Source organism: Monodon monoceros, unplaced genomic scaffold (assembly GCF_005190385.1).
Source record: "Monodon monoceros isolate NGI ecotype Baffin Bay Population unplaced genomic scaffold, NGI_Narwhal_1 Super_Scaffold_3, whole genome shotgun sequence".
NCBI lineage: Eukaryota > Metazoa > Chordata > Mammalia > Artiodactyla > Monodontidae > Monodon > Monodon monoceros.
In genome coordinates this window covers 11805033-11877121 of record NW_021703780.1, presented here as the reverse complement: position 1 = coordinate 11877121, position 72089 = coordinate 11805033, and the positions used below count along the sequence as shown (strand labels likewise).

General features: G+C 43.8%; 1 pseudogene; it reads left to right on the top strand.

Moving 5' to 3' along the window:
• The first annotated feature begins 44513 nt into the window (after positions 1–44513).
• Positions 44514–46147, top strand: LOC114907730 (annotated as a pseudogene).
• Positions 46148–72089: the final 25942 nt, after the last annotated feature.

Below are 72089 nucleotides of genomic sequence, written 5' to 3'. Positions count from 1 at the left end.
TACTTCATTCCCTCTAGTTCTAACCCATTATTTTACATTTTCAGAGGCTCATTATGACTCATTGGGCAGCCGAAGAAACATAATGAGTCCAAGATGATTGCACATGGCGGTGCTCCACAAATAGATATTAAACAGCTCATGAAATCTATAAATGTCCTTACTATCCTGGGTGCATTATAAAGCTATGAATCAATAATTCAGCCAAGTTTTTTTTATCCTCTCTTTAAAATCTGGCTTTCTGGATGTTCTTCCTCCTGGAAATGGAAGCTATGTACATATTGGGAAAAGAAAGCTAGAGGAAGGGAAGAAGAGAAAGAAAGATGATGAAGACGAATACAAAGAAAAAAAAGAAGAAAACATAAATTATTTTAATAGTTTAAGCCCTCAAAGCTTCTTGACCGCTGTCCATGCAAGGAATAAATAATAGTAGGCACGACACAGGCACTCAAAAAGTTATTTGTTGAATGAGCAAATAAATTTTATGACTATTTTCCATTGAGTTTACACATTGGTTTTGATAATTACCTTTGCTGAATATTTATTCTGTGCCTGGAATAGTACATGCATCCATTCATTAATTGTTAAATATGAGGAAGGAAGTGGTATTATCCCCATCAGCTGGGTAATAAAACCAGAGGCCACTGATGGAAGAGCGATATTCAAGCTGAATGTTTGATAAAAGCTAATAATCAGAGGGAATTCATTAGAGCATTGAAAAAAAATGAAGAGTGAATTGAATTTGGACCCCCTTGAGGATTTCCTTTATTGACAAATGATTCCATCATCTACCAACTCGCCAAACCCAAAACCCTGGGCATCATTCTAGACTCACCACCATACACAATTCCTCACCAAATTCTCTCTATTCCTCAACAGTTCTCATATATGCCCCTTCCTGCCTCACCACCAAGGACAAATTCCAAATTGTCATTAATTCTTGCCTTAGTCGTTGAATGAACCTGCCAACCAATCTTCCTGCTTCCAGTCCTGCTTTCTTCCACATTGCTCACCAGAGTAATCTTCTGAGATACGAACCTGATCATGTTATCTTTTGCTTAAAAATCTTTCAGTGATTTCCCATTGTCTCCAGGATAGATTCCAAACTCATTAACTGAACGTACAGAGTCCTTCATGATCTCGCCCATCCCTCCCCCCTCCAGCCTCATCATTTACCATCTCCTCTCCTTACCAGTTCCTCCCTGCGGTAATCTCGAACATTATACCTTCCACAGGACACTCTCATGTCTCTGAACACCCACACTTGCTCTCTGAAATGATCTCTCCCTTCTCATCATTGCCTTAGTTGGAAGTTCCTTACCTGCAAGATATCTTTCAAGCCTTAGCTTTGTTTACCTCTGGGACACTTTACTGTTCCCCTGTCCTGCCCCTTCCTCCTTGTCATCTCTCTATTCCCCTGACTACCTCTGATGTACACACACCTCAAAAGTGGGCTTCATGTCTGTATCAGCCAGTGTCCCAGCAGGAAACAGATGGCACCCTCTGATCGGTCTAGACTAAAGGAGAGTTTATTTACAAGGGACTAATTATGAACTTGTGGGTGGAGTTCAGTGGAACCACAGGAACTGGTGTAGAAATCTGGGGCTAGCAGCAGCAGAGCTGTCACCAGGGGGAAGATGAGGTAGAGAGTAGGTCAGTGCAGGAAGAGCAGTGACTTTATATTCAGCTATCCTCCCAGGGAGGGAAATAAACACCCCTGAACTCCCTTCCTCTCCGTCTGATCTCCTGGAGAGCTCCCCCATTGATGGAAGCCAATGAGAGCCTTGTTGCTGTGGTCCATGTAGGCCAGCCTCTCAGGGAAGAGAAAAAAGGTGGTATAGAGGAAGAAAGACTTTTCTTCTACCCTCTTAAGTTCTGTGACTGGGTCTGAGAATGAAACCGACAAAAGACAGATTAAGAGGAGAAAAGCAACACATTTTTTTTGATGTTAATATGGTTACATGACACAGAAGCCTTCATAGAAAAGAAGATCCAAAGAAGTAGACAGGTCTGAGAGCTTACATACCATTTCCACAAAGAACGATAAATTGTAGAGATGTGACAAGACAAAGGAGAAAGGGGTTTGGGCTTGGAGCAGTAAATTATGGGAAAGTGACTTAGGAAACATATGGGGGAAACTAATGGAAGATAAAGGCTATTTTAGTAAGTTTGTTTTACAGCTTCATCTCAGGGTCAACTCCCCATCTTGGCTGTAGGAATATTCTCCTCTTTCTGGTACAGGGAGGGTACCCTTCTCATGGAAAATTTGTGTCCTGCTTTCAAGCACAGAGGGGGAGGTAGGAGAGCCCTTCCTGCATCTGCTGCTTCCCAAGTGCTTTCAGTTCAAAACAAAATGCCAAAGTGACGTATTTTGTGGTGGCATGCTCTGGTCTTCTTCGGTGGATCAGAAGGTACACAGTGCCTTGCTTCTGTGCCCCACAGCTTCCCATGCACACCTCTGGGAGCCCACGCCTCTGGCTGAGTTCCAGCTAACTGCTTAACTCTCTAGGGAATCTGTCTGCTACTTGTTAGGGGGGTGGGACTTTCATCTTTTTACCCCAATGCCTACCGTAATGACCAGCCTGTAATATGTACTCAGTAAGTGTTCTCCGAAATGAAGTAACATTTTGAGTGTATACCGGGCCAGAATTGTTACAAACCTTAGAGATAATTTTAATAAGAAGCAAATTCAGAGCCAGATCCCAGCCTGATCAGAATCCCTCCTGATTCCCAGCCTTCGTCTCCTACTTAATTTTAACCGCAGTCTCAGGTTATTCATTGGAAGGAGAATTCACACGAGTTTCCCATAAATCCAAGAGTCTTCTATTTTGGCAACAAGAGAGAGACAGCGAGAAGGGTTGGATCCGCCTGCTTTGAGCCCTTTGCCAAAAGCAATCTCTGAGCTCTCTGGATAAGCAACACTTTCAAACCTAGCAAAGTGCCAGGAGCTGAAGTCATGAAACGAATCACGGGGCTCGGGAATCACACAGTTACACAAACTACCTCTGGTGGCTGGTGGTGAGGTAGCTTCGTTTTAACATCCTATTAGCACATGATCTTTAGTTTCCAAAGCCTTTCTTGGTTCCAAACCTGCAGGTGGTGATGGTGGGTGGGAAGAGGTTGAGTAAGATGTTTCCGAGTTGGGAGGCAAAGCTGTTGGTGCCTCCTCGCTGGATGATTCAGCGACGGGCTGCTGCTGTGTTTTTCCCAGGAAAAGCCAGCATTACCGTGGAAGTGATTGCGTGCCAGGAGCAGAAGAGCGGAGCATTCATCAGACCCGATTGGCATCATCTGTTTATCTATCTGCCCTCCGGGAACCGTGTGCACTTTGGGGGTAGAGGTCACGTCTTTGTCTAGCCAAGCATCTAATGCGTAGTCGGCGCCCCCAGCCCCCCCGCAAAAGAATGAGGAAAGTTTATTGGATCTGAGGATGTGGATTTAGTGTTAAGGGGCTAGATCCTAAGACCTGGCATTCTTCTTAGCACTCATCTGTCCCCTCGCCTGTCTAACAGAAGTGTGTCACTGTCACCTGGCTAATGTGATGATCCAGCAAGATCATGTGCTTGGAACTCCATGTGACACGAACTGTAAAGGTCAGATATAGCTAAGTTGTCCAAAAGCCATCAGCTAGTGGTATGACTTTGGACAAGTTAAGCCACCTATATGAACTTCGGTATTAAAATAAGAAGACTGGAAACTATGACTTATGAGGTCCTTTTCGTCTTTGAAATTCTTTTAAACTTCCCTGCTGTCAAACACCTCAACTGTCTTCTTTGGCAAGGCAGGAGCCATTCCACGAAGCTCCCATTGAAAAGGATAAAGGGAGAAATTGGCGGAGTTATGATCATAGCCAGTTTTGCTACTGCCAAAAGAAGAACAGCAGTGAATTTTTTAGTTTCTCAGAGGACATGCAGTGTCTGAAAGTCATCTTCCTTCTTGTATTTTCCAAAAAGAAAAAGAAAAGTGGAAGAGCCATCACATTCTGTGCATAACTTTTCTACTTATAGATAGAATTTTTAATGCATTTTTTTCTTTCCTGGAGGTGTAAGGGAGAATTCCCATAGCTGGAGGCATGTGTAAGTCAGGGGACTGTGGGAGAATGCAAGTGTGATTGTGGGGCTACACTTAATTCATTAAAATGTGTGGTTTATGAAAATGGTTTTGCCAAAAATGAGCTTTGTGGGAGGGAGAAGGCAGCAGGGATATGGATGGGGGTTGGTGGGAGGGAGGAGTAAGAAGTGCCAAGGGAGAAAAGAGTCTTATTTGTTGCTAAATGTTGAATCCCGCATAAGAATGTGTCGTGAGCCAATTCCAGGAAATTATAATGCAATTGGGGGGAGTGTAAATCTATTAGGCACAGATATTATGTGTTGACATTATTATTGTCCTGTTTTTATACTAACTGTGAATATTCTCCAATGACTTAAGAAAGCTTGAGGAACGTTCTTCTGAGTTAGCCTCCCTTCTCATTTTTTACCTTTTATCAAATCAAATGGCAGTAATATACGGACATTGTGCTTTTTTTCCTTTCTGTCTATACTGTGAATTATTTCAGAAGCCAACTATATTCGTGAGGGTAACACTAGCAGCTGTAACAAACAAACCCAAACGTCAGTGACTTAACACAACAGGAGTCTGTTGCTCCTTTACGAACAGTCCAATGCAGGTGTGTCTGGCGGGCACACAACTTTCTCAATGAGATAACTCAAGAATTAAGGAGCCTGACATCTTGTGGCTTTGCTGTCTCCTAGGAACTTAGTATACAGCCATGGAAAGAAAAAATGAGGGTGGAGAAGCTACACCTTCTTCTTAATTGCTGTGGCTCAAGAGTGACAAATGCTAGTTCTACATGTATTCTGTTGGCCCAGCCCAGATGCAAGAGGCTGCTGGAAGTAGTCTCTGATGGGGTCGTTTCTGCCCAGCAGCAGCATTTCACTAGGGAAGAAGGAGCATGAATGTTGACAGACAGCCATCCTGTCCTGCCCACTTCACTCTCAGACTCTAAGAAAAATGGCAGCACTTCCTTGTCCGTTGAGTGTAACTTTTCCTCTAAAGTCCTTCAAAGCAGAGCCCTAATTCATCTCCTCTGTGAAATGCATGATTCTGAGGGAAGATCCCACACAAGTACTATCGGCCTCACTACACATCTGCCTCCAGGCTTTCCCCTGATCCGCCTCCACCTCTGTTTGGAATCCACTTCCTTTCAGGTACCAGCACCCAGCCCCACTGGTTTCTTCTTACAGTCTTTATGCCTTCGCTTGTTTTTACCGCAGGGGTCTCCTCTCTGAGAGATATTTCTTTGAAAAGCTTTGTCTCTATCAAAGGCATTCCAAGAACTGACAAACCAATGGGGAGATAACTTTTCTTTAAGAAACTCTCGACAGTCAGAGACCTCAAACATACCAAGGACATCCCTTAATGTGCCTGTACTTACCGGTCACCAAAGGGTTTCCCTTCCTCACTCATAAGGCAGAGGAAAGCGATTCATAGTAGCCTCAAACTGTAAACAACCTAAATGTCCATTAAATGGACAGTAGAATGAACAAATATATTGCGATGTATTTGTAGAACAGAATACTATATAGCAACGAAAAGAAATGAACTCCTGTTATACACATATACATGAAAAACTTTCAAATAAAATGTCGAGTAGCCAGACCTGAAAGAATATATATAGTGTATAATTCTATTCATATGTGGCCCAAATGCAAATAAAATGAGCCTGTGGTGTTATAAGTCAAGAGTGGTTACCTTTGGAGAGAAGAGGAGCGGTGGTAATTGACGGGAAGCTGCCGGGGATTTCTCAGGTGCAGATATTGTTCTGTTCATGGACCTGGGTGGTACTTACACAGGTGTGTTCATTTTGTGAAAGCTCACTGAGCTGTAAACTAATGATCTATGTGCTTTTCTGTATGTATGCAATACTTCATTTGAAAGGTTTTCAAAGTCTATCGGAATAAAAAAAAAGAACACCGCTCTTCTTCCAGCTACCTGTTTCAACCCCCAAAGTAGGGCAAGGCACAGTAGCTGTATAGATGCTTAGGTGAGATTGCAAAGCAGCTGGACAAAGAAACAGGACTTGGAAACGCCCACACATTCAAAGACCCAGATGGCTCCAGTATATTAAACGTAAAAAGGTCATCTGGGCTAGTGATCCAGTGCACAGAAGGAGTAGTTTCTGAATACATCCAGAGGGGTTCATCTCAGAATTATCCGGTTGGGAGAACAGAATGAGGTCACGACGTCAGAAGAAACATAATGCAATTCTGTGCTTCTAGCAGTGGTCCCACCTTGGTCTCCCTCTTTCCTGCCAGTCTCCACGGTTAAGTCTCATGGGAAGTGGTTTTACTCACAGGACACGTGGCTTTCCATACCGGATGGCTCAGACTTAGGTTTCCCTAGAGATGGGATGGATTGATTGGATATACTTGGAACTCTGTTGTTTTAATAATATGCAGTAGCTGAGAACTCTATTCCAGAGCCCTGGAACTTCAATCTTCATAACATAAAGGGAATTTGACCTCCCCAATCAGAGTAGAAGAATAATTATTCCATCTCCTTCATATTTTTCTTGTCGAATCCCTGAAATCTTAGGAGGTCTCTAATGGAGACTTCCTAAATTCATTTCCTCTTAAGTATTCCACAGCAGCTAGAACGATTATTGGTGCTGAGAATTTTCTCTGATGGAGATACAACTGCTCCTCTGTCAGAGTCCAGTGGAAGCTCACCTCAGTGCCATGTTTTCTTTAGCTTTGGCGGTTGAGAGAATGCCGACAGGAGGGCAAGCTGGGGAAGTTCCAAACGTGTCACCTTGAGCGTAACTTAGAAGAAGCACAGGCTTTGGAGTCAGACAGATCTAGGTTCAAATACAATGTCCAAACATCACCAGAGGCTTGACCATGACCAAATTACTTAATCTCACTTAGATTCAGTTTCTTCAATTATAAAATAGTGTTTATTTTAAAGAGATGCTGTATGTGAAACATAAAACAAGCTATGTAAAGTTCCTAGTACAATGACTGACCGAAAGCAATCATAATGATTGATAATAACACTTCACTAGCACTTGTTATGTACCAGGCATTGTTATAATTGTCACAACAATCCTATGAGATAGGTCCTGTTAATAGCACGAATTTATAAAGGAGGAGGAAGCACAGGGAAGTGTATAACTTGCCCCAAACGGCAGAGCCAGGACGCCGACCGAGGCAGCCAGGCACATGGCCCGTGTTTGCTCTTTTCCACACCGAACCGGTTTCTTGCCCCTAAAGTGCAGCAATAAAACATGGATTACTTGCTTAAAGAAACTCTTCTCTTCTCCCCTTTCTCACAAATCTTAATGGCATATCTAATTTTTACAGTTAGAAAGAGAGAAATTAAGGGCATCCCTACGTGTTTTCCCCCTGGATCTTGTTTTCACCTCTTCGGTGAAAAGTTTTAGAGAACAGGACTGCTTTGGTAAGCTCCGCTGTCATCCACAAGCACACATTGAGCGCCTATGGCATGCCAAGCACTGTGCTGGCTGATGGGGAAACAGAGGGGTGAGTCAGACTCTTCCCTCCTTACCCCTCATGTTCCTCCCCATGGGAGCTCAGAGGAGCAAAGACCAGAGAATAAGGCCTCAGACTGTGGATGGGCCATTGCTCATGCAGCCCTCCCTCCTCAGCCCACTTCCAGAGAGGTCTGTGTGAATCCCTGACTAAACCCAGCGCCGACTTATGCCAAGAGAGCCTTCCTTCTCCAGCCTGGATCGGCTTTGCTGGTTTGCTCTCGAAACAGCAAGCACACTGTTTCTACCCCTAGACGTACTTGCCAGCAGGAGCTCATGGCCTTCCAGAAATTACTTTGCTTTTATATAGCACCTTTTCATTTTAACTCCCTTCCCTTTTTTTTTTTTTTCCCCATCAAACATTAATTAAAACACGATGGCAAGCGCAGAATTCACTCACCCTGGCAAGAAAGGAAAGAGAAAGGAGAAGAAAAGAAAAAAACACATTTCATTGTTTGCCACACCTGGAGTGGCCGAGTCCTCAAGAGTTGGGCTGAGGCTGGAATTCAAGACAATCCCTCCTCCAATCCAAACACTCCTGCTGAGGGTGGCCATGCCTCACCGGGCCTCCCTCGGGTCTGCGGGTTGTGGGGAAAGGGCAGGCCCTGAAGGGCATCCCGAGCACAACTTGAATAACTGACTGCGTACACAAGGTGCATCCTGTTGCTGCCCACGGCCCCCTTCTCCCTCATGCCACCTTTCTCCTTCCCAGGTAGCTTCTCCTTCTCTTGACAAACCTAAGAAGCATCCTCTCTAGGATTAGAACTTGAGTGAATACCCAGGTCCCAGTCCACCGGGAAGAGGCCATTAGGCCTTGACAGGTGAAAGGAAGCAGAAGATCTGGGATTTGGAGAGTGCCCTACGCCTCTCTTCCTGTTTCTCCCTCCCCCCTCCCCCTCCCCCCCCCCCCCCAGCCCTGATATGAGTGGTGTGTCAGGACTTCGGAGCATTTGCCTGTAGTTGTTCTGGTCCAGTCTTGTGTTTTCACATGTTTCCAGGCTTGGGCCAAGACCGACAGTGGTCACAACAAGCCCAAACTCTCCTTCGTGACATGCGGGAACTTTCCTGGGGGATGTGTCATGTTGAAACCAATGTTGACATTTCTGCTCAACTAGATGCTCTTGGAGATTACACAAAGGGGAGGAAGGACAAGCTTGAGGAACTGGCGTTCTCCCAGTTTGCACCATTTTCTTCCCTGTTTGCGTGGCGTCCACGGCTGCCTGATCTGCGGAGCAGCAGGAGTTACTCCCAAGGCTCAAAGGGCCAGGAGGGAGGAGAGAGTTGACAGCCCCAGCAGGGGAGCGCGTGGGGTTTTTGTACAGCTTCCCTGAGCTACAGGATTGATTTTCTGCTGGAGTCCCCAGGTATCAATGAACCTACAGTCCTCCTTCCAGGAATTATCAGACTCTGGGGAGACAATAAGAAAGGAACTGAAACTATTTTTGAACGGGTTTCCGAAGTCTGTGAACGCCATATAAGGCCCCCATTGGCTTTCATTTTTTGCTGGGCTAAAGGGACGGGGGAAACATGAGGTGATTATATGGTTGGAAGCTTTGGCCAAGGCCTATGTTACTCTGAATTAAGACGTAGGAAGCAGAATCTCCCCCAGGGCCCTGGGGCTGACTTTGAGTTGAGATTTCGCAGAAGACCCTGTAGAGTGGGAGAACAGTTGCCTGTTATGCTTGTGCAGCAGAACGATAGACTCTTTCACTCTAAGAATCTTTATGGGATGATCTAGGAAGCCTGAACTTTAAAGACATGAGAAGCCATCTGAGCTGAGGGGAAACCGGGCTGATTCTGGGCCTTAGAACAAACATTGCCTCCCGTGCCTTGTCTTGTGTCTTACTTAGGTTAGATTCCCCAGAAGCGAACACTGAGTGATTCGTTTAAGGAATGTCCCCAGGAAAATCTGGTAGAAGGTTTGGGAAGTCAGCCCCAGAAAGGAAGGATGCTGGGTAAGTGTGCAACATGGCGCAAAGCCCCAGGGAGGGAAGTGGTGAGGTGTGACTGACACTCTCTCCAACGTCTCCCTATGGCCTCCACTGTGCTCCTGATTAGGGCCCAGGGAAGTATTTACATCCTCCTCCCATCCGTCATCCACTGGTTAAGGGCTGTCATCCCCGGAAGGATGCAGATTCTCATTATTACTTTTTTTAAGCTGGCATAGCAGTTCCAGAACCCTGCGGGTAGCCCTCTGACAGAGAGACACAGGTGCTGCTTGACGCACCTGGAGCTGGTGTGCAGGAAAATGAGAAAAGTTTCCCAGGGAATGTGGGCAAGCACTGACCACATCAGCTATGTCTTGTCTGGACCCAACAGCCTTAGGCTGGCAGGTCATCACAGAGTACGTACAATCATTTGTAAGAGAAGCTCTGCGCGAGCAATCCATGGGGGATCAGGGACGGAGGGACCTAGGTGGTCACTGGTGATTCATGGTGCCCCAGACCCTGCCACTGATCCCAGGGTTGCTGTCAACCTGTGGTCCCCTGGGGGTGTGCCATTTGTCTCAGCTTGTTCTGGTTCCCATGCCCCTGCTTGACTGCATGGAGGTGGGGGTCATGGTGGTGATGGTGCATTAGCTGGAGGACAGCCACGTACATCTCTGTTTTCTCCTCTGTTACCCACGTCGGCAAAGAATGCATCAGGCACAGGCTAAAGAACCAGCATATCTTTCTAAACTTCCTGGCCGTCCCTCAGCCTGGAGCTCCTACAGCGAAGTAGGAACCATCTGCCCACACCACCCAGAGGTGTGACGAGCTCGCCATCATTAGCAACGGAGCCCAGCACTGCACAGAGACTTCCAAAGGCATGGCCCTCATCTCTTACCCGCAAGAAGGAGCTTCTCAAAGCCTGAAGCTCAGCCGTTGGCCTCTCAAGTGTGGCCTGCCTCGCGGTGGCCTGCCGGCCTGCAGAGAAACAGAAATCAGATACAAAGGCAGCTCTGGGATCAGTTTTACCTCGTCCTGAAGCCTTGGGAGACCAGAATGGAGTCAGGGAACTGAGGCAATGACCCGAAGCAGAAAAACCCAGACTCCTGGTTCTGTGCAGGTGCAAATCCCGCTGGTTAAGCCACACCACCGCGGGCCTCCAGATCCTTGTCGAGCCTCTGCCTCAGACTAAAAAATGATCGCTCGTTTATAAACAAACGTAAATGTATTTTTAACCTGCCTCAGAAAACCACCTTCCTGTTGGGTTTCAGGGCAGTCTCGCCACGTCAACTGGCAGATCACAAAAGCAACTGCAACTGCTTGGAACTTTCCACCACAGACGGGCGATGGTGACCCCAGGTGACATCTGACTGCATTGCCAAAGTGACTTTGGGTTGAGAGATTAGAATCTCTAACTGCTTTGTGGTTTCAGGAGGCAAGGGGGGCCAGAACCTAAGACAGTGGTGAGAGCCTAAAAATTCAGGGTGAATCGCCCCAGGAAGATCCACTCGTCTTGAGGGTCATTCGTGTGGCTTCCTGAGGAAAGCTGTCTCAGCGAGAGCACGATACCGTTGAAATGTTGGGCTGCGGAAACACAGGAAGCCCATCCCTCAGCCGGGCAGCTCACTGGTGGCTGCTTCCAGAGGGGGTGACATTTCACCCCCCAGGGCAGGTAGAGAGCAAAGAGAAACTGGCCAGCTGACACCGATCTGGAAGAATGTGACATTATAAAAACTGTATTTTCTTTTAAAGGTGTGTACACGGCAGATGAGCCCTAAGTCACAGCTTATAGCTAATAAAATAACACTGTGTCCCTGCCAGGGTAGTCTTTTTCTAGCTCACTGATCTGACATCGGACACCGCTTCCCGTTCCTTGGCACTCACTATTATTCCATGAAAGGAGGAGATGGGGTCAAATAGGAATTGCACTGAGGGGGCATTGTATGCTTTTCTGTGTGGTCCACACCCCCGGGAAGCAAAGAGAGGGATCATTAGGAAAATTGGCGGATAAAGAAGCAGCGATATGTGCCCAAGGTCAGTGGCTGGGTAAGTGTCAGAGGCATTTGCTGGGCACCAAAGTTAAGGTCGTTTGACTCTTAGGTGCTGCTTTGGTGATGACCTAATGCTTCCTGTTCTTCTGATGAAACGGTGGAAGCTAGTCCAATGGAACAAGCACGAAGCCCCCTCAGGAGAGCAGAGCCTGAACTCCCAACCCCAAGTCCATTCACTGCCTCCCACCTCTGCCATTGGAATGGTTTGGGAGGCTCCTTCACTTTGGCCTTCAGCCCCGGACAGTGTAATTTCTCTGGGTGGAAAGAGGAATTCCTCTCATGGTGCCGACATCACCCCCTTTCTTCTCACCCCGAGGAGACAGCAGAGAGGGGCAAAAGTGAGCCTGCCCAGGGACAGAGTTTTGAGACGTGAGGTAATGTTGGTTCCCCATCCATGGCAGGAACCAGAGGGAGCCTGGCCGGGGCCCTGAGGGAGAAGAGGGCCAGCTTGGAGATTTTCTTTATGTTTGGCCTGGAGGAGTTCCAACCTTAAACTCAAATGAAAACTTTAGAAATGTTATATGACCAAAGTGTGCATGTGTGTATGTTTGGGGGGTAAAGATGGAGGTAGAAGGATTCGAGGGGAAGGAAGGTAGCCACAGTGCAGCTAAACTCAACACCTAAACCTCACCTGCAGCATTCAGACCCTTATGACCCCCACCAAGAGGACGGAGCCTTACTACCCCGATTCTCGGATTTTGTGTTTCAATTATACACCGGTCCAGGGATGTGACTGGTACATCTGGGTCCCCGTTGTCCACTTGACACTAACATGGTTGCTAACCTCCCTTAAATCTCCTCACCTCTCTGACCCTCAGCTTCTTCAGTCATCCGCTAGAGGTCTGAAGCAGGCAGCAGGCATCTTTCCATTCAAAGAGTGCGGTTCGGGCACAGTCAATGGCACGTGGTTTTTGAGCGTCAGCCTCCTATGCTTCCAAGATGGATTTGAAAATGGGAGATGTTAAGCAGCTCAGTGCATTTCATTTTCCGTCTTTTTCAAAAGACCCTTCCTGTTTCAGACACTGCCTGTGTGTGGTGAGTATGTGTGTGTGAAAGCATATGTTTGCAAAACGGATGAAACATTTGCGTATAATAGCATTTTCACAGCAGTGAGTATAAACCGGGAGAAACTTATCTTCTGCACGTGATTAGGAGTGGCTTTCCGTGGGTGTCTGTGAAATGACAGATTGTGCAATTTTTAGAAAAAAAAAGTTTATAGGAAAAAGCCCTACACAGGCAATAATGTTTTGACCTTGAGGGGAAAAAATATGCTCGTTTGTTTATAGAAAATAAACTCCCCTCCAAAGTTTACGTTCAAAAGAACCTTGGTTGGCTGCTCATAAATAAATTGAGAACAGAATTGTTGATTACTGAGTTTAATGTTCTTTTACTAAAGTGAAAATATTGTACGTAATTAGATCAAGAAGAGATTTCAGAAGAAAGGGTGACGATTTGAGTAATCACAGAGTCAATGCAGGCACGTTTTGATTTTATTAGCCAGCTATTAGAGCCGTCTTTGGCATTTATGTGTGACGCGAAGGGTAAGGATGTAGCTGTTGAGAGTCATTTGTGTCCGCTGTCTGGACTAATTGAGCGACAATAATAAAACGCTGTTTTTAGATAAACAATGGGTGGCGGAGCTCCATGGGTCCCTGCAGGGAGCGTGTTTATGCCGTTCAAAGGGCAACGGGCTGAGCTCGTAGGCCACAGTCATTTCACAGAGCAAAGTCAAGTCGTTTAAATCAACTAAATTGAAGGCAGTTTTGAAATGGAAATCAGTGATCCCAGTTTGGAGCCGCTTCGTTGTCAGCGGGAAGATCCTCTTCCAAGTCTTGTGCAAAGCTAGGAGGCCCCTGAGTGACATTAGCAATACAGGGGAATCAAATGCCGCACGTCACGTGGGTTGTGTAGCGTGTGGACACCCGGTGGGCCGACATGGAAATATCATCGTCAACCCAGCTGCCCACTTCCACGCCCTCCCTCCTTTGCAGAAACTAGATGGACCCGTGACAGACGGACAGTCTGAAGGTCCCACGAAGGATTTAAGTGGGTGACTGTCGCTGTCCCACCCAGTGGGAAGGCATTTCTCCTCAGGATCATGAGCTTCACCTACTTTCTCTCTGCCCCTCAAATATGCTCCTTCCTTCCTTCTCCCTCCACGCCCTTTAGACTACAGAATGTCTAGGTGTGAACCTTTACTCTGTGTAGAGATTAAGATCTCTGGTTACAGACTAAGAGCAGAAAGGCACTCACAGGCTGGTCTTCTTAAAAGGTCACCTCTGGGCTTCCCTGGTGGCGCAGTGGTTGAGAGTCCGCCTGCCGATGCAGGGAACATGGGTTCGTGCCGCGGTCCGGGAAGATCCCACATGCCACGGAGCGGCTGGGCCCGTGAGCCATGGCCGCTGAGCCTGCGCGCCTGGAGCCTGTGCTCCGCAACGGGAGAGGCCACAACAGTGAGAGGCCCGCGTACAGTAAAAAAAAAAAAAGGTCACCTCGTCTTAACGCAGGCTCACACAACCTCCAGGCTTTTGTAGACTCCCAGGGGTGGCTGGGAGAGTTTTAACACCTCTCTCTTTTCAGCCATCGGCCTTCCCCAAGCCAACTCAAATAACCACATGTTCCAGGGAGAAGCAGTGTGCTTGCCCAGTCAACACAGCTTCAAGATAGGCTTGCTACACCCCACAAGCTAAACCGCATCCATCCCCGTCCACCATTATAAAATTTTCTTGCCACCACCAAGTTTTAAGAAGCTGGGTAGAGTCCACTCACATTTTCATTCAACAACCCTTACTTGAGCACCTTCTGGACACCAGGGTCCTGTGCTGGTTGCTGAGGAGACATCCTCTCATAAGACCAACCCATGGAAGCTGAGGTCTCGTGGGGAGATAGACATGGAGACAAGCACAATACAATAGAATATTGCCCAGGTGAGAGGCACGTGCAGGAGGCCATGAGTGGCTTCCTCTGTGTCTTAGCTCATGCCGCTGCGACAAAACACCAAAGACTGAGTGGCTTAAACAACAGACATTTATTTCTCAGAGTTCTAAAGGATGCAAATCCAAGAGAAAGGGCCGGGCAGATTCAGTTCTCAGTGACATCCAGCTCCTAGATTCTTCCCAGTCACGTGACACAGAAAGGAAACTCTGGTGTCTCTTCCTCTTTATATAAAGGCACTAATCACATCATGGGAGCTCCATCTTCATGACCTCATCTAAACCTAATCACCTCCCAAAGGTCCACCTCCAAATACCATCACGTTGGGGGGGGGGGTGGTGGTGGTTAGGGCTCCAGCATATGAACATGGGGGGACACAAACATCCAGCCCATCATTCCCTGCCAGTGTACCTAGCTCCAGACCAGCCAGTTCTCTTTTAGGGCTTCTCCTTGGGCCACAGCCCTGACTTTCTAGTCATCTGTGTTTCCCACCCTCCACACCACCATTTCTGCCCACTTCTCTGATCCTAACCACTGGGACAGATTAAAACTACTCCTCAGCTGGCCCTTCTGAGCGCTGCCCCAGGGGTACATCGCCCAGCTCAGACTGCCTGAAAGTCTTCGCCCCCTTCTCTTCTAAGTGTGTCTTCCTGATTTTTCCCCCATCTTGGACACATTATAGTACTTTTTTCAAAAAATATCAGTGATGGCTAATTTTATGTGTTGACTTGTCTAGGATATGTTGCCCAGTTGTTTGGTTAAACTCCAGTCTAGATGTTGCTGTGAAAGCATTTTTTTTTTTTTAGATGTGATTAACATTTAAATCAGTGGACTTTGAGAAAAGCAGAGAGAAAAGCAGATCACCCTTCATGATGTGGGTGGACTCAAAGGACAAAACATTGAGCCAAAGAGGATTATTCTCAAGCCTTAAAATCTAATGGAACTTACTGTTAGGTTTCAAGCTTTCCTGGGACACATGACCCTTTTTCCTTCTGATTTCTCCCTTTTGGAATGGGAAGGTCTGTCCTTTGACTGTCCCACCATCATGTTTTGGAAGCAGGTAACTTGTGGTCTGGTTTCATAGGTTCTCATACAGAGAGGAATTTTGCCCCAGAGTGAATCATACTCCGATTTCACCCATACCTTATTCAGATGAGATTTAGGACTTAGAGTTGATGCTGGAATAAGTTAAGAATTTCGGGGCTGTTGAGATAAGATGAATGTATTTTGCATGTGAGAAGGACGTAAATTGGGGGGGGACCAGAGGGTGGGCCATTATGGGTTAAAACGTGTCCCCCAGAATTCACCTGTTAAAGCCCTAATCTCACAATGTGGCTGTATTTGGAAATAGGGTCATTGCAGATACAACTAGTTAAGATGAGGTCATACTGGAGTAGAGTGGCCCCCTAATCCAACATGACTTCTGTCCTTATTAAAAGAGGTGACTTGGACATAGACACACACACACCAGAGAACATCATGTGAAGACTGGAGCTACGCTGTCACAATCCAAGGAACTACTTGAAGCTAACAGAGAGGCATGGGACCGATTCTTCCCCAGGGCCTTCAGAGGGAGCTTGGCCATCCCGGCATCTCAGTGTCAGAATTCTAATTTCCAGAACTGTGAGACAGTAAATTTCTGTTGTTTAAGTCATTTGTTTGTAGTAGTTTGTTACAGCAACCCTACCAAGCTAATAGTGTCCCTTCCTTGTCACCTCTGCACTGCACACCCCACTGTATCCTCACCTGGAAGCCCACCATGTCACAGAAGGGGGACAAGGAGGTCCTGCCTCTCAGCCCCCTGCCTCTTGGCCTCCCTGACCTCTCCATCCTGCCACGAGCGCAGATATCCCCACGCACAGGATGTAGCCACGTTGGGACTGCTCTGGCCTCACGCCTCACAGCACTCTTAATAATTAAGCCAAACATTGTTAAGTGGAGTAAGCACATTAGAATCTGAAATGTAGGGATCCCATTCCTACTGAAACACCCATTAGTGTAAAAAAAATGAAAGGAGAGAACGCAGCCTCAAAAGTTATGTCTTTACTGAAAATGCTGGGAACATGAGGTCTCGGTTACTCAAAAAGACCCATGTGCTTCTTAACTAGCTCGGATCAGAAAAACCGAATTTATTTCTTTCTTCAAATGAATGCCTCTGATGGATTAGAAATATGGAATAGAATAAGAAACAGCAGTTTAGGAGTTGAGGACCTGGGTTCAAATTCTGACTGGGTTTCTAACCAGCTCTGTGATCTTAGATAAATGACTCACTCAGCACTTTGAGCATCTTCTTTCTCATCCATAAGTGAAAGCAAAAATGCCTAACTCAAGAGATAGACTTTCCTTTAAGTCACTTATTTTCTCGGGCCTCTGACTCCCGGAAGGGAGGGAGCATTTTAGCATAAAAAACTCAAGTCACGAAGTGAGAAGCCATTGTTGTCAGCATGAGGAAGGTCTGCCATATAGATGCTCCACCGGGAAGAATGTGAAAAACTTAAGACGGCAGGGAGCCCCCGCAGGTCCCCAGGTTGGGGCCGGGGATGCCTATCAGCTCCCCAGAGAGCATCCATGTTTTGTAGGGCCCAGAGCTTAGTCAGTTTGGCAGGGGGAGGCTTTTTGAGGGAGTAGAAATCCTATATACAAATACAAAGGTAGAAACAGGGCCTTGAAGGAGGCTTGATGAATCCAACCATGTCCATTTGGGACACTGGGAGTAGAGCCCAGACCTTGGGCAGTGCAGAGAGAGAAGGGAAAAAGGAGGGAGAGTAAAATAACAAAAAGGATTCTAGAACACCCTTCTCAAGCTGATTCAGTATGGCTGGAGCGTCAATGTTCGTCCATTCAGGTGTTTGTAACTGACGACTAGCAAGATCAAATTCTTTTTTTTTCATTGTTGTTCCGTTTTCTTTCTCCTGTTAACTAGCTGGCCCCACGTGCCTGCTCAGATCTGAAAATATTTTGTCTATCTCTCTACTTTTTTTCTTAAAGTGGTGGTAAGGATGAGCTTCATGTCATAACACTCCCACAGGCAGTCAGGGCCCAGCTTTGGACCACGTGTGGATTGTCCCCGCTGGTCATACTGAGCCTGTTCGCATGAAGCCTGGAGACAGCTGCTACCGCAGAGGAAGGAGACATCACCGAGAACTTGACCTGCAAGGAAACCCGTGTGTAGGAAGGAAGGAGCGGGTCAGCCGTTCAATCAGCACATATTTACTGGAACGTGCAAAGTCCACAGTCACTTATCTGAAGCCCTGGAGGCCACATAGGTTTCAGAATTCAGAATGTTTCAGATTTTAGCAAGGCACTATGGTGCATAAACCAAATGTTTGATAACATCCCAGAGGGATCTGAGGCAACACCCTGGGAATCAAACACATCAATATTTCCACAGTCCTGTACCAGCAAAATACATGAATATTCACACTAAGTGGGATAAATGGAGCCTTATGTCACTTCACACCAAAGCAGTTATAAAAGTCTTTCTGTTTTCAGAGACTTCTGGACTTTAGATTTATGGATACAGGACTGTGGACTTGGGCCGGGTGCCAGACGGTGTTCGAAGTGCATTGAGGACCACAGACCAGGTGCCTGCAGGAGCTGGGGGTTCCAAATGGGGACGGGTCCCTCTCTGGGCCACATCAGATACAGATATAAGCCCCATGGGGAGAAGGCAGGATTTTAAAGGGAAGAAAACAAAACAAAACAATAGAAACAGTGTGCTTAAAAGTGAGATCTCTGATAGAAAATCACACGAGGAATTGAGGACACCCCCTCCACACCAGGCCGCAGTTCTTGTCAACAATAGAAGGCCCAGTGACGTCTCTGGTGTCCTGAAGGCCAAGGCCCTCAGCTGTGGTTGGAGATTTGAGAGCCCAGCAGACCAGGCAGGACACAGCTGATGCGCCCAACAGAAGCAGAGCCCGATGGGAGGAGACCCACTTCTAGTGGCATGTGTGCAATGTGTGTGTCAGGGTGGGAGTGACAACGGGGCATTGTGGGACAGGGAGTCGGAATATTTTCAGATCTGAAAGGGCCTGCAGGTTCAGTCAGTTAGCAGAAAGTGTGTGTGTGTGTGTGTGTGTGTGTGTATTTGCACACATAAACTCTCGGGAGAAAGCTCTTCTTCCACCTACTTAGGCTGAATGGTCAGGGCCTGCAAATTAACTAACAGTAGGCAGATGAATAGGAGAAAAGACAAGGTTTATTTACACGTGCCTGTGGGAATTCTCAGTAATGAGTACTTGCTGAATACTCAGAGGTAAAGGTTTCTGTATCCACTTAACAAAACGGGTGCGGCTTCAGTGGGAAGGTATACCAGGTTCTGTTGGGTTTTTCTTGATGCTGATGGGAATGGGCAGTCTGTCTCCTTCCTGGAATTTGCAGGGAATCCCCTTGGAGGGGGGTTGGTGGCAGCTGTACTTTTTGGAAGCCTCTGCTTTAGTCAGATAAGGGAAGTTCAGGTAAGATTTCAAATATTTTCACTCTAAAATAATTTTTATGCCAAAACCATGATGCTATACATATATATACACACACACACACACACACACACACACACATACACACACATGCATAGATTCATACAAAATATATAAATATATTATAAAAAGAATATATATATATGTAGAGAAAAAGAAAGAAGAGAAAAGAAAAGAGAAAAAGAAAGAAATGTTTCTAATAATCAGTCTTGAGCACACTGATTCTCAAGGATGGGTCATAGCGTTTCTGCACCTTCCGGGTCCATACTGAATCAGCTTCAGTGGGTGTTCTATATCCCTATTTATTGTTATGCTTTAAATCTCCTTCTGTTTCTTCTCTCATTCTCCACCGTTTGCTCTCCTGGAGCTGCAGGATCAGGACAGGGAGAGAGCTGGGGAGGCAGAAGGGCAGCTTGTGTGTTGCGGTGCTTTGCTGAGAGCCTTCCGTCTTTTGATGGGGCACCTCCAGGCTCTTGGCCAGAGGAAACTGGGCTCCAGTATTCGCTGGGATCCTACAGGCTGGGAGACATGGGCATAGACTCCCTGGTGAAGATCCTCCACAAAATCGAAGAAGTCTCTACCTCTTCCTGCATTGCAGAGCTCCCTCTCACGCCCCCATAGAGCTCCCAGAGATCATTCTGGATTCTTCCAGGAAATAACTTAGGGAAGTTTCTCTCTCCTTTCTCTCGTCCTTGGGAATGTAGGGGAGTAAGACTCGGCACCCCAAAGTGTCTCTTTGTCCTGCAGATTATTTCAAGCTGAAACAAATCAAGGCCCAAAAGACTCAGAAAGAAACTTTGACCTTGTTTGACCTTTGCCCTTAACTACCTAAAAGAATTCAGACAGAGGGCACATACCCAGAATATAGCCATCACCATAGATATCCTCAAAGGATACAGGCTAGGTCTGGTGGGAGGAACTCTAGGAAGGGGCTAAAGATCAGAGTCTGCTCCATGTCCCATCGTCTCTGCAGGTCCAGCACACAGTTATTTACCAAACATTTGCTCATCCACCTCCATGTCAGTTGCCTTCCTCCCCTTTGATGTCCCAAACCACTACATCCAACATTCCTTTTTGTCTTCAGCTGAAGATGGTATTTAAGGTGAGGGCTTTGGCCATTTTGGTGAGTAACTCGGTTCTCCTGGGTCTCTCCCGTGTGTACCTGTTATCAAATTTTTGTTTGATTTTCTCCTGTTAATCTGTCTCATGTCAATTTAATTCTTAGACCAGAAGGATAACCTAGAAGGATAGAGGAAAATTTCTTCTTCCCTGACAGGGACAACAGGTGTGGACCATCCCCCAGTGCTCTGTGTCTCATCCCACACCCTTCATCTCATTTCTCAGTGGCCCAGCGTTTCGCCCACCACCCACATTGGCCTGCCCCACCCATTCGGGGCTCCCTGCATTTAGCAGGGATTTCACCAGCAAAGGGAAAGGCTGATTTGTTACTGAAGAAAAGGTGAAGCCATTTCTGAAGGAGGGTTCCATTTGAGAAGGGAAAATCAGCCCTGGTCAAACTTGTAGCACGTCCCCTGTGAGTGTTCTGGTTCTCTGGGTAGGACTACTTCTACTCCTGTTTATCCAGCACAGGGGAAGTGCTTTGAATAGATGTCTTGGCTGACATGGATCCCTTTGCTCTGTGAATAGGGCGATTACTAAACAATGAAGCTATTACATAAGGAGCAAGGAGCTGGCTGGAGCCAACCAATCTTGTCCTCTAGGTTTACAGAGCTATAATTATCCAAAGTTTTAAAACACAATGGTATCTGCTGAAAGGGAACATCTGGGAAGGAACCAAGCTGTCCCGATTAAATGAACTATGCACATCCCATGGATTACATGACTCCACATTCATGGGGTGGCGATTTTTTTCAGTGTCACTCAAGTTAACAAATGTGCTGAAAGGTTTAAGCAGAACAAATGCACGGGGGGGTGGAAATCAGATCAAGAAGAGAGACGTGTTTTATAAGATCAACGACAAATTGGCGGGAGAAAGCCTTCTGGGCTGCCGTCGTGAACGCTAATGAAGAGAAATAAACGCTTTATGAGGCTTGTCCCATATGAAAATAAAAGCTTTTTCCAGTGGCCGTTTCACTTCAAAATAAACTCTTTGAACCTCCAGGGGCCCCTGTGTGAAAGAGCGGGTGGGGTGCGCCGCATTAGTGGGGAGGTGTGCGTGGTCTGGCGTTCCGAGGCCGTGCCTCCTGGCGGGGCACAGCGTACTGTTTAGTGGGGATCTGTTGTTACCAGAGATTGCAGCCTTTATCCTAAAAATAGATTTGGCCCAGATAGTAGCATTGGCCTCTACTTTGAGAATGAAGGTTACAGTATGTTCTCTTCAGTAATGATTTGTCCCCAAACTCAGTACCATCCACACGCTTAGGGATCTGGAGCCGTTTTACAAGATCTACAACTTAAATGAAGGTCTCCACCCCACCTAGTCTTTATATTGGGGGCAGTTCTTTCGGGTAAAAAAACCCTGAAAGAACAGTTATGAGAACAACAACAAAAACAGAGCGGAAGGAGTCTCATTCAGCATCTCCTACCTAAGGGAGCGTTTCTTCACCCGAGTGAGGGTTCAGCTGGGGTTGGGGGTTGCAGCTGACACACGGGAGCTTGGCTCAGTTCTGAAGGCAGAGCCTGGAAGTGATTTGGGTCATCACGGGCTGATGATACAGGAGGACTGACAACAGGCACATCAGAAGGGGGAAGATTTCCTGGGTTTTCCCTAGCTGCCCTTTCTGGTCTTCTGCGAAGCCTGCTGCTTACATGGGTCTCCTCTCCACCTCAGTGCCACGTGGGTCCCCTCTTTGGTTTGTCCCACCCATAAACACACCAAAACATGCTGACAGGGCACTTGCTAGCTTTCACTTACCCCATGGGGCAAAAAAGCTTAAATCTATTTATCAACTTTCCCATAGGTATTTGTATCTTAATTGCTGCAAAAGCAATATCACGGAAACATGAAAAAATTAATAATTAAAACAGTTACCAATTAACCCACTACCCTAATACTATCTGAGCCAGCCCTGGGCCCATTTGTCCTCTGAACTATCACCTGCCTTTTCTACGTTGCTTTTGATACTTGGTTATTTCTAAGTTCTACTATTAATGTAGATCAACATGTACAGTACTTTTACCTTCTGTGAAAGATCTCTCTAGAAATCTTGGGCCCTGATGCACAGTGTTATGGACTGAATTACATCCCCCCAAACTCATATGTTGAAGCCCTAACCCCCAATGACTGTATCGGAGATTGGGCCTTTAAGGAGGTAATTAAGGTTAAACGAAATCATAAAGGTGGGGTCTTAATCCGACAATACTGGGGTCCTTGTAAGAAGAGGAAGGGATGCCTGAGATCCTTCTCTCTCTTCATGCACAAAAGAAAGGCCATTGGAGGACACAGCAAGAAGCTGGCCATCTGCAAACCAAGGAGAGAGGCCTCAGCGGAAACCAACCCTGTCAGCACCTTGATCTTGGACTTCTAACATCCAAAACTGTGAGAAAATTCTGTTGAGTTACCCAGTCTGGGGCGTTTTGTTAAGGCAGGCCCAGCTGACTTCTACACACTGTGTTTGAGTTGAAAGGTAAAGAGAAAAGCAGCCTTTGGCATCTAGGAGCTGGCCTGGAACTTATAGTTCTCCTGTTGGAGCACAAATAATTTCACAGAACACGAACCTTAGACCAGGCCACTCCATAATCATGTCTGAGCTCAGAAAAGTCATGAACATTGTCCAAGCCACAAAAATAACCCAACATCTTCCTATCCTGGATAATATGAGTGATTTCTGCTGCTTTACCAGTTTCAGCTTTAGCCTCACCCTATTCTTTCCTCTTTCTAGATGAGATTTATTCATAGAATTACCTTTACTTCCTGACAGCAAACAATCCAGAGAAAACCTCCACTTCCTTAAATCCACCCCCAAAACATCTAACATTAGCCAAAATCCTAGCATAAGTCCTGTCACGAGCTTCCCCGTGGTTCCCCACAAGCATTAAACCCAACTTGGTCAAATACAGGTGTGCTGTGTGTTCCTTGTGGTCATTGGCTGGAGGGCATTGACCAAAGTGTGAGCCTTTTTATGGTTTTTAATAAGGACTTAACATTGCTTATTGCTTATTGTTATGACCTGAATATTTGTGTCCCCCCAAAATTCATATTTTGAAGCCCTCATCCCCAACATGATGCTAATTGGAGGTGGGGCCTTTGAGAAGTAATTAGGTTTAGATGAGGTCATGAGGGTGGGACCCTTACGGTGGGATTCATGCCCCTATAAGGAGAGGAAGATAGAGAGAGCTCACTCCGTCCATGTGCGTGTATCCAGGAAAGGCCATGTGAGGACACAGCAAGAAGGCGGCCATCTATAAGCCAGGAAGAGAGCTTTCACCAGGAACCAAATCTGTCAGCACCTTTATTTTGGATTTTCCAGCCTCCAGAACTGTGAGAGATAAATGTCTGTTGTTCAAGCCATGCAGTCTATGGCATTTTTTTACAGCAACCCAAGCAGACTGATACTTAGCAGAGAAGTTGGTACATTTTTCTTGTTTTCAAAAACGTTAGCACAACCTGGCCAGCAATTTGAATGTGAGGATCTTTTAAAATCAATTTGATAGTGTAAAGTGTGTCTTGTTTAAATCTGCATGCTTTATTCGTTTTTAGACTGACCATTTTCCCAGGCATTTTTTTCTACTACTATTTTCCTTTGTCAGCTGGTTGATAGTCAATTATGGAAAAATAATTTCTGTCACCTCGTAAAGGAATTTCAGGAGTCTGGAAGGGAAGAGAGGTATTCGTGGGGTTGTGATAGTGTAAGGATGTCTTTCACTCCTACTTCGGAAATCAGCCCATGGCCCAGACTTTGGGGCCCTCATAACAGAAACAGTATTGCTAACTCCCCCAGACTGTATCAGTTGGGATAATTTTGGCTTAAAGTATAAGTAAACCTTGACCTAAGCAATAAGGTTATTTCTTTCACTTAATAAGAAGTCCAGAGGTAGGGCAGACAGCAGAGCTGGTTGATTCAGCCGCTCAAAACCATCCTTCGGGATCCAGGTTTCAGTCTCTTGGGTCTGTTACCCCTAGTTTATGTAACTGGTCATGTGGTCGTAGCTGGTATTTATAACTACCTTCTTCCACTACCCATTCTGTATTTCCTTGGCCTTCAGTAAGTACCTCAGCTTGTTGTGGTTCTTTACCTGGTAGAGTGACCCAAACCATCATTCCAGAATCTGGGCCATGAGTAATCCTTCTTGGGTTGGGTTGTTGTAGTTTTTCATTGACCCGAATCCAAAGGCCTGGTAATACTAAAAGACTCCTTTCTTTGCCTGTTGATTCAGAGGCGTGAAGAGTCCAGAGGGGCCAGGCAACAGTCTTCACTTTCAGTTCAACAGAATCCTTGTGTATCTCCTGGTAGAAGCATTCCTCCCTTTGGAACTAAGACCTCTAGGCCAACAGGGTGTACAGTTAAGGAAACAAGATGCAAAAATTTTGCTAGTTGGGCACTAGGGGTAATGGTGAGTGGTGGCACTTCCAATTCCACTCCTTGATTCCTGTACCCATGAGTCCTGGCTGTGGGAGAAACAGTATCAAATATTAGACACTGATTCAGAGCACACACGGCCTTCTGGAGAACCTTGTCCCAGCCCTGCAAGGTGTTGCCACTTATATGGTGCTGTAACTGAGTTTTCAAAGGCCATGACACCACTCTATCAAGCCAGCTGCTTCAGGGTAGTGGAGAACATGGTCAGACCAATGAATTCCATGGGCATGAGCCCACTGTGCACTTCATTGACTGTGCACTGATTTTCCTGATTAGAACCACTGCCGTGTGGAATACCACAACAGTGGATAAGGCGTTCTGTAAGTCCACATATGGTAGTTTTGGCAGAAATGTTGCATGTAGGGAAGGCAAGTCTGTATCCTGAATTTCTACTGTGTTAAGAACAAAATGCTGCCCCTTTCATGATGAAAGTGATCCAATGAAATCAATGTACCTGCCACCAGGTAGCTGGCTGATCACAGGTAGTGGTGCCATATGGAAGATTCCATGTTGATCTCTGCCTGAGGCAGATTGGATGCTCAGCAATGGCGGTAGCCAGGTAAGCCTTAGTGAGTGCAAGTCCTTGCTGTTGAGCCCAGGCATGACCTCTATCCCTACCACCACGACCACTTTCTTCGTGAGCCCACTGTGGTGATGACAGTGGTAACTGGAGAAAAAGGCCAACTGGAATCTATAAAACAGGATATCCTATTGTTAAAATCCTCCTCTGCTGAGGTCACCCTTAGGTGAGCATTTACATGGGACACAAATACCTTTGCGTTTTTTTGCCTATTCAGAGACACGTATCCACACAGCTCTTCCTGGAATCTCATCACTAATTTTCCCATGATATTCCTTCCAAGTCCCTGACCATCCAGTTAAAACAATTGGCCACAGCCCATGAATCAGTATATAATCATATACTCACACATCTGGACTTTTCTCCTTCTAAGAAAAGTAAACACTGCTCAAATTTCTGCCCACTAAGAGGATTTCCCTTCACTCTGTCCTTCAGGGATGTTCCAGAAAGAAGGGCTATAGTTCTGCAGCTGTCCACTTTGGGGTGGTGCCTGTATACCGTGCAGAACCACCTATAAACCAGACCCTAGCCTCTTCTTGTAGGAGAGAGAAGGCAGTAGAGCAGAAGTGGCAACCATAGGCATTTTGAGCACTTCTTCATGTAACTTACTTGTGCCTTTATTATTGAAAATAGAATCATTAGCATTATTAAATCTAATCAGATTAGAGAGTCAACTCCCAGAACCAATTCAGAAAAATCATCCTTAAAGTTCTGTCCCACTCTCAGTAGTGGTGATGGTTGTATACAACACTGTTAATACACTTAATGCCACTGAGATGTACCCTTGAAGATAGGTAAAATGGTAAATTTTATGTTATGTGTATTTTACCACAATAAAAAAACATACTTACAAAAAAGAAAAGAAATAACCCAGGATTGAATTAAGGCAGGAAAGTGGCAGGAAGGACTTGAATTCAGAGTTTAAATCAACGGGTCAAGCACTGATCAATTTGATGACCGGATGAACACAGGGTTTTAGGGTTTAAGAAATAAAGGGTAAGTCTATTTTCTTTATACAGCAGGTTCTTATTAGCTATTTATTTTATACATATTAGTGTATGTATGTCAATCCCAATCTCCCAATTCATCCCACCACCCCTGCTGCCCCTCCCCGCTTACCCCCCTTGGTGTCCATATGTTTGTTCTCTACATCTGTGTCTCTGTTTCTGCCTTGCAAACCGCTTCTTCTGTACCATTTTTCTAGAGTCCACATATATGCATTAATATGCGATATTTGTTTTTCTCTTTCTGACTTACTTCACTCTGTAGGACAGTCTCTAGGTCTACCCATGTCTCTGCAAATGACCCAATTTTGTTCCTTTTTATCGCTGAGTAATATTCCGTTGTATATACGTACCACATCTTCTTTATCCATTCATCTGTCAATGACCATTTAGGTTGCTTCCATGACCTGGCTATTCCATGACCTGGCAAAGTGCTGCAGTGTACATTGGGGTACATGTGTCTTTTTGAATTATGATTTTCTCTGGGTCCATGCCCAGTAGTGGGGTTGCTGGGTCGTATGGTAGTTCTATTTTTAGTTTTTTAAGGAACCTCCATACTGTTCTCCATAGTGGCTGTATCAATTTACATTCCCACCAACAGTGCAAGAGGGTTCCCTTTTCTCCACACCCTCTCCAGCATTTGTTGTTTGTAGATTTTCTGATGATGCCCATTCTAACTGGTGTGAGGTGATACCTCATTGTAGTTTTGATTTGCATTTCTCTAATAATTAGTTGAGCAGCTTTTCATGGGCCTCTTGGCCATCTGTATGTGTTCTTTGGAGAAATGTTTGTTTAGGTCTTCTGCCCATTTTTTCTTTTTTTGGCGGTACGCGGGCTTCTCACTGTTGGTGCCTCTCCCGTTGCGGAGCACAGGCTCCGGATGCGCAGGCTCAGTGGCCATGGCTCACGGGCCCAGCCGCTCCGCGGCATGTGGGATCTTCCCGGACTGGGGCACGAACCCACGTCCCCTTCATCGGCAGGCGGACTCTCAACCACTGCGCCACCAGGGAAGCCCCTCCCCTCTTTTTCAATAGTTTGATTTCTTCTAGGACTTAGTCAAAATTCTTTTCAGCTTTTGGACCTATGATTGTATGCTAATTTGCACTTTAACATTTGTAATATAAAATTTTCTCCTTCTTAAAATTAAGATAAAGATTAAATATTAACCTACTTCTCCAGGTATAATTGTAGGGAATAACATACCGTTCTCAGAGATTTTGCTAATGTACCTTCTAATATAAACTCTAAACGGAGCCAAAGAATTAGCTTCAGCACGTGCCTATAGCGTTGTGGTTTAGGCTTCAATCACTTCTCTGCTACCATCTCATCTAACATCTTTTGCATGCTTTTCCAGAGATCACAGAAGTCATCCTATGTGGTGATTACAAATCCCACAGCCATCGGTACTTGCTATTCTGCTTTTTGCTGTCTCTTTGGGGCTCCACATAAGTGGCTGGAGGGAGTAAGGGGACCACTGGCAATTGAAATGCTCTGACCTTTTCTTCTGACACCGAGGAATCTGCAAAGTGAGTTTGTAGAGAGGGTCCAGTTTTCCCAGCTTCATGTTAGGTGTACTTTCTACCTTAAGTACAATTGTTCCCAAATGCTCAGAGATTGCAATATGATTTTCCCACCTTGAAAATCTATTAAAAAGAAAGAGATTCTTCTCTCCTCTCCACCCCTCCTCCAGGCACTGCAGATGGCAGTTAGCACCCCACACAGCCCCTCCCTGTAACATCATCAATTTTTTTGCCTGCATTGCATCTACTTCACAGCTCAAGACATGCCAAATGACACACATTCTAAGTACTTGTTGCTAGCAACAAATCTATCTTCCTAAGTGACCAAGCACGGGCTATATTTGAAATGTCAGAGCACTTCACTCTGCCCTGGCCCACTTCCTTTAGCTGAGACATCTCCAAGCCTTAAAGTAAGCTCATCTATGTTTGTGGGTTCTGCTTCTCAAGAGAGACACTCTGGATCAACTCTGCAAAATACAAAGTGACACGAAGCCAGGGAAAGGATCATGTCTTTCCCATGAACTCCCTTCTCCCCTGTAAAAATGAATGTTATTAGTAATCCTCACCTTACAGGACAACTGGGAACACTTGCTGAGATCATCAAAGTATTAAAAATTGTCAGGGTGTGGCAGCTGTAGATCTGGCATGTGGTCTGTGTTCCATACTCAAATCAGATAGTTCTACTCCTTTTTTCATACTCTCTCTTAATTTTTAAAAATTAAAAAAAAAATTTTACTGGGGTATAGTTGATTTACAATGTTGTGTTAGTTTCAGGTGTACAGCAAAGTGAATCTGTTATACATATACATATATCCACTCTTTTTTAGATCCTTTTCCCATACAGGTCATTACAGAGTATTGAGTGGAGTTCCCTGTGCTATACAGTAGGTCCTTATTAGTTATCTGTTTTATATATAGTAGTGTGTATGTGTCAGTCCCAATATTCCAATTTATCCCTGTCCCCCTTACCCCTCACTTAATTTTTTTATTGAAGTAAAATTCACATATCAGTTTAACCATTTCAGAGTGATCAATTCAGTGTTATTTTGTACTTTCACAGGTTGTACAATCACATTTCTATCAAGTTCCAAAATGCTTTTATCACCCCAAAAGGAAACCTTCAACCCATTAAGCAGTCACTCACCATTCCCGTCTCCCCCTGGGCCCTTGCAAGCAACAATTTACTTTCTGTCTCCACGGATTTACCTCTTCTGAATATTTCATATAAATGAAATCACACAGTATATGGTCTCTTGTGTCTGGCTTCTTTCCCTTAGCATAATGTTTTCAAGGTTCATACATGTTGTAGCATATATCAGTACTTCATTCATTTTTATGGTTGAATAATATTCTGTTGTGTGGATATACCACAACTTGTCCATTCAACCGTTGATGGAAATTTGGGTTGTTTCTACCTTTTGGCTTTTGTGAATGTTGCTGCTATGAACATGCATGTACATGTATTAGGTTTGAGTACCTGTTTCCAATTCTTTTGCGTATATACGTAGGTGTGGAATTGCTACTTGCTCTCTCTTTTATTTCTATTTCTTCTCTTAATGAGCTCATGTCTGTGGGAACTGTAACGATGTCCTGTTTTAAAATTCCTCACATTGTTTATTTTGGAAGTCTTGACAGTAATTTTAAAATTTTATTAGTATTTTAATGAACCAATCCATAGTTTTGTAGACTTATCTATTTATACATTTGAATTTGTTTTAATTATTGCATTCTCTTTGGGTTTATTTACTCCTCTTTTTGTAACTTCTGGAGAGGGCTGCTAAGCAGACACTGTTGGGGCCCTGCCCATATGCCCCCTTGCCATTCTCATGCACACCAGCCTGAGTTCCAAGGGCCAACATCTGATTCTTTGTCAGAGGGCTGCCACTGAGCTGCCTGAACCCTCTTTGTGGAATAGTGGACTAGAAGTGCCTGGGAACTAACATCCGTGGGAGAAACCTTTAACCAAAGGCCGAAGGCCGTCAGGGTGTAAATACACCAATCTTCTTGTCCTTTGGCCAGGATAATTCTGATGCATATTTTACATAGTTTTATAGAGTATTCCTTGGTAATCAAGCTCCAGTCACCTGTTGTGATGGCTGCCTTAATAATATACCCTTTATTGGCTGCCTTCCCTTCTCTGTCTCACTTTCTATTTGTGTTTCTACCTTCCCAGCCCTCCCTGTTACGGCTGAATTGTGTTCCCCTCAAAATTCATATGTTGGAATCTTAACCCCCAGTACCTCAGAATGTGACTGTATTTGGAGATAGGACCTTTAAATGAGTGATCAATTTAAAGTGAGGTCATTGGGATGGGCCTTAATTCAATCTGACTGCTGTCCTTATAAGAAGAGGAGGTCAGGGCACAGACAGCCACAGAGAGATGGCCATGTGAGGACACAGGAAGAAGGTGGCTGTCTACAAGCCAAGGAGAGAGGCCTCAGAAGAAATCAATTCCACCAACAGCTTGATCTCAGACTTCCATTTTACAGGACTGCGAAGAAATCAGTTTCTCTTGTTTAACGCATCTAGTCTGGGGTACTTTGTTATGGCAGCTCTGGCAAACTAATTTATTCCCAGTAAACTATGTGCCCTTGAATCATTGGCTTGCGATCTGCTTCTGAGGAGTGGAGTCCAAACTAAGATTCAAAGTTTATTGATTTTTTTTCAGATTTTTCTTCTTTCCTAATATGCTCTTGAAGCTATAAATTACATTTTAAGCATGGCTATAGGTTTGATATGTAGTATTTGAGAGTATAATGATAAGTTCTGATATGGAGTACTATTATTTAACTTGAAGTATTATCTATTTTCCACTATAATTTCTTCTTTGATTCTATGGATTGTTATAACTTGGAAGCATCTCACATTGACCTTATATACACTCCAGCCATGACATGTGTCACTTCTGCTCGCAACCCAATGTCCAAAACTAGACATAGGGCTCTGCCCAGCCACAAGGGAGCTGAAAGCACAGCCTACCATGTGCCTGGAAGGGATGGGGAAAACCATTAACCACATAAACCAGGCTACACAGAACATCCTTCTTATGTGTTTCCTTTTGTGAATGTGCTAGAATTTCTTCAGAATAGAGGATAAACCTGGGAGTGGAATCATAGGTTGTCTTATGAATATATCTTCCATTTTATAGGAATTGCCAAGCTGCTCTCTCCAACACGGTTGTGGCAGTTTCCATGTCCACCAGCAGTGCCCATACATATTGGGCTGCCCCTTTACAACACGGTATGTTATCAGACTTAAAATTTCTTTACAAAGTGGTAGGTGTGAAACAGTATCTTTTCGTGGTTTTAATTTGTGTTTCCCTGACTAATAGTCAAGGTTGGTCAAGTCACTTGTCCCATGTCAGTTTCTATTTGATAAAAACTAGTGGCTCATTCCCCAATAGATGACATAGCGATCCTCTAAAACAGAATCCATGCATTTGAGCAAGTCCTCACACATCTATTTAAGGAATGAGGTTGAATTTAAGAATGAACTTTATCAGGGGTCAGAAAACTTTTTTGTAAGGGATTTTTTTTTTCTTTGCTGGTCATATGGTTTCTTGCAACTACCTGGCTCTGTTTGTGTAGAGAAAAAGCAGCCTTCGTCAATATGGTATAATCTTGCTCCAATAAAACTACTTATGGACACTAAGATGTGAATTTGATATCATTTTCATGGGCTACAAAATATGATTCTTTTGATTTTTTTCCCCCAACAATGTAAAAATGTAAAACTCATCCTTAGGCATATAAAAACAGACAACAGGCCATATTTGGCTCGAGGGGCCCTGGCTTGTTGACCCCTGAACTATACCTTAGCTTGACCTGAAAGACTAAGAATAGAACGGAAGGCATCTGCCCCCTGTTAATGCAACTGTCTTTGCAATCGACACTGAGAGTTAAGGTATTGGCTGGGTCTGTCAAGCTTCTTTCCTCCACTTTTGTACCTTCTAAGGATTTTTTTAGATGAGTTTCATGAGCACATCTGGGTCCAATGGTCCCCAAAGATTCATTCTGCATTCTGGCTGCACAGCTGTTTCACACAGCAAAGGGCAAAGGCACAAGCCTTGCAGTCTCTGGATAACCAGACCTAACTCATCTCTCACCAGTGGTTCAAAAACCCCCATATTAGCCATCATCCGAATACACTTGTGAAGTGCTTTACAAAATGATTTGTCCAGAACAGCGAATACTGTGTACCATCTTGTGTGGAAGAAGAGAAGACTCAATAATGACAACAACTCTTTCATCAAGAAAAAAGGGAAAGACTTAAGAAGGCTATGAGATTCTTCTTCGGTGGGTTGTCATGTGTCATGTGTCGAAGTGGTTCTAGGAGACAAAACAGAGAACTGGGAACATTTGAGAAGATTGTGGACAAGTCCCCAGAGTTGCTTTTGAACACGTGTGTGTTATGTAAATATCACACAGGATCCGACTTATCCAAAGGATCTGACTTTGCAAAGCTGATATAATGGTGCCTCAACATCACTATTGAGAAGAAGCATTGAGCTTCTCTGAAATGCTCTGGAGTTTATTCAGTGTGTAATTGGACATTTGCTACTGTCTCATTTTGGCCTAGTAGAAAACCACATATAGATCAAGTGAGTCTAGGTTCTTCCAGGCCTGGAATACCCTCTGCTCTCTGGTACTTTCAGGTATGGGAACTCAGATGAATACTGTGTGGTGCCCTAGCCTTATCTCTTGATATCACTTCTATTCTATCCTGAAACAATTTTGTTTGAGTGCAATATATTTGCTGATATTGTCAACTCAAGTTATTGCAGAATATATATTAGGTACTGCATTCTCCCAAAGGCTGAGCAGAACCTTCCTTCTGTGAACATTCTCAGTAGTTTGTTTTCAAGGTGAGGAAGTAGGAAGTACAAGGGGGACGAGCATCAAGGCAATTTTTTTCTTTGTTCCTTTACTTGTGTTATTGGGAACATTTCTATCAAGGAAGACAGTTCCCTTTCATTTTACCAGATCCAGAGAAGCTATGGAACTTCTGTTACCAATTCTTTACCCATAATTTATGTTAGTAACCCGGGACCTGGTGATAGAAGTTATGGATGAAACAAAAGCTGGTGGCATTCTGAAAGGTGGGAGCAGACGCTCTCGAGAAAGGTGCGTCAGAGCTATGCTTCTCTGTCTAAAACTTCTAATTGCTTTTTTGAGAATTGTCCTTCCTTTTGCACCTTAGTTATCTTCACATTTACTGGCCACTGATAATGAAAGAAAGAGTGAAAGAAGAGGAAGATGCCTATATGGTTTCTGTGATGTTGAGGTGAATCTAGAAATCAAAGTCTTCCTTTCTTCCCATCTGTATTTGATCCCAAATCAGATTTTTTTATGATTAGTAATTTCAGGTTTGAGTAACCCACTCTAGCATATAATGCCCCAGCTGTTAAAGAAGCAGGAGAAGTAATTCCTGTAGTAATTGCCGTAGTGGTATTTCTAAACTTCCTGCACACCGATACCTGTTGAGAGATAGAGCTGAACAAGCACCGGAAGCCTAGAAGTGAATGAGAAAAATCCATTCATCTGTGGAATATTTATTGAATAACTACTATTTTAAAGGCATTGGCTCATCACTCTGAGTGATGAATAAAAAATTAAAGGAAAGAGATAAATACAAAAAATATGGTAACAGATTGGATGAGAACTGAAGAAGGGTAGTCAAGGATTCTGTGTCTCAGGTGATTCCAAAGGCAGATAGAACCTACCTAGCAATGTCAAAGATATTTGTTTTCTCTCCAATTTAGCGCCCCCTGTGGCTCTACCTTGCCCCTTAGACACTCAAATTTCACTCCTATTTCAGAGAGGAGACCAAAACTGATTCTTCCCTAAGTCCAAAAATAGGAATGTGTATCCTATTCTAATCCCTTGCTGAGGGAAGTGACTTGCTTTTCCCTATGTTAAGTTTGAATATTTTCTATGGGCTATAATGAACACTTCCTGAAAAGTAGAAATCTAATAAGAGTGTGTGTGTGTGTGTGGGGGGGGGGGTATGGGGGATTGTAAGAAGTTTGTTTGTAGGATTAAATGGCTAGATTTCTTTTTTAAATGTACTAATTTTCACATTTGCTAAATTCTGAGTGAATCTAAACTATTTTGCCTCAGAGTTGATTTTCCTCATTACTATCAATTTTCTGCTCTGCAAGATTTTACAGATAAGGTAGGTTTTGAAACTAGCACACACTGACTACCAACAAGAATAACCTTTTATTTGGAAAATGGAACAATGAGGAAGCTATTTGCATCAGAAATGACTCTATCATTAAAATATTCCACATCTAATCCATTTGCAGTGGAAGATCTTTGCACTGTTTTATTTTTGTGGGAGCATCTCCTACCATGTGTTTTGGCCATCTGCATATAGTTATGGAGTCACTATCTCTTAGGATATTCTTTCCTCTTTCCTGAGCTGGTGAAACCTAAGGGAATCACAAGAATCAACTTGACTCTATTTATTTGGATGTGTTTCACAGGGAATCCTTTGTATCAAGTGAGTCACTCCCATCCAAATATCCATGGGAAGTTCACATAACCTCATTTCCCTCTGTTAATGTTACTGAGTTAAGCACAAGACAGAAATATTCTTAGAAGATATATGGCTTCCTCTTCATCAGAGCTGGCCTAGAGTGGAGAAACAGAGCCCCTGGGGACAAAGCAAGACACTCATGAACTCTGGCCACTGTAAGACACACAATGGGGACCTTATTCTTAATTTAGTTTCTAAGCAAAGGTTTTCCTGGTGACCTCGTTTCTCTGGAGCAATCACAATGCTCCCCTGATGGATTAACAACTTGCCCTGGTACCGTGAGTTCCCACTTTGTCCTCGCTGCCCATTTTCTTTCAGGAGATCTGGATTTTTCTTCTAATTACACATTTTCTCCATAATTCTGCACAACAGTAAAAATAAATATACCTTCTATCCTCTTAAAACCTGGTAATCATTCAGCTAGAAGAAGGGCTACTGTTTGGCATAGATAAAAATAGTCTCCAATAGTGTCCTGCCTAGCAATAGTCCTAAGCTTGAATTTACAGTGAGGACAACCCAAGGTCTCTCATGTTTAGGAAACCACCAAGCTGTGATGATGCTTAGCCGGAAGTAGCTATTGTATTACACTGGGACTTATGAGCCCTGAGGGGTCCACACAGTTTATCTGGGGTGAAAACTCCCACCAAAAGTGCACAATACCAACTTCCCCTGTCAATGAAGCCTTCACTGACTGCATCACCTCCACTGCCCCATCTTGTGAAGTGAGGAAAGTTCTCTGATAGGAGAAATGGAAAAAGAGGGAAGAGGGAGGAGTGTGCAGGATAGAAAGGGAGGGGAAGGTGGTTTCCATAGAGACCTAGCCTTCCTCATGCTCTCATCAGCCAGTGGTCTAGAAGAGCAGTCTCTGAAGCCACTGGCTTAATTCCACAGCTGCCTGTGGAAGCCCCAGGGGCACCGAGACATCAGCTGTTTTTCCACAAAAGGTCCCCTAAATCACCCATGAAGGACAGTGTGCATGCCTTGCATATATCATATACCATCTTTCAATGGAGCCAATATAGCCAGGTGTTTTTTTTTCCATTATTAAAACACATCTCTGTTTCTTGAGCAGCAGATGAAGTAGTTGGCCTGCATCTGGGGCCATGTTTTGTGAGAACTATGGTTGCTGTGGCTGTTGTTTTCTGCAAACATGTGGTTGAGTGTGTGTAAGTTGAATGTGAGTGTGATATGTCTCCACTACAATGCGAAAGGGATGAGGATAGTCTAAATTTGATATGGTCCTGAGGTTAGTGGATAAGCAGAATTACACTTCCTTCCTTCCTCAGGAAATGCTTGGTATTTATTCTATGTTAAATTGTTTGATTCCAAAGATCTACTGGTTTGCTCATGGCTCCTCTTTATTTTTCTTATCCAAATGCCCTCCTGCTCTACTTATTTGCCCAGGAGAGGTCAACATTTGAGGACTTAGTAAATCAGGTCAGCCTTGGATTTCCATCACAGCTCTGACTGCTTATGTGAGCACTTTATATCACAGAGAAGGAAGTCTGGAGGACAGGACAGAGATAGCTCAGAGAGGTTTCCATATTTACCGAAGCGTTATGTGAAAATATTCTCCCCAGCTCCCACTTCTATCCTCTTTAACCACACACATCCACAGAGATGAGCACTGTTGTCATTGATTGTGGCCACAATACTGGGTGGAGGCAGCAAGGCCAATTTACATGTACCCCCCCCGCCCCCATTGAAGAGGCGTGACACAGGCTAGAGGGGAAAAGAAAACACATGCAGGTACAGTAGAACGGCATCTTGCATATTGTGATTTGTCCATACATGTTGATTGAACTGAATTAGGTAAAAGTGAATGCAGCAAATATTTGCCTTGCGCTAACATGCTTAGAAGTGGAATTTTGTTTCACTTTCCCTGTCATCTTGCAACATCTCCAAATAGTAATCGAAATTTTGCGTAACTCCGATGTATATTTGTATTGGTATAAGATGGTGTTGTATTGAAAAGATTGGCACAATTTTCTGATCAATTACAAGGCTCATATAGTTATTAAACCTTACTTTTGAATGGAAGATTAAATACGGATTGGTGACACAATCAAAATTGGAGGTTGAGAGAGTTTTGCCCAGTCTAGATCCTGTTTGCAATCAAGATCTGGGATACTGTTTCAGGGAATTCCCAACCAAGAAAGTATGAAATAAAAGCCAGATGAGTGAATCAAATAAAGAGCTATGGGAAAGCAAAGGAAGAGATGGTCATGTTTGTGAGAAAGTTCTGAGGAAATTTTCACAGAGAAGATAATGTGGGAGCAAAGGGCATGGATCTTACTGGTTTTGCCTTACACGGTGCCTAGAGCCAGCTTAACAATTAGTCTATTCTCAATGAGTAGTTATTGAACTTATAATGGAAGGAAAGGCAAGGAGATAAGCAAAATTTTAATCTTGGAGCATATCCATATTTAGAGGGCAGGGGGAGGAAAAGGAAGAACACAAGAAGGTTGCAAAGAAGTAAAAGAGGAAAACGGGGGATAGAAACTCATGCAAAGTATGAAGACATCTCAAAGAGAACTTGTTGGACAATATTTTCTAATGCTGTAGAACAGTACTATTGAAAGCGTGATCCTCAGAGTAGCGGCATAAATGTCACCCTGGAACTTGCTAGAAATGAAGGTCTTTGTGCCAGCTCCAGATCTACTGAATCACAATCTTCTGGGGTGAGGGCCCGGAAGTCTGTTTACTAAGCTCTCAGAGGGATCTTTATGCACAGCTGGAGTTTGAGAATCAACATTGTAGCATATTTCTGGAAGATGAGTTGCTGCTGGCATAACTTAAGTTCTCTGATTCTGAGACTTCAAGAATTTGGTTCTAGGATCCTCCCAGAACTATGTTGCAGGGAAATTACTATACTAAATTGCTAATGTTTAAATTATATTTAAACGGTTCAAGATAAACAGTTTGTGCCATGATTATTTCTTTTTTTCTTCTTTTATTGAAGTATAGTTGATTTACAATGTTGTGTTATTGTAGTTTCAGGTGTACAACAAAGTGATTCAGTTATATATATATATATATATATATATATATATATACTCTTTTTCAGATTCTTTTGCATTATAGGTTATTACAGAATATGGAGTATAGTTCCCTGTGCTATAAAGTAGGTCCTTGTTGGTTACCTATTTTACATGATTTATTTCTTCAAATCTGTTTTGTAATGCCTCACTTCTATCCCCACCCCCACCCCAGCCCTGTGTAGCTGCAGACGCAGGGCGCAGTCCAGGGTGGGGAGAGCAGGTCTCAAGTGCGACTGCGTTTAAAGTGCTTGCCGAAGGGGCTTCCCTGGTGGTGCAGTGGTTAGGAGTGCACCTGCCAACACAGGGGACACGGGTTCGAGCCCTGGTCTGGGAAGATCCTACATGCTGCGGAGCAGCTGGGCATGTGCACCACAACTACTGAGCCTGCGCTCTAGAGCCCACAAGCCACAACAACTGAGCCCACGCACCACATCTATTGAGGCCTGCGCGTTCTAGCCCGTGCTGCGCAACAAGAGAAGCCACCACAATGAGAAGCCCACGCACCGCAACGAAGAGTAGCCCCTGCTCACCGCAACTAGAGAAAGCCCGCACACAGCAAGGAAGACCCAACGCAGCCCAAAAATAAATAAATTACTAAATTAATTTTTTAAAAAAGAACATCAATTAATATAAAGATGCAGCCGTTATAGATTTTTCATGTGAACCCCCTTGCTTTTGATAGGGATCAGGAAAAGCCCTTTATAAAGGGGGACCAGTGTAAAATCTCCACTTTGGTCTGGGTCCTCAGACCATGGCCGGCCTCACTGTGGTCATTTCTTGTATTGAGCACCAGTTCGTGCTCTGTGGTGGTTCACGCCAGGGTGGTTGTTCCAGATCAAGGCTGTGCTCCCAGCAGCAAGGAGTTCTCTCTCTCTTTGCTAATGTGTTTGTTCACAACTCAGACTTCAGGGTCCAGGACCTGCATCAGCCGTCTTGGTGTCGCCCTAGCTAGCTGTCTCAGTGTGCTTCTGTGCAGATCTATATACCATACAGAATGCAGTTTACAAAGGTTACTTTACTGTCGGGTCTTGCAAAACCGTCAGCTGCTGCAGAGATTAGAACCTGGGGTGGCTTCTCTGTGCTGCTGTGAAAGGAGGTTTTAGACATCATCCTGGCTTTGGGAAGGTAGAGGAATCTCTCGAGGCTATGAGTTAACATAAGGCTTTCCCTTAACTATAGTTTCCTGTCTGGTGTTGCTCCATCAATGGAATATTATTCAGTCCTAGAAAGGAAGGAAACTCTGACACATGCTACAACATGGATGAACCTTGAAGGCATTATGCTAAGTTAAATAATGTGATTCCACTTATATGAGGGACTTAGAATAGTCAAATTCATAGAGACAGAAAGTAGAACAGAGTTTACAGGGACTAAGGGGAGGGGGGTTACGAGGAGTTACTGTTTAATGAGTACATTTCCTTTTGGGGTGATGAAAAGTTCTGGAGATGGATGGTAGTAATGATTGCGTAACTTTGTGAATGTACTTAACGCCACTGAACTATACACTTAAGAATAGTTAGTATGATAAAATTTTATCATATGTATATTTAGCTACAGTGAATGATAATTTTTTTTCATTTTAAAGCTCATTGGAGGCTCTGAGCTCATGTGTGGGGCTTACATGCTACGGAGTCAGCCATTTCTTTGGGGACCCCTCATTGTCAATTTCCTAAGATTTTCCTCTTGGACGAGTTGGATTCTCCAGGGAAAGACTTTCCAAACTCTTACCTGAAGGATAGAGATAAACAGAGTGGGGGAAGAGGGCATAGGTCTTGGCAGTCAGTATGGAAACGTTTATTTAATCTTCCTCCAATCCGATTTAGTCCTCCTTTCATTAAGGTACCCCTGCCCCAAACTGTATCTGGTGTAACCCCTGTCTGGAGACCTTCTCTGTTACTCCTCTGGAGAATAGACCCTTAGGTTTCTGCTGTGTAAAGGAGGGCTACAAAGACATTTCAAGTCTTAAACAGATTTGTGACCAATCCTCCTGTTTTCACTCTGCACCTTAAGCCCTCCTTCTAGAGGTAACTGATGTCAACAATTTCTTTTTTGAATTCTGAACATTTATGTCCATTCTTTTTTTTTTTTTTAACATCTTTATTGGGGTATAATTGCTTTACAGTGGTGTGTTAGTTTCTGCTTTATAACAAAATGAATCAGTTAAACGTATACATAGGTTCCCATATCTCTTCCCTCTTGCGTCTCCCTCCCTCCCACCCTCCCTATCCCACCCCTCTAGGCGGTCACAAAGCACCGAGCTGATCTCCCTGTGCTATGCGGCTGCTTCCCACTAGCTATCTACCTTACGTTTGGTAGTGTATATATGTCCATGCCTCTCTCTCGCTTTGTCACAGCTCACCCTTCCCCCTCCCCATATCCTCAAGTCCGTTCTCCAGTAGGTCTGTGTCTTTATTCCTGTTGATGTCACCAATTTCTGAAACTTTTGGGATTCTTTAGTGTCACCTGATCCCCTTGCTGGCTTAAGATTCATCTTCCTTAGGTTGGATAAGCCAGTTACCATTTGTTTATCTGCTTTCCAGCTTCTAAAACGTTATTACTATTTCCTTCTCTCTCATTACCTTTGTTCTCAGGGGCTTATGCAAGAAAAAAAAAATCCTTTACCGTTGTTTTAGTGGAGCCTAGGACAGAGCAATAGTTAACATGTATGTTCAGTCCACTGTCTTTGCCGGTAAAACTATTCTGTAGTGTTTACAATGCCACTTAAAAAACTGTTGTGATTCCTTAGGCTCAATTAAAAGAAGGAAATCATCTGAAACAAAGAAAGTGGTGGTGGTCAGTGAACTCTGAAGTACTGTTTTCAGTTCCGGGAACAACCCTTAACACTAGAAAAACTGAAACTATTTAGATGACAGTGACTAGAATATTAATGGCACAATTGAAGGGATTAGGGAGGTTTTCAACAGAGAGTGGAAATTTCCAGCAGTTGACCTCAAATATTTGAAAGGCTGTTGTTCATTCATTCATTCATTCGATAAGTATTTAGTGAGTTCCTGCCGTGTGCCAGGAGGTATTTTTCCAACATGGGAACACAGTAGTGAACATGACCGATTCTTAATTCTTGTGGAGCTTACATTCTAGTGGAGGAAAGAGTGATTTGCTCTAGATGGACCCACTGTAGAAATAGAACAAATGGATAAAATCCATCAGGAAATAAATTTCAAGTTAATATAAAGAAGAACTTTAAAGTGTTTGAGTTATTGAGGTGTGATGGACAACCTCTTCCATGCCCTCAGAAGGCTATGGAAACTAGGATATGCCCAATAAAAGCTGAGCAGAGAGATTAAGTTGCACAGCCTCTAGTTGGAATCCCAGCTCTACTCCTTGCTGACTGTTGACTTCGGTCAAATCACTGAACCTCTGTGAACCTCTATTGTTTCATGTGTAAAACGCAGCTAATATAATATACCGTGCAGGGTGTTGTGAAGATTAAACGAATTACTCTGTGTAAAGTGCTTGGAAAAGTATCTATAGTACAAAGTAAGGGCTACATAAGTGCTGCTAATATTATTTCTTTTTTTTTTTTAACCAGCTTTTTATTTTGAATAAATTTCAAACCTATAGAAAAGTTGCAAAAATATCTATATACTCTTTATCTAAATCCCTCAGTTGTTAACATTTACCTCATTTGCTTTAACTCTCTGGTTGTGGTTTGTTTGTTTGTTTGTTGCTGGAACATTTGAGTACTAGTTTAGCTGTCAGGACACTTCAACCCTACATACGTCTATATATATGAGAATGAGGGCATTCGCCCACATAACCACAGTCTAATCATACAAAATATTATTGATACAATCCTGCTTTCTAATATGTAGTCCGTGTTCAGTTTTCCTCAGTTGTCCCCATATGTCCTTCATAGCTTCTGAAAAAGTCATAATCCAATCAAGGATCAGATGTCACACTTAATTGTTATATCTCTTCAGCCTCTTTAATCTAGAGCCATTCACTGAACTTTTTTGTCTTTTATGGCATTGGCATTTCTGAGGAACCTAGGCCATTTTTTTGTCTGTTGTATCTCAATTTGGATTTGTCTGATTCCTTCCTCATGATTAGATTCAAGTTTAACCTTTCTGACAGAAATACTACACAGGTGATGTGGTTTTCTCACTACGTCACATCAGGAGGTGCTTGATGTCAGTTTATCCCATTATTCCCATTTGGTTAAGGTGGTACCTGCCACCTTCCCCTTGGTATTAATAAGTCACCTGTGGTGTCATATTTGAGACTGTGAACGTCCTATTCTCTGGACAGTTTCTCACCCAGTGATTTTAGCATCCATTGATGATTCTCTTTTTATTCCACCATGGGCATGGCACAGTCAACAAGATGAACAGAGAAGATAACTGGTCCAGGGGAAAATTGCCATAGAGTATAATGGGGGCTTTATAGCAGGTAGTTAGTCCCACTGGGTAGAAGAGACCATAACCTCTGATATAAATGCACATTTCTCTGACAATTGTTAGCTGAATGACACTGGGTAAAATTCTTTAAACCTAATACTCTGTAAAATGGGAATTATAATGTCCATATCCCGAGGTTCATTTGTGGATTGAACACAAAGGGACCGGATGATAATAATGGTGATGCTGAGGACGACGATGACAGATGCACTGTCACAGGATCAAGAGGATTAAATTATCAACGAACTTAGTGGCAGTTAGAGAAAGAAAGAATGAAATGGACACAAGAGACAGGATGTAGGGAAAAGGCCTTGCTTCACAACTAATCAGATATGAGAAACGAAGGGCCCAGGGAAGCACAATGATTAAATATTGGTTGAATGCTCCCTATGTGCCAGCCATTCTCCAGCTGGTACATGTAATCAAAGAGTGATGACGACTCTCAGATTTATGGAAATTATGGCCTTACCTCCTGGGTTTGGACAAATTACGAAGGGCAGAAGTCAGGAGAAGGAGATGAAGAGTTTGATCTTCTTCGTATGCCACCTGAATTGGTGGCGATACACCTAGTCTGAAATGTAATGCAGAGCTGGTCATAATCAACATTGGACTGTTTGCATAACAATCTCCTGAGAAACTTATTAAAATTGTAAATTTCTAAGCTAAGCTAACCCTTCAGAGATTCTGATTCTATATGTCTGAGGTTTTAGCCCACCGTCAAGGTAGGTAAAGTGTTACATGAGCCAAAGAAGTCAGCTCGGGGGTTGAAAGTCGATTTGAGTGTTATCAGATTATAGACAGTAATCGTATACTTGGGTGTGAGAGCATTGGCCTGAATCCTGGTTTATAACAAGAAGAATAAGGCAGCAAGGTCTTTTACGGATAAGTTGAGGCATTATGTGCACGTTCCTGAATTGACACAGGAGTAGCCAGAAAGTTCTGACGCCAACTCCGAGAGCTGCTCTTCAGATCCGTGCTGTCCCTAGGTGGCCGCTAGCCACACGTGATTCAACCAGAATTAGAGAAGCAAGAGTTGATGGACTTTTAAGACACACTTCTGAGTACTCAGGGTCATTAAACAACAACGACAACTTTTATTATGGAAAATATAAATTGAATTGAATTTACATTTACTTTTAAATGAGTTATCTAGCCTATTGCAGGTGTTCAGTAACCACGTGTAACTAGTAGCTGTTAGATAGGACAGCATAGACGTGGGACATTTCCACCACTCAGAAAGTTCTATGGGACAGCACTGCTGAGGAAGTGTTGATAGCTTGCCAAAAGCCCACTCATAGTACAAAGTAGTTGTCACCGGCCTCACTCTAGAGGCTAGGAAAGACAACGTTTGGTGAATAAAGGACGATTTTAGTTGGTCTTCTTGCCCACTGAAGGCAAAAAGACTGTAACAAGCAAGGAGGTATTTGATGAAATGAAGAAATGGCATCCATGTATGTTCATTCCCCTTCTTTGGTGTGGGATGGGCGAGACGGGAACTGAGCTCCTAAACTCCGTGGCCCCAGGAGCAAAAGCTCCCTATGACATCCTCAAGGGAGTGTTCTAGGATCCACTGTCGGATCCTACTCTCCTCCTAGCCTTCCCCTTCTCCAGGCAGCCCAATTGCCACGATGGTTGGCAGTGCCCAGGTGTGATGCCAGGTAGCTGCACTTCCCCTCTGTGTGCGCTCTGCTGGTCTCCTCTCAGTGTAGTTTGCACTTCTCGCCCTTGCGTGCTGCAGTAGTTAGGTGCTGTTTTGTCCCCTGGAGGAAGCCCATATTGTTCTGTTCCTACCAGAGGAAAAACAAATCAAGAGCAACAAGGAAAAATATGGAGTGTAAGCATGTGTTTCCAGGTCATCAACATGCAAGCAAACATGCATGAAAGTGAGTGTTAATTTCCTGCGTGATTCAGTGTTTGCAAGACTATCAAGTCATTTCCCATAGGCAGCCCAACAGCCATCCCATGGTAATGAATTTCTGTTACAGCCACGTATGATGGTTGAACTAGAAAACTAATGAGCAAAGAAATGAACAAAATAATAACAATGGTGATAACAGTAATGATGGTGTAATACTTAACTGGCAAGGCATTGACGACTGGGGTCAATGAGGTAATGTAGTTATTTGGGGGCAGTGAGAACAGGTCTGATTTTCTCATTTTAACATTTGTGCTTTCTGCTGCCTTTACATTTTTAAAAAATAAAAATTCTCAATGAAAATAGACCCAGCCTAATGATCAAAATGGAAACAAGTTGTATGGATAGTAGTTTGTGCTTTTTTATGCTCTTCTTACTAGGCTTTAGAGGTCTTTGAAAATTTCCGTGGATTGCTCTGCAGAAATTAAAACAGAAGAAGACTCTAGCTTTTTGGAATTTTTGTGTTCAATGTTGAATTATATTCTTCATTACCAATTTTCTCATTCATACATATGTATCTTTGGGCTTTGCTTTAGTTATCTATAAAACTCAGGGTGGACTTGTGCTTTAACATGGACTAAACCATTTGAAAACAAGACTATTTTAAAGATAAGTAGGTATTTCAAAAATTCATTTTATCCTCCTTTAGAAATCACTATTATTTTCTTCTCACTTTTTCTTTCTCTCAGTTATCATCAGATATATTTTAATATCAGATTGAAAGGAGAATTGATCTGGGTTTTTTTTGTTCTTTGTTTTTTTGCGGTACGCGGGCCTCTCACTGCTGTGGCCTCTCCCGTCGCAGAGCACAGGCTCCGGACGCGCAGGCTCAGCGGCCATGGCTCATGGGCCCAGCCGCTCCGCGACATGTGGGATCTTCCCGGACCGGGGCACGAACCCGTGTCCCCTGCATCGGCAGGCGGACTCTCAACCACTGTGCCACCAGGGAAGCCCCTGATCTGGTTTTTACAAGGTAAAAGTACATGATGAATTTAAAACATCTAGAGAGCAGCCCAAGATGGCCGACTTGGAGGATTGGGTGTCAGATGAGGAGAAGGTATGCATAGCTGCTAAATTCATCACTCACGCACCCCCAGCGGAATTTAATGAAGTGTTCAACGATGTCCGGCTACTACTTAATAATGACGGTCTCCCCAGGGAAGGGGCAGCACATGTATTTGCCCAGTATAACATGGGTCAGTTCATGCCTGTGAAGATAGAAGGATATGAAGATCAGTTCTTAATTACAGAACATGGTGACCTGGGTAATAGCAGATTTTTAGATCCAAGAAACAAAATTTCCTTTAAGTTTGACCACTTACGGAGAGAAGCAAGTGACTCTCAGCCAGAGGAAGTAGATGGAGGTCTGAATTCTTGGAGAGAATCCTGTGACAGTGCTTTAGGGGCCTATGTGAAAGACCATTATTCCAACGGCTTCTGTACTGTTTATGCTAAAACTACAGATGGGCAACAGACCGTTATTGAAGAAATGGCATCCATGTATGCCATATGTATTGAAAGCCACCAGTTTCAGCCTAAAAACTTCTGGAGTGGTCGTTGGAGATCAGAATGGAAGTTCACCATCACACCCTCTATAGCCCAAGTGGTTGGAGGACTTAAGATACAGGTTCACTGTTACGAAGATGGCAGTGTTCAGTTGGTTAGTCATAAAGATGTACAGGACTCAGTCACTGTTTCGAATGAGTCCAAACTGCCAAGGAGTTTATTAAAATCATAGAGCATATGCAGCAAATGAGTATCAATCAGTGAAAACCATCAAACAATGTCAGACACCACGTTCAAGGCCTTGTGCCAGCAACTTCCAGTTACCTGCACCAAAATCAATTGGAACAAGATACTCAGCTACAAGATTGGCAAAGAAATGCAGAATGCTTAAAGGCTGAATATAGGATTCTTCAGTACATGGAAAGAAAGGAGTCAACGTGTGGTCATATGATAAATAAGTGATTTATAAACAAGAGGGATACTTTTCTAGGGCTTTCAAAGTTAACAGGTTTTCTAGTCTCATGGAATACTGTTGAACTTATAGCATTGTCTAGATTCTTTTGTGTTTTCTGCCTTGTAATTTTCTGTTTTCACTCTATCTACTTGTAAATCTTTTTTTTTTTTTTAATTCTACCACATTTAATGATGGAGAGAGATATCTATCCTGGAGTCATTTTTCTACTTAGAAAATTTTCCTAGCCATGAAGCCCTGTTACTGACATAGACAGGTAATATGTTCAGTACTTTTCTACCCCATCCTTCAAAGCACTTCTGGCACTTCACTGGTTTTTAACTGATCAACCAACAGCTAAAGAGGCTATGCTACAAACTATAGCTGAATGGAAGACACATTCATCCTTCTCCCTCCGGTTGCTTTGATCATCATTTATAACATCTCATAACTATAGTTTCAAACGTTTGGATTGGGGCTTTTCAGGTTCTTTTTGGAGGCAAAGGAAGTTTTCTGGAAATTCCATTATAGCCAGCTTCTCTGGGGAAGTTATTTTTAAACCTAAAGACTTGGACCACATTCCCTATAAATGAATGTGTTTGCTGTTTTCCCTTCCCTCATCGTCTCCTTCCCATCTAGTACCATTATAGTGATAGACATGTGCATTTTTAGAAGAGTTCTACCCATTTATTATTATTTTTGTAATATTCAAAAACTGCTGACATACTAGGGACATAGTAGAGCATAAAACTTGAAAAAATGCAGATGTTAAAGGAATAATAGTTACCCTGTGCTTTAATACTTTATGGCAGGACTGTACTATAAGCGAATGAATCAAACTATGTTTGTTAACGCAGTTAACAGTCATAGTCAGACAGCATCTTTCTATTACAACCTGTTATTTAAGGGGAGACTAGTGATTTGTTCTAAATAGGATGTAAAACTTTTTCCAAATTAGTCTTCCCAGTCCTGCCTGCCAACTCAAATGTAACTGTGATAGAGCAACCCTTCCCAGGTTTATCGGCAGGTACAGGTGTGATCTCAGAATGCACAGGTAACATAGATACGATAGGACAATTGGTAATGGCGGATTCATTTACATTGTTTGCACGTCGATGACCAGGCCTTAAGAGAAGGTCAGTTTTTTTAAAAACCAAGTAGTGTCTTCCTCCAAATACACGTCAAAAGAAGAGTTTGTGTTTCAGCTTTGTTTTTGCTCGGTAATACAGTCAAGCAAGTTTATTTCCAAGTGACCCGTTGAGCTATGTAAGCATTTTTGTTTATTTCAAGTAAAATATACTTGTATTATTTGTCGTTCATACTATCCATCCATACCACACGATCCTCTGTATCAGGTGGTCCAAAAGAAATATACCTGTTTTGTTCTTTAAAAAAAAATAATAAAAAATAAAACTAAAAGAGAATTCTAAATAACGTAAATTGAGTTTAATGTTTCGTTAGCAATTTTTCTTGAAAAGTTGTGTCAGTTCATGCTCATTTTCTTTAATGGAGTGTCGTTAGTTATCTCATTTTAGGTAAATATTCTCTAGCAGGTTTCAGCCAGAACAAATATTTACAGTTAAGCCCTCAACTCCAGAAAATGGCTTTGCATGTGTGCTGGGGGGGGAGGGTTAAATGCAAAGGCTGATTTTGTCTTCTCTTTAGACACGCCGCCACAATAAATCATTCAAAGACACTCAAACGGATGTGTATTGGAGGAATGCTCACCTCCGTGAAGCTAAGGTAGAGGGTTAAAAGGCTATGCAGGCTATGACGCCACATAACTAATGGGCACACTTTTCACAGACAGAAGGGCCATGCTTTAGTCATTTAGTCATGGTAAATCTGTAGTGACAGACGTTTGTTCTATATTTGTGAATGACCTGATTTGGCATGCATGCAGCTCGTTCTACTGACAATAATGGTAACACGGTGTGAGGGAGAGAGGAAAGAAAGGAGGAGGAACAGGGGGACGAGGTGAGGTGGAGGGAGGAGAGAGACCCAGGCAGACTAGAGGGAGAAGGGGAAAGGAGTTTTAAACAGCTGAAGGTCATGAGCATCTAAGGGTGGCTCTAAGGAAACCTGCCTTTAGTAGATGGTTATTTTAATTTGGGAACAAGTCTTACATTCATTCCTAATCGATTTGGAGAGGATCACCTTCCCTTCCTCCATGCTCCCTCCCTCTTCTTTCACTCCTCTCCCCTCCAGTCTCTGGGGGAGAGAGATATTTGTCAGAAGGATGCTTCTGTCTCAAGGAATCCCTTGTAATTTTCAAAACTTGCCTGGCCTTCCACCCTTTGCTGCAGTCCTGCTACCCCTTCAGCTAGGAAAGAAGCTGGCCCCAAGTGATGAAAAGAATGAAGGGCTGCCAAGAATTATTGACGTCTGCGCTGACCAGCCAATCCAAAGTGTGGCCCTCCCCCATCATTCTCCAACACAACACTTACTATCCTCTGAAACTATCTTATTGATTTCTTCGCAGTTGTTTAATTAACCAAATAGGATACAAGCTCCATGCAAATAGGGACACAGTCTGTCTTATTCACCACTTCTTCTTTAGTGAAGAATATGTATGTTCTTTATCTTATTTGTATTCTCATTATAAAATAAATGCTTGAGGAGTATTCAGTGAATCTATACAGATATTTTTCTATGTTGAGTTCTTTCAGTTTGCAAACAGTAGAGACATACTGGGGTTACCTCAGTGAGTGGGTGTTTATAAGGTACACACAAGCAGGCGAGCGCTCAGGAAGCTCCACTGGGAAAAGGAGCATGGATCTCACTATTGAGGATCCATTTGGAGCTTTATAACCTGATAGCCCCTCTGAGGACACAGCATCTATCTGCTCACTTCTGCTCAGACCAGGCAGCCTTCCCTCTCTGCTCCAGGGCTCTGCCATGTCAGTGAAACAGGTCCCCTGGCTCACCAGTTCCCCTGTTCTGGACTCCCCAGCGTCAACAACCCTCTGTGAGTTCTGAAGTCAAACTCCTCCAGAAAGGAGGAGTGAATGATTTGCCTAATCACTACACAGTATAAGGAACCCCTCTGGGGAAAAACTGCCTTGAAACCAGCACTCAGAGGTTCCTTACCAGGGGAGCCCATCAGAAGCAACTGTACAGCTTTTTCAAAATACACTTCCAGGGGACCCGCTGATATGGAATAAATTAAAATCTCCATCTGATATTGAATTGGACATCTGATATTTTGAAAAGTCTCTCCAGGTAATCCTGTTGCGTCCCTCTGGACCACAGCCAGTGCCACTGCTGATTGCCTTTGGGCCACGAGCTCATCTCTAGTCCAGTCAGCTATGCCCAGGGAGTGAGTGTACCAGAATTCCTGGTACAAAGGGCAGGGAGTGAGCATGGCACCCACTCCGAACTCCCTAGTTTCCTTTCAGATACCCGGTCTACCTTTCCATTTATCTGTCCATCTTTCCTCCTGTCTACCTGTATATTCATCTTCCTAGGTATGATTTTTTAGATATTGGGTCTTGATTCTAATATCCTTCTCCTTTTCCTTCAGAAACACTTATAAGGATTGATTAAGAAGACAAATGACAGCAGTTCTAAAAACTGGAAACAGAACAGTTGTGGTTATAGAGAACAGAGCACGTAACTCTAGATTCCGTTTCAGAATTAGAATTTAGCTTCTTAAAATAATAATCCTTTATTCCATAGTCTTTCCCATTCACAGTCCTTCCAAGGTGGGGATACCTAGAAAGGAATTTACTCTTCTGGGTCACATGAGGGCAGCCCACTGAATTACTTATGAAATATAACTGCTGCTTATTTCCTTTATGACAACAATGACAACAAACAGAGGTGAAGAAGGAGGAGGAGAAGGAAAACAACATCAAGCCTGGATCAACTTCCATGGCTGACATCAGGAGGCCCTTGGGAAAGAATGGGCTATATCAAAAAGTGAGGAAGACTCGGCGATAATTTAGTCAATATAATGTGTACTGAGCTCCAATTTGTATGGTGTATAAAAGAAATAGAAGATACAGCCCTGCCTTCACTGAGCTGACAACCCAATAAGAGAGACACATGGAAAGGAGCTACAATATTAAATAGGGTAATGTATGTAAAGAACCTAAGACTACTGTATGATCTCAAAAGATGCTAGTTCCCTTTCGTCTGAAACAAAGAAGCTGGTTAAACAATAGCTGTGTGTATCAGACTTACCTAACTTCCCTTCCAATTTCCTCCTCCCTTGCCTGCCTCTCCTTGATTTTCCAAGCTCCCTTGCAGTTAAGGTGACCATATGACACAGGAGAAATCTGCTGGCATTGCCTCTACCCTTTTGTACTGGGTTGAATGGTATCCCCCGATAATCAATGTCTACCATAACTACAACCTTATTTGGAAAACGGGTCTTTGCAGATGTAATCAAGTTAAGATGAGGTCTTACTGATTTAGGATAGGTCCTAAATCTAATATGACTGATGTCCTTATAAGAAGATGGAAATCTGAACACACAGTTGCAGACACACAGGGGAGAAGGCCATTTGAAGATGGAGGCAGAGCTTGGAGTGATGTATCTACAAGCCAAGGAAAACCAAGGATTTCTGGCAACCCCAGAAGCTGGAAGAAGCAAGGAAGGATTCTTCCCTAGAGCCTTCAGGGGGAGGACGGCCCTGCCCACACCTTAATTTTGGACTTCCAGCCTCCAGAACTGGGAGAGGATAAATTTCTATTGTTTTAAGCCACCCAGTTTGTGGTACTTTGTTACATTGGCTCTAGAAAACTTCTTTCTTCTTCCTAGAAAGAGGATATGATTCCTTGAGGAACAGCAGACATCTTATGAGCATAAGGACAGAAGCCATATGCTAAATAAGGCTGGTGGACCAGAAAGACAGTAAACCTGTCTCCTTGGGGCAAGTTCCCCAGACTCGAGATAAATAAATCCTAGATGATTCCGTTGTCACTGAGGATTTCCATTAAGGGAGGTACATTTCTTTTTTTTTAAATTTAGTTTTAACATCTTTATTGGAGTATAATTGCTTTACAATGGTGTGTTAGTTTCTGCTTTATAACAAAGTGAATCAGTTATACATATACATATGTTCCCATATCTCTTCCCGCTTGCGTCTCCCTCCCTCCCACCCTCCCTATCCCACCCCTCTAGGTGGTCACAAAGCACCGAGCTGATCTCCCTGTGCTATGCAGCTGCTTCCCACTAGCTATCTACCTTACGTTTGGTAGTGTATATATGTCCATGCCTCTCTCTCGCTTTGTCACAGCCTACCCTTCCCCCTCCCCATATCCTCAAGTCTGTTCTCTAGTAGGTCTGTGTCTTTATTCCTGTTTTACCCCTAGGTTCTTCATGACATTTTTTTTCCCTTAAATTCCATATATACGTGTTAGCATACGGTATTTGTCTCTCTCTTTCTGACATACTTCACTCTGTATGACAGACTCTAGGTCTATCCACCTCATTACAAATAGCTCAATTTCGTTTCTTTTTATGGCTGAGTAATATTCCATTGTGTATATGTGCCACATCTTCTTTATCCATTCATCCAATGATGGACACTTAGGTTGTTTCCATCTCCAGGCTATTGTAAATAGAGCTGCAATGAACATTTTGGTACATGACTCTTTTTGAATTATGGTCTTCTCAGGGTATATGCCCAGTAGTGGGATTGCTGGGTCATATGGTAGTTCTATTTGTAGTTTTTTAAGGAACCTCCATACTGTTCTCCATAGTGGCTGTATCAATTTACATTCCCACCAACAGTGCAAGAGGGTTCCCTTTTCTCCACACCCTCTCCAGCATTTATTGTTTCTAGATTTTTTGATGATGGCCATTCTGACTGGTGTGAGATGGTATCTCATTGTAGTTTTGATTTGCATTTGTCTAATTATTAGTGATGTTGAGCATTCTTTCATGTGTTTGTTGGCGGTCTGTATATCTTCTTTGGAGAAATGTCTGTTTAGGTCTTCTGCCCATTTTTGGATTGGGTTGTTTGTTATTAAGCTGCATGAGCTGCTTATAAATTTTGGAGATTAATCCTTTGTCAGTTGCTTCATTTGCAAATATTTTCTCCCATTCTGAGGGTTGTCTTTTGGTCTTGTTTATGGTTTCCTTTGCTGTGCAAAAGCTTTGAAGTTTCATTAGGTCGCATTTGTTTATTTTTGATTTTATTTCCATTTCTCTAGGAGGTGGGTCAAAAAGGATCTTGCTGTGATTTATGTCATAGAGTGTCCTGCCTATGTTTTCCTCTAAGAGTTTGATAACTTACATTTAGGTCTTTAATCCATTTTGAGCTTATTTTTGTGTATGGTGTTAGGGAGTGATCTAATCTCATACTCTTACATGTAGCTGTCCAGTTTTCCCAGCACCACTTATTGAAGGGGCTGTCCTTTCTCCACTGTACATTCCTGCCTAAGGGAGGTACATTTCTGACTAAGGCACTATGGTCAAGAGGAACCGACATAAGAGTAACTTGAGTTGACGTCTCAGCCATGTTGTTCTGTAGATGGGTGGCCCTGGGCAAGTTGTAAAAAATTCTTGAACTTCATTTTATTCCTCTGTAAAATAGAAACAATAATATGTACCTGGGTTTTAAGTGAGATATTTTATGAGAAAGCCAGGGGTCATCAACAGGGCAGGGGAAGCTAATACAAATTTCCTAGACTGTGGAATCTCCCAAGGTGCCTGGATCCTGTCTGTTGCCTATCAATACAAACACTACATGGAGACCATTCCCCGCCCCCATGCTTGCTGGCGAGGACTCCCCCCTACTTTTTAGTAGGAAGCAGCTCTTGACAGCCCTGGTAAAATATAAAGAAAGTATCTTGTAAAATATAAAGAACCATACCAACATTGAGGATTATTTAAGTACAAATTAAATCGCTCCATCACATAACTTATATGAGAAGTATTACTGGGAGGAAGGGCTCCAGATGCCCTCATCCAACAGTAGAGAGCAGAGATGATTTTTTTTCAAGTTCTATCTGGGGTAGAGTCCTACCCCACAAACTTCTTGAACCATGCCTTTCTTGCCCAAAGTATGTCCTTCCCATCCCAGAACCTTCCTTTTAGTTATGAGCAAATACAAGACAGGAGCTAACAGCATGTGTTGTTGACACTTCCTAGTCAGAAAGCAGCAGATAGATAAGAATGAAAACTTGTTCCAAAGGCCCACAGGCCCTGATGTAATTGAACGGCAAATTCAAGGGAGACCACAGAAGCCCACTGCTGCTCCCTGGACATCCGAGGTGGAAGCTGGGCTTTCTCAGAAGGACACATGAAAGAGACTCTATCTCACCCCACCTCCCACTCGGCAGAAGGGCCTCTCCATGAACAACCTCAATTTTCTAAAGGGCTGGAGCTTCCCAAGGTTCAGAGCATCGAGACGCAGGTCCAGGTGGGCCCTGTGTCCCAGCTCCATTAGTGCCTCGTTCCTCGCAGAATTCAATCAAATCACCTGTTTGCAGATTCGAGTCTCCACAGTGGCCAGCCCTGGTCTGTCTTTTCCACTTCCTGCCACCCTCTCACACCCTCTCACCACTCTGGAGCTAAGTGAATACGGTTTTCCAAATATAGTTTTGCAGCCAGTGTGTTAGGCCTTCTAATGAGCCACAGTAATTGCTTCTGCTATTTTCCAAAATGGAAATCAACCTCGGAAGAGCAGCTGGGTTGTTGCAATGTTCTCCTCCCTCCGATTACATCCCCCTCCCTACAAGTCAGTCAGGCTGCAGCCTTGACTGCTTCATCTGTGAGCGGGGCCTGTGGGACCCGCAGGAGGAATGTGCTGATGGCAGCACAGGCAGGGAGACGGAAAAAGCGAGCTATTGTGTCTTTATTGCATTTGAGGGAGTGTGGAAGGAGGAGGTGGGAGGGAAGGATCTGCTTTTACTTTTGATTTCTAAGATATTCTCTTACGTGTTGTGCTTTTCGATGTATCTGAAAAGATAACCAGGTTTTTAGATGACAGAGCAAAGATGTTTCCGCCCTCCTTCTTTTTTTCAAGAACTGCTCCGAAACAGCACAGAGAACAAGAAACAGAAACACAAGCCCCGTATTCGTTAAGGGCAGGAGACATCTGGAATCTGGAACCACAATATATGGAGACGAGAAACAGATGGAGGAACGGTAAGGTGCTTCGTAGATAGAGGTACGGAAAGTTAAACCTGAACGCCCAAGGGGGTCACCATTGCAAATCAAGCTGATTCACTCTGCAGAACACGGGGCTTCCCGGGCCCACGAACGGCAGTGGCCAGGAGTGAGTGTGGCCCTGCAGACAGTCCCTGCGGGAGAAAGGTCATAATACCAGCTGCCATTTGTAATGTGCTTATTGGGGCCTGGCTCTTTACAAACATTCTCTCCTGCGGTCCTCACAACAGCAAAACATATTATTGTCCCCATCTTGTAGATGCAAACACTGAAGCTCAGAAGGATAAAATCATTTGTCCCAGACAACAGAGAAAAAGATACTAAACCAATGGAGGCTTAATTCCAAAGCCTTACCATCAGAACCCCACCTCTCCATGTGAAACTGAGGCAGGGGTCCCAGCTGTAGCTATGTTGACTATGTGGCCAGGCTGTCGTATGGCTGGTGGGGTTGCGAGCAGGCACTGGGCAGGGCCGCTGCTGTCTGACGTCCGGCCCTACTACATGGCTCGGCCATTTTGCTGAAGCTACCCTGTCATTTTGAAAATTCCTATAGAAATGGAAGTGTCCCCACCTCCCCTTCAACAGGATCTGATCTGGAGGGACCCTCCTCCTGGAATGGGGGTTAGACCTAGAAAGTGAGTTCTTCGAGGCCCACAGTAGCCAAGGGTCCACCAGACACACTGTTCTGGGTCCTGAGGGGGAGGGCGGGCTAATCCCTTCCTGCGCCCTCCTGTTTGCTGCAGCCCTGCTGCCTCTCCTGTGCCACCCAGAACAGGTGCCCATCCCACTGCAGCTTCCCGCCCCTCCCCTCTACCATCGGGTCCACTGGTCGCCAAACGCACACACGTCTGGGTGAATCTCGGTCATGAGGAAACCAAGCATCCCATGTCGAAACCTTTAAAATAAAGTCTGCAGACACGTGATGAGAGTCTACTCTGCTAAGTGGTCACTGTGTAGGCACTTCTGAGGTGAGAAAGACAAAGGGCATGGCGTCTGCTCTCAAGAATCCATAACCAGCTGGAGCTTCTAGCATCAGCCCCAGAAAAGGGCACTGAAAATACCGGGCTGCGTGTGGTCAGGAGCAGGTGGAGAGGTTCTCAGTGTTAGGGAAGTTGTTCTCATCGTCTGTTGTCTCTGGCTCTCCCATTACGTTGTGAACTCTTCGAAGGGAGGTGGTTTTTCTTTCCCCCAGGCCATAGCAGTGTGTGGGTGAGCATTTGTTCAGTAAGCATGTTTTGAATGAATGGAGGAAGGAAGGGAGGGAGGGAGGGAGAGAGGGATCCATATGTTCAGAGGAAGGAGTGCTGCACAGACCTGGAGTATCAGGGAGGGTGTCAATGAGGACGTGCGTCTGCAGCCAGGCAGAAGGTTTGTCATCCAGTGACTCCACGTTACCAATGGAAACTTCCAAAGGACAAGACAGTCCCAGAAAGAGACTGACTTGAGAGTAAGCCCAAAAAGCAGGCTTGTGGCAGTGAACTCTGGGGAGACTGATGGAGACAAATGGATGTCATGGGGACACCAAAACAGAGCCTTTCCAGGAAGCAAGTAAAAAGTCAGCTGTAAGTAAAAGAAGTATCTAGAAACAGATATATGTTCTGACCCAGATGTTGCCACTGACTCTAAATTCCTATCTTGCAAAGACAAGGCAACTTTTATAATGCATTTATTTTTACTCCTGCCAGACAGCCTGCTCATACACCAGGCGGCTGCAACAGTCTGTACCTACAATCAAAGGCTATTCAAAAAAGTGTGAAATTCTTTTTTTTTAAACATCTTTATTGGAGTATAATTGCTTTACAATGGTGTGTTAGTTTCTGCTTTATAACAAAGTGTATCAGTTATACATATACATATGTTCCCATATCTCTTGCGTCTCCCTCCCTCCCACCCTCCCTATCCCACCCCTCTAGGTGGTCACACAGCACTGAGAGCTGATGTCCCTGTGCTATGCGGCTGCTTCCCACTAGCTATCTATTTTACGTTTGGTAGTGTATATATGTCATGCTGCTCTCTCACGTCGTCCCAGCTTACCCTTCCCCCTCCCCGTGTCCTCAAGTCCATTCTCTAGTAGAAATTCTTGCTGGCATCGAATGACTCAGAGTCATGGGTTCCTATTTGCCACTTATGATGACATCCAGCAATCAGAACCAGTACAAACTAACTTCTGCCCATGCTACTAACAGATAAATTGAATCGATGGTTATCCCTTCATTCAAAAAACATTTACGAGCATGTACCGTACGGTTCGTCAAAGTCCTAGGCGGCAAACTGAGCACTGGAGATTGAACGGGGGGGTACACAGACAGGGTTTCTGCTCCGTGGACTCCGGATCTGGTATCTGCACAGATGTTCACTTCCTTTCCTAGCTGATGCTGCTTCCAAGCCCTGGGTCAGGAAACTACAACCTGGAGGTCAAATTCAGCTCACCACTTGTTTTTGTACAGCCCTCTCAAGCTAAGAATTTTTTTCCCCTTTTTTAAGTGGTTGGAAAAGGCCAAAAGAAAAATAATATTTTATGACACATGAAAATGACATGAAATTTAAATTTCAGTGTCCATAACCAGTTTTCTTGGAACGCGGCCACGCTGGCTGGTTTATGTGCTGTCTACGGCTGCGTTCGTGCTACAGCAGAGTCATTGCCACAGAGCGTATGGCCACAAAGCTGAAAGGTTTTACTATTTGATTTTCTATAGAAAAAGTTTTCTGACCCCTGTTCTAAGCAAACTTTCTCAAAATGCACTCCATAAAACATTACTTCTGAGGATATTAATGTGTTAGATTTTTTTAAAAAAGATTTCCATTGTCAATATATTAAAAGTTTCTCTACTCAACATTTTCTCTAATCTGGATTGTGCCAAATACACCCTCTAAGAGAGGATGTGGAGGTCTCCAGACCTGTTCATACATTTGTTTACTTCCAGGGAATCTCATAATACAGGCGGTTGTGCACGGCACTCTTTGGGAAATACTTATCTAAACAGAGTTCTTACTTACAGGCTTTCTTTGTGCTATTTCTGACACCAGTTGCCAAAAACCAAAGCAGTGTCATTGCTAGAGAAGTAAGACTTTTCCTACCCAGATCTGAAGCCCCTTCCTCTTACACATAGCCTGATTGTTCTGAAGCCTCCCAGTTTGATTCCAGCTACAGAATTAAGTAGTTAATCTCTACCTATCACACTTAGAGTTTCCATATGCTTCCCGAAATGAAAACTTGTGGGGAAGATCCCAATCCCCTAGCTGTCGGTTATCTTGCCGACAAGCTGCTCTTGATTTATTCTGTAACCACACACTGATTCATCCACATACGTGTGCATAAAGGGTCTCAGGAAGAGCCCAGGGTGGGTCAGCTGGGGCTCCAGCACTCTGGGACACATCTGGAGAACTGAAGGTTATCTGCACAGGGGCTGAGAAGCCTCCTGGGAGAGCATTAAGGGAGAAATAAGCCAGGCATAATGACTTTGACTCAGTAAGAACATCTTCATCCTTCTAGGGGAGGGCAGTTCTGAGGATAGTGTGATCTCTGTCCCATAGATGCATCCCCTGCTTCGATACCCGCCTGCTTGAGTCCTGTGAAGAGGTGGCAATGCGGAAAGGGTGTAAATAGAAACTGAAAGAGGTGTTTCTTGAAATTCATAAAATCTTGAGGCCTGAGTGACACTGCTTCGAAACTGAAGAAGGCATGCTTCCCGCCATGCCGCGAGGCGTTGGTCTGGTAAGTGCTCACGGCACTGGGGATGCTGCTGCCCAGGAGAGAGGGCCAAGCAGTAGCACAGCCTCCTGGGGGCGCTGTGGTCACTGGAGAAACTGCAGAGCCCCACTTGCTCCTCAGAACAGTGATAGATGGTGTGGAACCACCAGCCAGCAAGAGACAACCTTGCCTGGTGGAGCAGCGGATGTGATGGCCACCGGCAGGTGTTCTGGTGTCCAGGGCAGAGGAAGCCTCTGCTCTTCCAGTGGAGTAGCAGCAGAAGGGCAGCTGCATCTCCTAGAGCACAAATGAGACTATCTACTCTCCCTCCCAGGAGGGTGGGTACCAGGAATACTTGGGGCTAGTGGGCACGGGGCTGCCATTCTGTGTCAGGCTCATGACCAGTGAGCTTGCGACCTTTGATCTCACTTCTAGTCTCAGAAGGTGCATGGGGGAAATTTGGATTTCTTCTGTCCACTAACAGAAACACACATAATCTCACACACTTGCATGTATTCCTATCAAGACATGTGCTATGAGTGTAAAGGCTCACAGGTACCCAAGCTGTGCTTGTATATGAAACCGTACATTGTTAAAATGAGGTGAGAGTGGGTGAGAGTTAGGTGGAGGGTTTGAGCGGATGAGTCTTGGGGTTGGGGGTCTCGCCATCCCTGCTTCATCCAGAGAGCTCTGCTTTTATCTGTTCTATGCACTGTGCTTCTACCTAAAGATTTCTTTTAAGAAAGGTTTTCGTGGCAAAACAAAGAGCTGTGAAAAACCCACTTGATATAATCCAACACTATTATTTTATAAATGAGGAAATGGGGACACAGAGGGGTTAAATGACTCACCTGAGTTCATGAAGACAAAAGTATTGGATTAAGGGCTCAAGTCCCATGTTTTTGTTTTGTTTTGTTTTCCTATTACACCTTGCAGAGAAAGAAGGAATATACACTGAAACAATGAAGTCTGGGTATTTTACAGAACTTCATGTGTTTCATAGTTTTAGTGGTCAGAGGTTTGAGAACCGGCTTATTAGATCTTTTAATTTTCCTAGCTATGATTTTATAGCAAGAAAAATATTAGCTATGGGGGCAAAAATGTAGATTAGATTCATACAATTATGTATCAAATGACCACAGTTAATACAATTTTCAATTCAACTCTAAAGTTGAATTAAAGTCTACTTAGACATGTTGTACTAATCAGAAATACACAACAAAATGAGGTCATTGTGTTTTAGAAAGAGCCTTGAAAAACAACGGCCCAGTTTTCTAAGCACAGAAGGAGACAAAAAAGATGACAAGAAAGTTGGCGAAGAAGTTCATGAGTAAATGTAAAGAGAATAGAATTATTCACTCTGCAGAAGAAAAGGCAAAAGAAGCTAACTGTTTCCTGGGGCATAAAGTATCTCCTAACTGAACTGTGCTCCTATTTTCTCATCCACAAGGACAGAGTAAGAGTGAACCTTTAGAAAGACCGTGGGAGCTTCAAGGTGGTATAGAGTCTGAAGAGTAGCTTTGAGGTTCTCCAGGCCATGCAGAGCTATAAGGATGGACGTTTAGTGATCATTCCAGGGAAGAAATGATAGCTGGATGACTCATGGTCTCTGTTATTATTTCAGAAAATATCAAGTATCACCATATGGTGGAGGCTAAAGGTAATTCATCCAGGAGGCGTAGGGGTGGGAAGCAGGAGGCCGAGGCACCACTTTCCATCCGTACACTGAGACGGTTACTTGGAGTGCCGACCCACTCTGCACGCTGCCTCCGCAACCAGCTCTGAGTGCCCTTTGTACCCTACCCTGCCCCTCCTGCTGTCAGTTAGAGATTCCCAGCTGCCTGCTGGTGCCATGGCTGAAGTTTACAGATGAGCGTTGGAAATAAGGCAAAACACTTTCTTGGAAACTTAGGTTGCATCTAATGTCCTCATTTCTTAATAAACTTCTGAAACATGATCGAGTTCTGGACACAAATGACTATCACACATCCCTCCCTGTGTCACCATTTTCCCTTTCTTACCAGAGAAGGCATTTGAAGCTGGTAGAATGGGACATATACACAGCTGGGAACTGGATGCAGGCACATCTTCCCAGAGGGGGTTGTCATAAAACATATGCTCACATGAAAAGAGACAGAGATGGTACTTATAGGAATTGCTAGCCTAACCCTTAGTACCTCGGCAGTGCCCACCTCCAGAGAACAGGACACCATGGACTGTCCGATTGTGCATCTTTCAAGTTCCCTTGTTTTCAGACTCCAGATGTCATGTTGCTATATTGTATCTATATCTAACCTTGCAGCCCCAGGGCCCAGTGATGGTAGATATTTGTAATGGAAAAAAAAAAAAAAAGATTCAGAAATACAGTGATTGTTCACTTCAGTTTTAATGGACCCAGAAGATGTATTGGAATCCTATGGAATGAAAGGATTATTTGTGACTGACGAAAGCTTTTTGTTCAGTTAACCCCAAGTCATCAGCATAATTAGAAAGTGAAATCCAAGATTTCAGAAAGGTGTATTTGCAAGTTGTTAATTATGAAAGCAACCAAAAGCCAACTCAACAATAAACCTCCAGCTGACTAGCTTGCCTGATGCCCTGAGATTCTTGGATGATTTGGTGTCAAGTGCCCTTTTCACGTTCAGGAAGGAGGAAATGAGCAGCTGAGACTCTGTCTTCCAAGGACAGACCCTGACTAATTCTCTCATTGTTCCTGCCTTTCTCAGTCTGGGCAAAGCTGTAAGCTGGAAAACTCAGCTTCAGATGGTGAGGCACTCTCTTGCAAATTCCAAGGATTTAGCGGGAGTGGGTATTAATAATTTGCAATGTCTGGTGGTGACTCAGGTCTCTGCAGACCGGCTGTTTAATTTGCAGCCAAGCCCCATTTCTCTGCCTGTGGCCCTGGTCCCACATGTCCCTTCCAGGCTTCTGTATTTCACATGAGTCTTTGAGGCTGTAGACATGGCTCTGTCTTCACGCCTCTGGAAGTATGAGACACCCAGGAGGCAGCGCAGGCCCCTTTGAGTGTAAGTTGTTGAATCAGCCTACTTTGATTTGCTGTCACGAGTCTGCTGTTGAGAGCAGCTGTGCCCCACTTATTACTCAGGCTAAGAAGACGACAGCTTTTACCGATTTACTTGGGGAAGTCTTTGGAAAGCATCTAGATGTTCTCCAACTTTGGCCGATGGATAGGGCATGAGAGTCATTTTGTATACTGCTCAATTTGGAGGGTCTGGTTAATTGCAGCAATTTTTTATGGATTTTTAAAAACTGATATTTCAAGGACTGACCTGAGCAATTATTTCACTGGTCATTAACGTGAAATGGAAGAGAGAGAAGAGATCAACAAGATGGCGTGGAAATCATGCCGCTTGAACGAAACAATTATAATAGTTACAAGAAATTTTTTTAAAGTAAGCTACTAAAATAAGGAAGAATGGTGGTGACTAAAACTTATGTAAAGGCTGATTGAAACTTTACTCCCTTCAAATGGGATTTCATCTCTAGTACGCTGCAAATGTCCTTAGAACCTTACTCTCCCATATGCTGTCCCAGTAACTGTCGCCCACTCCCACTCCATATCTCTCCTCTCTTCTTCCAAACTCCTCGAATATCTCAAGTCCACATTACTGCTCAGCCCAGGCCCCGCACTCCACCTGACTCCTCTTCTCACCTCCTTACTGAATTCTGTTCCACCAGAAACACTGTCATTTCCGACATGCATCACTCCAGCCAATCTTGGTTACTTTCAGTTCTGCCCTACAACCTGATTCTGCAAACAAAGAACTAGAAAACAGCACAGAAGCCTTTTGTACAGGTGGAAAGGGGAAGAGCCTCTGAATAATCCTTGATTTTTTAAATTACACATGCAAAGGCCTAGTATAAGGCCATAGCAAGAGAAATGATCAATAAGTAATTTACTAATATTAACTATAATGAGCTGGAGGAAATACAGTGAGGTTAAACAGTGAAAGAAAGAAAAAGAAAGAAAGAAAAGAAGGAAAGAAAGAAAGGAAGGAAGGAAGGAAGGAGAAGGAAAGAAAGGAGAAAAGGGAAAACAGCAGTTCCTTTGTAAAATTTTGTTTGAAGTCCCAAATTTAAAGTTCTAACTCTGATCACAGCAACGTAGAAGTGGCCTTATTCTTAATAAAAGTTTTATATATATAAGGTGAGAAACTGTGACAAAACTATGCCCAGAATACAGCATGGAAAGAAATATATATTCAAATGATAATGGTGGTTGCTTGGGGAGGTAGATATGTAAGAAATGTAATTTTGGAAGAAAGAGTAACTGATAATACACATAGAATCAAGCTGTAACATCTCCCCAGCCACACCAGCCTTCCATATCATCATTACTGAAACTCTTTCCACTGACGTAGTAGATATTCTTCATTGTCTCCCCTCTTCCTTCCTTTCCTCCCTCCTTTTTATCTTCTTGTCACTGTCTTAACCCATTCAGGCTGCTGTGACAAACTACCATAGACTGGAGAGCTTATAAACAACAGACATTTATTTCTCACAGTTCTGGAGATCGGGAAGTCCAAGATCATCATGCCAGCACATTTGCTGTCTGACGAGAACCCACTTCCCAGTTCATAGACAGCTGTCTTATCTCTGTGTCCTCACATGATGCAAGAGGTGAGGTTGCTCTCTGGGGTCTCTTTTATAAGGGCACTAATCCCATTCATGTGGGCTCCACCCTCATAACCTAATCATCTCCCAAAAATACCACCTCCTAATACCAACACATTGGGGGGTTAGGATTTCAACGTGAATTTTAGGGAGACACAAATATTCAGTCTATAGCAGTCAACTTCAAGGTCATTCAAGGATAAAGATATTGATGAGGGTAGGGTTTCCATGCAATGTGACTTGTCTGATTCTCTTTGAAAATAGTCATAATGGGGCTTCTACAAATGTGAGGGAGGAAAGCAGTACTCAGTATTGACTGAACACATACCAAGTCTCATGCTGTACCCTTGACAAGCACTATCCCTCTCACTTTTTTGTTTTGTTTTCTTTTCTTTCACAACAATCATGTGAGGTGTGTCTGTAATTACAGTGGAGTTATATGATGCATGCATTTGATTTACTCAACCTAGAGAAATTAAACTGTGTGTACTTCCCAGAGAAGAAGGTGGTGGTGGAGTGGGAAGAGAGAGAGATTGCATTTAATATAATTGGTACAAGTGATTTTGCTCCCACTTTCACTCCGTGAACTCAGGCACCAGAGCACACAGAAGATGTGTGTTTCCTCAAACTCTCTCTCTTACCAGGGTGCCTCCAGTGGTGTTTAGCATCTCGGAGCACCAAGACTGATTTCAGTGCCTAAATTTGCAATACAGTTCTTTTCTTCCAAAATGGCTCATAAACTGAGGCCAGGATTTTATCTGTTCCACTGTTGGAGGAAAATCTAGCTGTGTGAGACCCAGTGAGAGATGACTTTGGAAGAGAAACCATATAGGTGCAGTTTGGAGCATACTGTCAAGAAAAAATTTTGATATATGTGATATTTTACTTCAATTGTTCAGTCTTATCTCACATGTGAGACTCCACTTTATCTCCATTTTACAGATGGGAAAATTGAGGCTCAGGGAAGTTAAGTAACTTGCCTCCTGCCATATATATGGGGCCGAGATGAGATCTAAGCCAAGGCAGTCTGGCTCCTAAGCACATGCTCTTCCAACTCTGCTTAAATCCAGCTGCACTCTCTCCTTGCATCCCAGTTTCAAATGGTCACCTGCTTCTTGGCCATCTCCTGGGTGTCCGTGTCATCTCGCTTTTCCTTTGCTTCGGTTCAGGACTCTTTTGACAAAAGTAATCGTCTAAGTCGTTTTAGAATATTTTTGCCACACAGGTCATAGGCAGTTACTGGCATCTTCATTTTCCCGATAAGGAACTAAGTGGGAGATAAGTTTGGGATCTGAATGCTCCCAACTCAGCATCTGTTCATGCTGGTTTTCGTGCAGTGCCCAGGAGTGCCCACAGCCAGCTGTCTCAGTAATTTGCTGAGAATTTAGGGTGACAACTGATGGAATGACTTAGTGAGACCTCGGAGAACAAACAAGGATTTTATTGTCTTTATCTGGAAACGTGTGGCGTAGTCATAGACTGTGTTGGGGTCCAGAGTTACTGATGGCATCAGGACCCTTTGGGGCTGTGTGCCTGCCTTGTTCTGATCCATCCTACCGCTCCCCCTAATTACGCTGGCCGTGTGGGTGGCCCAAAGCTTCTCTCGCAGGAGGACTTGCAAGAGAGGAGCAAGGCCTCCTACCATCACGTCCGATGTCACCCTGTAGGATATTAAAACCGACTCAAGATTGTGTTGAAAAATGTTTTCCTTTCCAGTATGCTAATAAGAACAAGATCACATCAGTGGATGTGCATCGTGGCGGGATTTTTCCGCGGCCGAGTCTTTTAATGAGCTGTTCCATAACGAGGGCCCATTTGCAAACAGTATCTGGGTGCTAGTCAAAGTTTAAAGACCTCTATTTTCCCCCAACACGCACCCTCTTCCAAGCCATGGCTTTAATTCTTTTAAACAGTAACATTAATTGGCTGTTAAGTAAAACAGGAGAGAACACAACAGATTTATGATATTTTGAGAAGCTACAGCAGTTCTCAAGCATTCAGAGAAACAGGCTTGGCCTTTATGAGGTAATTATGATTTAGTGTTTTCTCTCGCCCTGTTGAGTCTGTGGGCTGCCTCTAAAATGGATCTGGGATGAATGTCAAAATCAGGATTTACAGTCAAACCTTTTCAACATAGGAAGTGCAGGAGAAGTTTACTGTTTTATTTCTTTTTCTCCTAAGCAATACTGCGTCGTGCATTTCTGTGCTGTTAGGTTTTGTAAGATCTCCACTCCCCAGCCCTCCCCCACCCCCACCCCCCACCCCCGCTTTGAAATGGTGTCTATAAATTACTTCTCCCGATAATGCTGCTGTATCATCAAAAAGTGATTGTTTTTGCAAGCAATCAGGAGAGAGCATGTCAATTTAAATTATCTCTTTTTTTCTTCTCACCCCTTTTCTCCCTCACCCTCTACAGGAGAACTGCTTTCATCTTAGTTTTTCCACCCTTTCAGAAATGAGCAGAAACCGACGAAGCTTGATGAACAAGAGATACCGACGAAGCTTGATGAACAAGAGATCTTTCTCCTTCTTCCTGTGTCTTTTTTTTTCCAGTCTCTCTTTGAAATGAGAACTGTGTTTAGCTGTTGCCTTCAGGGACAGCAGACCCTGGGGATCTTTGGGCTCCAAGGGTTTCATCCTTGTCTCCCCTTGAACATAAGGAAATCTGAGGCAGTTTCTTTCCCTCTGGGAGCCTCCCTTCTCTTAATTTATAAAACAAGGCAGGGGGTGATTTCTAAGGTGTCTTCCAACTCTTAAGTGTTAACATTGCCTATATATGTCCCAATAGTAGTATATTAGGCCACTTTGGTGTGTGTCATTGAAGAGTACATGTCACCCCAAATACGCCACTTTGGCATAAGAATTATTTTGAGCTAAAGGCATTTGAAATCCCTTCTCTGCCAAAACACAGAGCCTCTGCAGATAACTGAATTGTTATATTCCCTCCCTGGGAGCCACTCTTACCTCCTCTTCTCAGAGACCTTCTGGTCAGCACCACACCTAGACAGGCATTGTCATAAAACTATAATATCTCCCATCTATTCTCCTAAGGGCCTGCTTATTTCTCCTAAAAGTCATTTGTTTTCTCATAAGTGCCCTTTTCCCTTCTCCTTCCCCTATAAAAATGGCACATAAGCCCCAAATTCTAACCACCTCCTTTGAATCACATGTTTTCTGTGAACTCTCTTGTATGTATGTGAATCAAAATCTGTCTTTTCCCTTGCTAATCTGTCTTTTGTCAAGTTAATTTGCAGGCCCCTAATCACAGAACCTAAAGGATAGAGAAAAGGATTATTTTTTCTCCCTTACGTGTGTGTGTGTGTGTGTGTGTGTGTGTGTGTGTGTGTGTGTGTGTGTAGAAGTTGCAGAGATGGGGATGGAGAGGATGATGCTAGGAGTAGTATTTTTCTTTAAACAAAAATTTTTATGAGGAAGCTTTGTAAGAGAAGGCACATTCACCATGCTTCTTATCTCTACCAGGAACCGCTCTACAGCACCATTGTCAGTACAGCCCTCCCTTCCCTAGGTAAGGGTGTAAGCATGGCATGCACTAGGGGCTTTTTGGGATTTTGTTTTGTTTTGGTTTGGTTTGGTTTTGGTTTTTTCTGGGAGGGGGGAATGTAAGGAGGGGAGAAAAGGAACAGATGCCAATTCAAGGTCAGCAACTTTTCAATATGGGCTCGGACCACAGTTATTCAACTGTAAAGTTTTTTTCCCTCCATTTTATTTTGCTTTCTATCTTATTGGATAATCCTTGGAGGTCGTTCCTGGCAAGTTGGGAGTAGGAAGTTGCACCTCTGGTCTATTGCCTGATGTCTTCATAGAAGAGACCATTCAGGGACTTAGACCAGAGTCTAGAAATAGCCTCTGAACATTTGATTAGATTACATACTATATGAAATATAGTATGTATTGTATATAGCACCATCGACTTGTAATGCACCCAAGATGTCATCGTATAGTATATACAGCTTCATAATATGACATAGTTTATTGCAGCTACAATTTATTGAATATTAACTATGTGCCAGACATGCTATTAAGCCTTTTTCTTATGTTTTCTCATTTACTTTAGATGATGTAGTTTATATAAACGGTAATTCCAGATAACATTTGGTGTTGGTAATATCTTCCAAGCATTTCTCCTGTCTTCAAGATAAAGAAGTTAAGACACCCGGAAAAGGATCCAACAGTAAGGATGTCCTTGCAAATAGATGCGATAATAAAATAGGACTTATTAGAGGAATTATTAACCCTTCCTCCTCCCCACCGCCAGCCCCCATCCACTCTAACCACACACATACACACACAGACACACACATCCTTAAAGATCTAGTACAGAATAATTCAAGGGTCCCACTGTATTCTAAAATCTTCCCAGCTGGGATAATTGGCTTTGGAACCTCCCTTATCTCCATGACTCTCTCCCTCATACGCCAACATCTCTAACACATAGATAATTTATGAAAACAGAGTAGACACTTTTTAATAATTAAATGATAGATAATAGGAGCTTTTAAAGTAAGCTGTAAGAGCTTGGAAAAGGAGGGGAGACTAAGATGGTTAGCCATCCACATATTTATTTGGAACGACTCAAAAAGGTTCTTCACCTTGTACACCATTATCTGCGCCTGGAGGCCCCCCAGGTTTGCTGTGTTTGTTAGCCGAGGTCTTTTCCAGCAGGTGTTTGAAGCCGCAGTTATTCCAAGGGAGAACCAGACACCTGCCCCAATTTCCATCACCCAGCATCACCCACTCTATTCTCTCCAAATTACAGTGCAAACAATAACACAGGTAAAATTAGCCACGACACTAATTATATAGCGCAAATGTGTAAAGGATATAGAATGATAAATGGCAAATGCAGAACATGTTGTGTCATATCTTGTAATCTCTCTGGCTGCCGAGCCCAGGAACAAAAAGACACTTGTGCCCTGTTTGTTTAACATGCTCCATATCACAAATTGGAAATCCTTCCTAATTAAGATATTGTTAAATGTCCTTTGTTAGCAGATTTTAACAATGTTAATTAGGAGGTTAGACTGATCATTGTTCATCTAGCAAACGATTAGGGTGATTTGCATTGTAGCTTTTGAGAAACTTCTGAGCAAAACAGAGGAGTTTCCTTTCTGCAGGGAGGGGAACTGTGGAGAGAAGGAGGGGACGGGATGGGGAGAAAGGACAATGCTACTCCTAACATTTTTTAGGCTACGGGCCAAGGCAAAGCGTGAGGAAATGTAGCTGAGGGCCTAACAGCTGTTAGAAAGCAGTGCTGGCCTTGACCTTGTGGAATAACAGTATTTGCAGATGTAAAGTCGATCCCCGCCATGGTTCTCGCCTTGGTAATCAGGAGACTGTGGTCAGAGAAAGCAGAGTCTTGAGGTCTCTTACTCATCGGTTGAGTAAGGGTGTGGATGGAGTTCAGGACACGCTATCTCAAAATACAACACCTGGCATGTTAAATACTTTAAACTAAAGGCGTTTGAGAAAACGGCAGTTGCAGGAAGGTCACACTGGCCTTTCCTCTGATTTTCTTTCCTGCAACAGGTCATAAAGCCCTCCTGTGAGAGGTGCCCTCCTGTGAGAGGTGCCCTCCCTAGACCAGGATGAGAGGAACATCCTTATCTCCAAAGAAAAAGGGATGTCAAGAAGAATTGGGATGCACAGGCCTGGCTAAGCGTCCCCCAGTTTACTACTCTGACCTCATACCTGTTGTCCTAGGTGTTCTTCCACGTCTGTGCTCTTCATCAAACCTGGCATCGGAACACCCAGATCTCACTTTCTTCAGGTCTTCATTTCCTTATGAAGCTTCTGTGTCGTATAAACCTTATACTCAATACGTGTGTGTACATATCTCCGGTTCATCTGTCTTTGTTGATTTAAGGTTCACACCCAATCAGGCACCCTAAGAGGCTCCAGGAAAACTTCTTCCTCCTCTTCGGTGTCTTCTTAAGCAAACAAAAACAATGCTGTACCAGCCATATTTCAGACTTTTCTCAAATTACAATTGATTATTTTAGCACCAGATGAGTCTGTGTTCCTTCTTCTATACCCCCACCTCCTGCCACTTTTGTGCCCCCAACACACACACATGAGATAAAGATAAAGTCAGCACATTTTTTTTCTTTTCTTTTGAAGGGTAGCAGAATATGCCACCCCAAAATATGACTGCAGGAGTTCAGGACACGCCACCCCTAAATATACCACTTCGGCACAGTGACTATTTCGAGCTGTCGGCACTTGAAAAACAGCAGATTCTGGGAGAGGCTTTCTCTCAACTCCCCTTATTTGCCTAAAGACAGATCCTCCAAAAGGAACTCCATCACTTGAGTCCCCTCCCCTCCCCTCCCCTCCCCTCCCTTCCCTGGGAGTTTGATCAGCCAGGAAAAATTGACTCTTATCCCAGGAGGGAAGAGTAGTTGACACCACACCCAGACAAACTTTGTCACAAATGGTCATCCCCTCCCACTTATTCTTCTAAGAGCCCATCCATCGCTCCTAAACATCATTTACTCTCCCCTAGGAGCCCTGCATCTGCCCTCCCCTTTCCCTATTAAGATGATATTTAAGCCTGAATTCTAAGCCACCCCTTTGAGTTACTCATTTTCCCCTGGTATCTCCCATGTATACATGAGGTACCCAAGTTCATAAACTTCTGTTTGTTTTTCTCTTGTTAATCTGTCTTTTATTACAGAGGCCCCAGCTAAGAGCTCAGAAGGGCAGAGGGAAAATTATTTTTTCTTTCCTTCCTCCCTTGCCCAATCCCCAGCCTGATACTGGAGGCGACTGGATTAAAAAGAAAGAAGGAAGGAAGGAAGGGAGGGAGGGAGGGAGGCCTCTGTGTTTAGCTACTTTGAAATTGCAAGTATGAGAGCAAAGTATATTTGGAGAGGAAGCAAGAACTGGCTGTTTAAAAACTACCAGAGCACTTGGGTTTCTCTGATAATCTTGTTCTCTCTTGGCAAAGGTGCTTGCGGAGGGCTGGCATCCCAGCAAGAGGAAGTATTGACTAGAAATTGAACCCAGATTCTGAGTTCTGTTTTTGGCTTCATCAGTGATTTCTCAGTACAAACTGAGGGTGAGTCACTGAACTAAAAGTCACACCTACTTGGAGATGGTACCAGGTATCTCAGTGCAGTGATTTTCTAACCACGCACACCCAGCTCTAGGGGAAAAAACGTCTTACAGATATCCAGCAGCTACTCAGTGCCAGGCACTGTGCTAGGTACTTTACATAAATTTAATCACAGCTAGCACTTAGCTTCAATCACAAACAGCCCTGAGGCCCATTTAAGTCGCTCTCGAGCCTCTTTCATCCTTGGGGGACCCCATCTGCTGGGGGGTAAAAAGCCCTTTTATGTTCTACAGCCTCACAGACCACCCACCCCAGCAGTTTGTGCTTTGTCACAAAAACCCTCCATCTAATTAGCAGCGCACAATTTTGATGAAATACTGGTGAAATAAATTATTCATACATGTCAGAATCAAGTATAGATCGGATCATCTTGTAAACTGTTCCGATGTCTGTAATTTGCTATAAAGTGCTTTAGCATAGATAATGGGATATCATGTATGTGTTAGCTTAATTCACAGCCTAAGTGTAGGAGGTGCTCTAACAGAAATTTACTTGTTAGGGGTGAGCAGTCAGAGTTCTCATTGGGAAGTCCAGCTACTACAAATGCACTTCTGTTATCGTATCTTGATCAATATTGGACAGTTTTTGAAAGAGCATGGCCAAGGTCAGAAATGGGTCTCCACTGGTGAATTTGTGGCTTGCTAATTAGCATACAGGCTGTTATAAATGGGCTCTCACTGGTGAAGTTTGATCTGAGAGTCACATAACAGTGACATGTAGAGGTGAACTCAGTTTTTTGTTTCTTTGCGCTGTGTGCAGGCATAAATACGAACTCATGTGTGCCTTTGTTCTTCTGGCCTGCCACGTCTGTCCCCACCAGCACATCTATGCCAGAGCAGGCACTCAACACACTCAGGGACTCAACACACATCCCCTGAATGAATGATGAAAATTGCTCTGTCACGATTGGGGAAAATTCATCTAGGGTGGAAGATCCATCCACCTTTTTCAAGACCCAACGGAAAAACTTGGCAGGTGCGTATTTTACTCTTCAGTTTTCCAGATAAGCCTTCCATGAGTTGATACAGGTCGTGATGTGAACCCTTCAAAAGCGTCCGTGAACTGCTTCCTTCCACTTAGAACCCTTGGTTATCTTAAAGCCGGTCAACTTTTCCAGCCATCTTTATCCAGGGGCAGCAAGCAAGGAGACCATAAACTCATCCAAATTTAGGCCCTCAGTGCACAGGAGGAGTGGAGAGAATATTCAGGCTATGAAATTCTGATGGCTCATTATCATGACAAAGGTGGTAACAACTTGGACAGGAAGCTGAACAAAAAGCATCCACTGTTCTATTTGCAATTCTAGGATTGTATTTGTAATCTCTCTTTGCGGGAGAAAGAGACTGCCAGTAAAAGGCTGAAACACAATAGGAAGAGAGGCCGCACAATGCAGAGAGAGACCAAAGGGCTCCGTGCCTACGCTCACACGCACGCTCTGTGTGTGCACCTTCCCTGTGTCTGTACACATTGGACAAGAGGAAATTATTGTCATGGGTAAGAGTTTAACGTAATTGACCTGTAAGATGGCTTTTAAAAAATATATGCAACATGGCTGGAATGCCAATTGGAAGTGGAGAAGCATTTCGGGAAGATGAATCGGCTGCATGAATAGACATGGAGCAGAGCGAGCCACTTTAATTTGTTCGCTTTGGAGTGTCTGGGAGTCAGCTAATGCTGTAACCTGTGAAGGAAGTCACCGTGAACGTGATTAATAACGTGGTGGGGGGAGGCTCTAGAGTTATTGTGCTGTGTAGGGTTTTGGGGTCAGGGAGGAGGTAACTGTTCCAAGAGTCACTGACAATTTTGGTTAACAAGTGATACAAATGGAACGGGTCACTCTGCTGTTCTTTGGAGCCCTCCCTCGCCCCGTAGCTGCTCAACTCTGCAAATTCTGATTCATTACCATTTGCTCCCCTTTTGTTACCTACCTAGCCAGTGACTGTAGCTGGGAAGTGTGTGGTGCAGGGACCATTCAAAAAAAGCTCATTGTCCCTGGAGCTTGAGGAGCAAAGCCATTGCTTTTGTTCAGCTGGAAAAGAGTGAAACCCACATTGCCTTCTATCATCCCACTGCAAACTAGGCTTTTAATTGGCACGTTGGCGTTAGGATTTTAAAAGGTGTGCGATGACAGCTTAGAAGTGAGGCATCACGGGGGCAGAAGTGACTTCACCTCCAGCTTAATCCTGCCTTGAAATTTGTGTGTGCGTGTGCCGTGACTGTTCTCGACTCCCAGGAAATGCATGTGGTTGCTATCAGTGGAAGGCAGACAGGGCTGCTCTTAGATCACAGGACCGCCGTTCAGAGGCTACACTAACCTTATGCTAAGATACATCGATCTCTTTTATTCCCTCAACCCCTCTGACCCCCTGATGGACATGAACAAAGTTGGCCCCTAACCACACTTCTCATTCTGCCTCCTTTGGTTTCCATCTTGTTAGGGACCCATGAATAAAAATGTCAGTTTGTCAATCCCATTTATGCTTACAAAGTGAACACCTAAGGATGAGACAATTAACACTGAGCAATTCAATGCAACACACATGTATCGAGCCTCTAACTATAATTGATCAAAAGTGCTGAGTCATTAACAAAATCACTTTTGTGACTTTCGAGACAAAGTCAAGGTGATTCTTGCAGTTAGCCACGTGGGTGTGTGTTTGGTGTATGTTTACGGCAGCCAGAAGAGGCTGGGAAGTTCAGTGTTGACAATGTGTAGGTGTGAGAACTGCACGTCAACTCAGGTGAGTGCTAGCCTGCTGTCCTGGACTTGCTTTAAGTCTGGCTGTGGAGTTTCTACAATCTGAATTGACGCAGTGCTGTAATAACTGATGACTGTGGAGAATCTATCTCTACTAAAAAAGTATTGAATGTGTGGAGTCCAGAACTGGGGTGTCTGGTTACTCTATCTCTGTACTTTACTTCACCCAGCCTTCCAGTCCTCAAACATTAAGCAACATCATCAACTCTGTTCATGTACATGTAAGGGAGGAAAAAAATCTTTTTCTCCTTCCCTCCTAGATTCTCCAGCTGGGGATTTGTAAATTAGACTAACAA